The sequence below is a fragment of the Eleutherodactylus coqui genome, chromosome 4 (assembly GCF_035609145.1).
Source record: "Eleutherodactylus coqui strain aEleCoq1 chromosome 4, aEleCoq1.hap1, whole genome shotgun sequence".
Taxonomy (NCBI): domain Eukaryota; kingdom Metazoa; phylum Chordata; class Amphibia; order Anura; family Eleutherodactylidae; genus Eleutherodactylus; species Eleutherodactylus coqui.
In genome coordinates this window covers 226811336-226883424 of record NC_089840.1, presented here as the reverse complement: position 1 = coordinate 226883424, position 72089 = coordinate 226811336, and the positions used below count along the sequence as shown (strand labels likewise).

The window sequence follows — 72089 nt, the reverse complement described above, 5'->3', positions numbered from 1 at the left end:
AAGAGGACGAATCCAAGTATGTGACTCCTCGCTTAGTGCTGAGGCCTCGTCACACATCGTATAGCTGAGAAAGTGTGTACATCTGGGGGTTGGGCCCTTAGGTTGTAAGCTCTTAGGAGCAGAGTTTCTACTGTATAGTATTAGTCTGTAAGCTCTTAGGAGCAGAGTTTCTATTGTACACTAGATTGTAAGCTCTTAGGAGCAGGTTGTATAATATGTCGCTTTCTTTACAGGATCCTGAGCTTATAATAATATACAGATACAGCAATATGCAGCAGGACAGATTAGATCCGGGGTGATATCCGATCGCCACATCTGGCGTCAGGAAGGAATTTTTTTTCCCCCTGATGTAGAACTTTCCGGACAGTTTTCTTCGCCTTCCTCTGGATCTCGGGGTGCAGGGATTCTCATCTCAGAACAATGGTGTGAACGGGTGCAGCAAGTTCTGTGGTCTCCACCGGGCTGACATTAGAGTCTCTGAGAGCCTTCTGTTATTTATTAAAGGGCCAGTAATGTTTTATTACAATGTTGCTTATTGCTATTTCAATAAAGACATTAAAATTATACATATTGTGATGCTTGTTTTTTATCCGCTCGTCTTACGTGCCATAATGAGAGCGATTGCTGCTGATCAGTGTTGCAGAAGTACAAATAGACTTATCCTGCATACATAAAGACGTGTATCATCTCCTAAAGACATGGCGGCAGCTGCTGCGGGACAGAAACTCTGGTGGACTCCATATGCAGAGCAGAGAACATATCAATCCACCCATAATGGCAAATCCTGTCTTAAGTTACATTACAAGTGTTATGGGGTTCAGTCTCTATACTAGGGGGCACTAACATTGTGTGTCCTCAAGTCTACACAACATACTACCTGATAGCTGAAGGTTGGGACAGGAAGAGTAACTGAGTACAGAAGACGAAGAGGTCTTGTATGAAAACAGGAAACAGACTGACGAGGTATAATTCAAATGTGCTTTCTGTGTTTCTGCCATGAGCCGCAGAGCTGCGATCCATTGGGGATGCATCCTGTGGCTATGAGGAAATGTTGTGTGGGGCAGAGTGTTAAGGTAGCAGAATGCAGTCTTAAGCTCTCGCTCACAAACTGAAGGTTGCGGGTTCAATCCCCACATGCTTCTGTTACGTCCGCTGGGTGCACTCAAGCGCTGCTCCACAGGTAGGATGCAAACGTGTCCATTTGAAACTGCAACCACACAGATATAGTACTTGCATGGACCAATTGCATCTCTCCAGGAGGAAGAATGAACAACTCTCCCTAACTGATCAGGGAAAGAGGGGCACCTCTGCCTAAAAGCGGAGCCATAAAGCGGAGCCATAACCCCACTGTCTTTCTCTACTGACTTGGCTATCCCCAATCAGGGAGCTAGAGAGATGCACTAAACACTCAGAACACAACACTGTTCACACACACACTGTACACAGAACAGTACTGCACAGACCTAACATACGGCGCTGTAAACACCAACATATAGTGTAACACATACCACATAGAACAGGACTGTACACATCAAATGTCTGGCCACTTGCACAGACATACAACACAAGTCACTGTTCACACTAACATACAACAGGTAGTGCATACAACACGGACCCCACCCAGAGCTCACATGCATACCAACGGCAAACCAAAGCAGCCAAGTGTCCCCACTCCAGGGGAATAGGGAGAGTCAGCCACCATGCTGACATAGGGAGCAGTGTTAGGCATCACCCATCTGACCCACACATAGGACATCAGACGTCTGTGGGCCGCACCTGCCCAGGGATAGGGAGAAACCTGCAGGTCGCCTGCTTCTATGTGGTCACAGTACCGCACACTACACAATGCACTGACCCCAGAAACTGTAAGAAGGGGAGGGACAGCAGGTGTCCAGACCATCTTCCGAGAAGGAGAGAGACACTTCAAACAAGCATGCAACCACTAGCTCTGTGTGAGATAAACAGTGATACATAAGGCACTAAAATGACCAGCAATCTCTCCCAAGAGTTTGCTGGTATTTATCTGCTGCAAACCAGGGGGATTGGCTGCTGGAGGATACCACATCCAGCTAGCTCAATTAACCCCTACCTGTGAAGGTGTGCACGAGGAAGCCTGTAGAACCACAGGTCCCAGATGCACAACTGTAATAGGTTTGGGTAGCCGGCTGAAGATTAACTCAGCCTTCTATCCTTCTGAAGTTGGTAAAATGAGTACCCAGCTTGCTGGGGGGTAATAAATAAAAATTATTGGAAAGTGCTGCGGAATAAGTTAGCGCTATACAAATAACAAGCCTTCCCATTTCGGTGTTTTAGCTATCTGGCACAAATACACTGACTGACTTGGGTAGGGTGCAGACGGCTTTCCCATTGCAGTGTTTTACCTATCTGGCACAAATACGCTGAATGACTTGGGCAGAAGTGTGGCCTGAGGTCCTGGGTGGGGTGAAACTCTGCCATATTTGGGCACTCTGATTTCTTCATGTGTAATACTGTCTTTGGGTTTCATGGACTCGCCTATGCTGTGGGTGCACAAAGATTTCCCATTGCAGTGTTTTAGCTATTTGGCACAAATACGCTGAATGACTTGGGCAGAAGTGTGGCCCGAGGTCCTGGGCGGGGTGAAACTCTGCCATGTTTGGGCACTCTGATTTCTTTATGTGTAATACTGTCTTTGGGTTTCATGGGCTCGCCTATGCTGTGGGTGCACAAAGGTTTCCCAGCGCAATGTTCAGCTATCTGGCACAAATACACTGAATGACTGGGTAGGGTGGAGACTGCTTTCCCAGTGCAATGTTCTGCTATCTGACACCTACACAGAATGAAGTGTGTGGGGACACACAAATTTGCAATAGCTATGTAACTCATGGCACCTTGGGTCACACAAGGTGGAGGCTGGGACCGAGCCTGACCCTGGGCCCGCTCACATGCTTCCCACACAGAGTATTGCGGGTCCTACCTCGGTCATGGTTTCTCAGGCTTATTTTGCCACCTCCTCTTCCTGCTTGGGGTTTGGGGATCTGCACTGGTCGACATGTATTATCTCTCGTGCTACAAATTAGCACAGTTATCTGAGATACTGGATTGGAGCGTTCACAGGAAGCGTAACAGATTTATTGAGACTTTCACAGGGTCACTGTATAGCAGTGGTGGCTACTTTTGCGACACCTCCTGCTTGAAACCAATCTTTGGTATTAGTATGCACTGCTGTATTGTGGAGATGTGTAGAAGTGCTGGCACCTGAGTCCCCTTTATGCCCACGTTCACACGGGTGACAAAGTCGCACGATTTTGCAGCATTGCTACACTGCTACAAATCACATGTATAAGAAGCCCCTGCTTTCCTATGGGTTACTTCACACATGTGATATTGTGCAGCATGCGACAATCAGACACAAAAACCTCGTGGGTCCCGCTATATGCACGCGACTCGTAAGGTTTCATAGTTCATGTTTCCCTATGAAGCCTTTCTCTCTGTTGCATTGCACGAAAATGTGATTTTTGCACGGTGCGATGCAACTATGACAGTAGGAAATACTGCTTCCAAAGCTAAAATTTAAGCCCTGGCTGCAGAAAAGAAAAAAAAAAACACACATACTTCACCTCTCTTGCGCTGTCAGCCCGGCCGCATCTGCTCCCCAGGTCGTGGCATTGATCTTCTTCTCTTCTCGCCAGGGATTCAAAAATCACAGCCATTCATCGAGTGCTGGCTGTGATATGAATCCCCAGCCAGAAGAGAGGAAGATGATCACTGCCGGGGACCCGAGGAGAAGATACGGCCGGGCTGACTTTGTAGCACCACATGTGACTTTGTAGCGCTACAAAGTTGCAGCATCACCGCGATAAGTAGCAGCGATATCGCATGGACCAGCGAAGCGCTATCACTGCAATTTTCCAGCAGCTATGCCGTGTGAACGAGCCCCTAGCAACACAGATTTCCTGCTGCTGTTGTCAGTCACCAAATAATCTGTCCGTGGAGCGATGAGATTAATAACTGAAGTCCCTAATCTGCATGAAACAGTTCAAGGTTAGGGCTCATACCCACAAGCTTTGCGGTATACGCTCGTGGATTTACGCCATGGAAGTAGCAGGTTTAAAAACACTGGTGCCGGCGAGTGGTCGCGGAATTCCGCCACAGATTTCCGTGGGCTCCATTAATACTATATTTATGGAGACCTTCGGCTGTGGAAATCCACAATAAAATAGAGCATGCAGCGTTTTTTTCCCACAGCAGAAATCCGCGGCAAAGTTCCGCATGTGAGCACTGGCAGGCAGAAAGCTATTAGGTTCAATAGAAGCTAATAGCTGCGGAATTCCATCATCGGAAACGCAGAAGAAATCCGTCCGTGGGCATTAGCCCTAAATCGCAGAATGAGACTGAATTCATTGTCTGGTAAGAGCATTTTCTTATCTAGAATCTTATTTAGAGGTTCAGATCTATAAAAGTTTCTTTTTATTGCAGGTAAACAGAATTTTTAAAAACTTGAGGTAAGAGAATAAATATCAGGGCTTGCAGATAACCCGTTAAAGAACAGAAACCTCTCAAAGTTTTTCAGGAGCTAGAACTGTTTTTAAAATTTTTCTGTCAACATGCTGTATGAGGGTTTGTTTTTTGTGGGACAAGCTGTATTTTTTAAAAGCTTTATTTATTTTGCCATACGATGCATTGAAAAACTTTTAAGCATTTTTAAGTGGAATGAAATAGAAAAAAAATACACATTTAACCCTTTCCAATCCAATGTCGGGCCTGCCCCGACATCATAATTTCCCTCCACAGCTCCGATGTCGGGGCAGGCCCGACACTGCAGTGCAGGAGTGCATCTGCACCCGATCATCAGACACATCGGGTACAGATACACTCCTGCACTGGTCCTCATTGAGGACCCCCGAGGAGAAGGCAGAAAGGGTTTTTAACCCTTTCTGCCTTCTCCTTTACACATTACATAGCGCTCAATTAGTGCTATGTAATGCACGGAGATTCCGGCCGGCGATCATGTGACCGCCGGTGTCATCTGATCCCCAGGGGTCACATGAATGCCGAGCCGGGAGCCTGCACCGTGGGGGGGCCTGCTTACCTGTCCGGCATCTTTCGCATTCTCCCTTCTGTCTCCCGACTCGGCGATCATGTGACCGCTGGGTGCCACCTGACCCCAGCGGTCACATGATCGCCGAGCTCGGAGGCAGAGGGAGAATGCGGAAGATGCCAGACAGGTAAGCTGCCCCCCCCCCCCCCCCCCCCACCACGGTGCAGTGAGCACCTGCACCCTCCTGAACTCTGTCAGTTCAGGAGGGTGCAGGGCAATGTATTTTTTCTCATCTATTCTCACCAGCTCCAATTTATTTGGAGCTGGGGAGAATGAATGAGAAAAAATAATTGGATTGGAAAGGGTTAACGATTACGGTTCAAAAATATTTTATTGTTATTTTTATTAACAAATAGAGATGAGCGAACACCAAAATGCTCGGGTGCTCGTTACTCGGCACGAAATTTTCGTAATGCTCTAGGGTTCGTTTCGAGTAACGAACCCCATTGAAGTCAATGGGCGACCCGAGCATTTTTGTATTTCGCCGATGCTCGCTAAGGTTTTCATGTGTGAAAATCTGGGCAATTCAAGAAAGTGATGGGAACGACACAGCAATGGACAGGGCAGGCGAGGGGCTACATGTTGGGCTGCATCTCAAGTTCACAGGTCCCACTATTAAGCCACAATAGCGGCAAGAGTGCCCCCCCCCCCCCGCACTGTCAGCGTAAAGATCGTTCTCCTCTGGCACAGCTGTAACAGCTGTAGCAGAGAAGAACGATGTTAGCCCATTAAATTCAATGGAACCAGCAATACAGCAGGTTCCACTGAATGCAATGGGCTGCCGGCGATCGCAGGATGAATGGTCGGGAAGGGGTTAAATATATAACCCCTTCCCTGCAATTCATCCAGAAATGTGATACACTAAAAATATATACCGGCGTATAAGGCGACGGGGCGTATAAGACAACCCCCCAACTGTCACCTTATACGCCGGCAATACAGTGGAGCAAAGAATAAAAAGCATTACTTACTTCTTCAGACGATCTGCGCCGCTCCTGCAGACTGTCACTCCTTCCTGGTCCACGGACTAAAGCTTTCTCTATGAAAGGCTTGAAATCCCCGCCTCCAGAAACACAGCCAATCACAGCAATTCAATGACATCACTGTCATTGGCTGTGATTGGCTGAAGGCACGTGTGTTTCTGGAGGCGTGGATTTAAAGCCTTTCGTAGAGAAAGCAATGCTCTGCCGGGAACCAGGAGGGAGCAAGAGCCTGCAGGAGCACCGCAGAACACCAGGAAGGAGTGACAGTCTGCAGGAGCGGCGCAGATCGTCTGAAGAAGTGAGTAATGCTTTTTATTCTTTGCTCCACTGTATTGCCGGCGTATAAGGTGACAGTTGGGGGGTCGTCTTATACGTCCCGTCGCCTTATACGCCGGTATATATTTTTAGTGTATCACATTTCTGGATGAATTGCAGGGAAGGGGTTATATATTTAACCCCTTCCCGACCATTCATCCTGCGATCGCCGGCAGCCCATTGCATTCAGTGGAACCTGCTGTATTGCTGGTTCCATTGAATTCAATGGGCAAACATCGTTCTTCTCTGCTACAGCTGTTACAGCTGTGGCAGAAAAGAAGGATTTGTCTTCTATATGTTCTCAATGGGGTCGGCGCTGCTGCCGCCGGCCCCACTGAGCGCATATAGAGACGATTTATGGCCTTTAGAAGGACCGTTGGGGTTCTTGAAGCCTACAATACACCTAACACTCTCCCTATAGCAGCTCCAACACGATACCACTTTCCCTGAACTAATGTCAAAATACATCCGTAGCGAGCCGCGGGAAGGGCAGATTTCAATACTCGGGTGACACCTTATCTCCCCAGCCACTCACAGCAGGGGGGTGCTATAGGGCTTAAACGTTGCAGGGGGAAGTTGTAATGCCTTCCCTGTCTTTCAATTGGCCAGAAAAGCGCGCTAACGTCTCACAGAGGAAAGTGAAAGTAACCCGAACACCGCGTGGTGCTCGTTAAGAGTAACGAGCATCCCGAACACCCTAATATTCGCACGAATATCAAGCTCGGACGAGTACGTTCGCTCATCTCTATTAACAAACGCCAAAAGTGTTTCCATCATAAACTGTCGCAAACATTTTGTGGAAACATAATGCAATACAAATCCTCATAAAATCAAGTGAGATATAACAATGAAGAAATCCAGTGTTTATCTAGTCAATGGCCGCGGCGGGATTTCCCACAGAATTTCCGCCCTTGCCCGCTGCCATAGGATTGCATTAGATAACGCAATCCTAGGCACATGGCCGTGATATGTCAGCGTGAAAATACACGCAGAAAACAAATCGGGGCATGCTCTCTTTCTGTGCGGGTCTCGCAGAGGCACACAGAAATGTCAGTAGTGACTGCCCGGCTCCTCTCTGCGCATGCGCCGGCTGGCCTGCAGCTGGCACACAGGGCAGAGAAGAGACGCCAGGAGCGGGTAAGCCGCAGGGCTGTGCAGGGGCACGGGTCCGCATCCGGCTGCGAGAATTCTCGCAGTGGGATCCGACCCGGCCGTCTGCAGGCGCCAATAATGTTCCCTATCCCTCCGCATGAAATACAAGGACCAAAGAAAAAAAGGCCCTACGTAAAAACGAGGGAGTATTTCAAAAAGGAAAATAAACACCTAAGGCGAGAACAAAACACAAACAAAAAATAACAGATGAAAGTGACTAAAAAAGGATAATTATATCCTGGGGATGATGGGAATTGCCCAATGTGAACCCATCTCCAAACAACTAAGTTAGAATGAAGCTTAGAAACCCAGACCGCCGATTATGATGTTTAAACACCATTATGAAGCCCGGACTCTAGAAGAAGAACGGAACTGAATCCAAGTCGCCCAGCTACTATTGTGTTTAGTAAGTTTGTTTCGTCTCCCGCACATAAGTCTCCATGTATTTAAGATTATCCACAGCCTCCAGTCACATCAACCTCATGGAGGCGTGGGGGAATCTCCATTTTCTGGGGATAGTTTGTCTCATTGCAATTAGGAAGCAATTTCAGAGTGATCGTTGGGTCTTTGCGACCGAGCCCGCTAACCATTGCACCATTAAAAAATTATTTCTTTGGCAATATACTAAGACCCATAACTTTTTTTAGTTTTCCGTTGGTAATGCTGTGTGGGCGCTTGCTTTTTGCAGGGCGACTTTGTAGTTTTTATTTGTACTATTTGAAGGTACGTATGACTTTTTGATCACTTTCACTGGTCAACACTGAAATTGTTACTGACTTTAAAAGGCCCTAATCTGTAGTATCTTGGTGTGCTGAACACGAATATGACCATGAACATTTTTTATTGGCTCTCGTTTTGACGTTTCAGAAAGGACGGTAATCTGGTGTTCTGTTCCGATATTGAGGGCCTCATGAATGCCTTAGAAATCACTCATGACCCAGAAGAATGGAGACTATTTGTAGACTCTTGGAAACTGAGTCTTAGGGCTGTGCTTTTACACAATGGAAACCATCTTCTATCAATTCCAGCAGCGCATGGTGTCCACATGAAAGAGACGTACAATAACCTAGAGCAGCTACTGAATTCCAAGTACAGCTGACACCTCTGTGGTGATTGGAAGGTAGTTGCCCTTTTAATAGGACTGCAGCAGGGATATACAAGATACATATGCTTCTTATGTGAGTAGGATAGCCGAGCAAGGGCACTGCACTACTTGCGGAAGGAATGGACTCACAGACAAAATATAGCAGTTGGAGAGAAGAATATCCAGCACCCAGCTTTGGTCAAGGCTCACAAAATCCTGCTACCACCCCTTCACATCAAACTAGATTTGATGAAGAATTTCATAAAAGCCATAGACCGGACTTCGCCAGCTTTCCGATACCTTTATGAAGAATTCCCATGCTGGCAGACTCTTGCTGGACACTCCACAGAGATGCTCCCGAACAGCTGGACAAGAGACAAGCAAGGAAATCTAAGACGTAGTCTATGACGTGATGTTCTTACAGGTGTTAACCAGAGGCCTATTACTATTGGCATGCATTTTGTGATGTAAACGACTATTGCAGATTACAAAAAAAATAGAGCCAATTTTGCATTTTGTGTTGAACACATGTGAAGTGATAAGAAATGACTCATTTTATTTCAATAACATGAATTTTGTAAACGTTTGTTAACCAGTGTTTCTATTCCAATTTCTTTAGGAGATGGGATGCACAATAAAAAAGCAATTTTGGCATTGTTTTTTTTCCTAAGACGTTCTCCGTGTAGGACAAATAATTATATATTTTAATAGCTTGGACTTTTACAGACGTGACAATACCAAATAGGTTTATTATATTTAGTTAACTTTTAAGTGAAAAATGGTCTAGGGCTCATTCAGACGAATTTAATGAATGGCTGACTACTGCCTCTGATTGGCTGAGTTCTCCGACCAATCAGAGGCAGCGCTCAGCTGTCATTCAATGAATAGCTGATCGCTCACTCTGATTGGACACAGCGCTCAGCTAATCAGAGGCTGCGCTTTCAGGAGGCAAGGACTTTTCAATCCCCGACCCCCAGATACAGATGCAGACTGACAGGGATGGGGAGAAGAGCCGAATAGCGGTTCAGGAAGGGGGGGAACATTTTTTTTTTCTTTTTTCACAGCTAGGGATGATTTTCAGGGTAGGGCTTATATGTCTAGCACCCCTTCTGAACATCATCACTGCAGGGGTTGCCTTCATCCCATTGCTTTCAACGGGGTGGCAGCAGCGCTGGCCCCATTGAAAGTAATGGGATAGCAGTGACAGGATTCTTTAGTCCCAGCTACAGCCCTCTCATCACTGAACACTGTGACAGTCCTGTCAACAATCTCCTGCTTTGTTTACAGGTTGCCATAGAGACCATCGGCTTGTCAGAAGCAAGCCGATGGTCTCTGTGGCAGGGAGAGCTAGCGCTTGGCTGTGAGAGGATAGCTAGGTACTAGCTCTTACAGCAGAGATCAGAGAAAACCTCCGATCTCTGCTGTGTTAACCCTTTACATGCTGCAGTCTATGTGACTGCAGCATGTAAAGGGCTGTCACCATCGGACCCCCGGAATGTGATCAGGGGTCCTGATGGGTCCCTGTGGAAGTCCCCTAAAGGGACAAAAAAAATTAAAAATTAAAAAAAATAAAAATAAAAAAGGTTAAAAATTATTTAAAAAATTATAAAAACACTTGTCTCCCTTTACTTTGTAAAAAATCAAAAATACAATCACACATGTGGTATCCATGCGTCATAATGACCCAGAGAAGGAAGTTAATACATTATTTAACCCCTAATGACATGGCCCCTTTTTTTCTTTTTTCCCCATTTCTTTTTTTCCTCCCCCCTGTTTAAAAAATCACAACTTGTCCCGCAAAAAACAAGCCCTTATATGGCCATGTCAATGGAAAAATGAAAAAGTTATGGCTCTTGAGACGCAGCTGCAAAATTAGTTGAAATTCAATGATTAGACCATTTTAAAAAACCTGCCCTGGTGGGCACGACAGGGTGGTAGGAAACCCGCCACTCAAGGGGTTAATGCCCTGTAGATTAAATGGATCATACTATGCAGCATTACACATAAAAACGATATTCCGCTAACCTTTTTATTCCTTATCTTCTCCTTGTAAAGCTGACCTAAAGATGGTGCCACCAGGGTACTTCCCATGATGCGCTGCTCTCTCTCCTCTTGAGCGTGCGCGCTCCTGACGACGCCGGTCACATGACTGAAAGACTGGCGTCATTAAGAGAGGCGCGTGCTGTGATGGGAAAAGCAATATCAAGCTGTGAGTGACGGCCTGATATCGCTCTCTCCATCCATGTGAGTCTCCTGGATGCGCAGCGTTTCATGTGAAAACAGCCACGTACCCCTGCGGGGAATCCCTTTACTGCTTTCAACGGGGCCGGCAGCCGCGCGGGACATTGCCTGTCTTTTCAATGCGGCCAGCGGCAGCCCCGGGCATGGCCGGGATGAAGGAATCCTCTGCCACAGCTGTGACAGCTGTGGCAGAAGTGCAGCATGCTATCCCATTGCTTTAAATGGGATCGGCGTTGCTGCCGATCCCATTAAAAGCAGTGGTTTTTGGAAAACCCTGCAGCATGATTTTCGGGGAAGGGCTTGAAATATAAGCACTTCCCTGAAAATCATCAATAAGTGGTAAAAATTTTTTTTTAAAAAGTACTCACCTATCCGCTGCTCACACGCGTCCTCCAGCTGGCTCCCCGACACTGCTATTGGCTGAGCGCTCAGCCAATTACAGATAGTTCTTAGCTATTCATTCATGAATAGCTAAGATAGTGCTATTCATTAATGAATAGCTAAGCACTATTTGTAATTGACTGAGCGCTCAGCCAATAGCTAAGCACTAGCTGCTATTGGCTAATCGCTCAGCCAAGCAGCACAGCCCTTTCAGGAGGCATTTTTAAATCCCCGCCTGCTGAAAGTGCTGGATAGCAGTGTCGGGGAGCCACCCGGAGGACGCGTGTGAGCGGCGGATAGGTGAGTACTTTTTTTTTTTACATGTTTTTACCACTTATTGATGATTTTCAGGGAAGGAAGGGCTTATATTTCAAGCTCTTCCCCGAAAATCATGCTGCAGGGTTTGCCAAAAACCACTGCTTTCAATTGGACCGGCAGCAGCGCCGATCCCCTTGAAAGCAATGGGATAGCATGCTGCACTTCTGCCACAGCTGTGGCAGAAGTCCACGGTATTCTCCTCATCTTTTCAATGGGGCTAGCGTAGCTGCCGCTTGCCCCATTGAAAAGACTGTCGATATCCCAGTTTCATTGCGGCTTCTTTCTTGCGCTGTGAGGCAAGCGTTTTCACTTGCTCTCGCAGCGCAAGATAGAAAATGTCACCAGTGGGTGTCCGCCCTCAATGGGAGAGCATTGCGATCACTTACCACTGCTGGTGATAGCTCTGACAGGAGATTCCTTCAACTCCCCGGCATGTCCCCTCATCACTGAACACTGTGACATCATTGTCACATCATTATCACATCATTGTCACAGTGTCCAGTGATATGGAGACATGCTGGAGAGATGAAGGAATCTCCTGCTACAGTTGTCACCAGCAGGAGCAGGAGATCGCAATGCTCTCCCATTGAAACTATTTAAAAGTGAGAGTATTCCCACAGTGGCCCACACAAACACACAGTGGCCCCCACGATGCACCTACATAGTGCCCCCACAGTGCTCCTACAAGGTGTACCCACAGTGCCACCACATGGTGCACCTAGTTAGTGCCCCCCATGGTGCACTTAGATAGTGGCCCCACAAGTAGCACCTGCACAGTGCCCCCACATGGTGCACACACAGTGCCCCTACATGGTGCACCTTTATAGTGCCCCCACACAGTGCCCCTATATGGTGCCCCCACATGGTGCACATGCATAGTGTTCCCCTCAGTTCTCCTACAAAGTGCCCCTACATGGTGCCCCCATATGGTGCACAACACGGTGCCCCCATGCTGTTCGCACAGTGCGCCCCCACATAACATAGTGCCCCCACAGTGCGCGCCTCCCTGCACAGGCAGGATTACACTGAGAGGAGACACCTATATATAGATAAAACAGGACCCAACATTCACAATAGTCACAATAGTCACTGCTCACCTCCTCCCATCACTGCACAGACAGGATTACACTGAGAGGAGACACCCATATGTAAAAAACACAGGAGGCACCATTCACAATAGTCACAGCTCACCTCCTGCCATCCCTGCACAGACAGGATTACACTGAGAGGTGACATCTATATATAGATAACACAGGAGCCACCATTCACAATAATCACAGCTCACCTCCTCTCCTCCCTGCACAGACAGGATTACACTGAGAGGTGACATCTAGATATAGATAACACAAGACCCACTATTCACAATAAGCACAGCTCCCCTCCCTGCACAGGCAGGATTACACTAAGCGAGAACACCTATATATAGATAACACAGGACCTACCATTTACAATAGTCACAGCTCACCTCCTCCCCTCCCTGCACAGGTAGGATTACACTGAGGTGCTCCCAAATAGTACCCCCATAATGCACCCCCAACATAACATAGTACCCCTATACTGCTCCCGCATAGTGCGCCCCCACATAACATGGAGCCCCATAGCGCTCCCACATAGTGTTCCCACATGGTGCTACCACAGTGCCCCCACATAACATGGTGCTCCCACATAGTGCCCCCACACAGCGTACCCACAGTGCCCCCACATGGTGAACCTACATAGTGCCCCCACAGTGCCTCTAGATGGTGCACCTACATAGTGCCCCCACAGTGCCTCTACATGGTGCACCTATATAGTGCCCGCCCATACAGTGCCGCCACATGGTGCTCCCATAGAGCCTGCCCACATATCATAGTGCTGCCATATTGCTCCCACATAGTGCTCCCACAGTATACCCCCACAGTGCACCCCCACATAACATAGTATCCCCACAGTGCTCGCCTCCCTGCACAGGCAGGATTACACTGAGAGGAGACACCTATATATAGATAACACAGCACCCAACATTCACAATAGTCACTGCTCACCTCCTCCCATCCCTGCACAGGCAGGATTACACTGGATGGGAGGCTGGCTGGGTCAGTCAGTGGCAGCGTCAGTAATACTACCCCTCACAACTCTTATTGTGCCCCCACATGGTGCTACCACAGTGACTTCACCTAGTGCCTCCACATAACATAGAGCCCCCATAGTGCTCCCACATAGTGCCCCCACATGGTGCTACCAGTGCCCCCCCCCCCCACAGTGCCCCAACATGGTGATCGTGCAGTGTGCCCCCAACTAACATAGTGCCCCCACATAGCATAGTGAAACACTCCATAATAGCCACAGCAGCATCAGCGCCCCCTCCATATTAGCCTCAGCAACATCACTGCCCCGACAATAGCAGCCGCAGCAGCATCAGTGCTCCCCCAATAGTTGCTCCAGCAGTAATAGTAACCCTCAATAATTGCCCCAGCGGTAATAGTGACCCCCAATAGTTGCTCCAGCACTAATAGTGACCCCCAGCAATTACCTCAGCACTAATAGTGTCCCCCAATAATTGCCCCAGCGGTAACAGTGCCCCCCAATAATTGCAGAAGTGATAGTGACCCCCAGTAATTAGCACTGCTGGGACAATTATTGAGGGGTCACTCACTGCTGGGGCAATTATTGGGGGTCACTATCACTGCTAGGGGAGTCACTATTTTTGCTGGGGCAACTGCCCTTGCAATAATAGTGACCCCCAATAATTGCCCCAGAAGTGATAGTGACCCCCAATAATTGCCCCAGCAGTAATAATATGGGGCTTCACTATCACTGCTGGGGCAATCATTGGGGATCACTATCACTGCTGGGATAGCTACCCCTTAATAATTGCTCCAGCAGTAATTGTGACACACAGTAATTACCCAGCAGTGATAATGACACCAAGTGATCATCACTGCTGTAGCAATTATTGTGGATTACTATCACTGCTTGGGCAATTACAAACCTGTCCCAGTACCGCACCCGAACCGAACAGTGACAGCCCGACAGCGACCACCCCACCCTCGGCACAACAAGTTACAGCAACAGCCCCCCCTCCGGCCACCAACCCGCCCCTGTGCAACAAGTAATGGTAACAGCCCTCCCTCCCCACACCCCGTGCGACAAGTTAGGGTAACAGGCCCCCCTCCCCCGTACGACAAGTTTATGTGACAGCCCCCCCACCCCCTGTGCGACAAGTAATAGTAACAGCCCTCCCTCCCCACACCCCGTGCGACAAGTTAGGGTAACAGGCACCCTCCCCCGTGTGACAAGTAATAGTGACAGCCCCCCTCCCCACACTCACCCACGCCCCATGCGACAAGAAATGGTGACATCCCCCCCATGCAACAAGTAATGGTGACAGACCCCTTTCCCCCACCCAACCCCCGTGCGACGGGTAATGGTGACACCCCCACCCCCCAAACGACAAGTAATGGTGACAGCCCACCTCCCCCTACACACCCCCTGTGCAACAAGTAATTGTGACAGCCCCCCATCCCACCACCCACTTTCCCCCGTGCGACAAGTTATGGTGACAGCCCACCCCCCTGTGTGACAAGTTATGGTGACAGACCCCACACCGACACAGCCCCCGCCCCTAGTAATAATACTTACCCTCCAGCTGAGACCGGCAGACCCTCACCGCGAACTGCCGCGCGAACCCGAGACAGCAAGCGCTACTGCGCATGCGCGAAGACACAGGCACGCACTCACAGCCCAAGGAGCGCTACTGCGCATGTGCAAACAAACGGAACGCGAGTCCACAGTTCGACTAGAGGAGAAGACAGAAGCAAGAAATTTGTCGGAACCAGGGACAACAGGACCGTCAACACAAGAAGGGGGCACTCCTGTAAGTATATATCTTCTGTATGGCTCATTAACAATGCACAATGTATATTACAAAGTGCTTTGTAATTGCCATACAGAAGTGCATACATACACTTGTCTTGGCCAGACAACCCCTTTAAGGTTTTTTTTTTTTATTTAAATAGATTTTATTTTTGAAATATTAAAAAAAAAAAATTAATAATCCTAATTTTTTTTGGTCCCCATTGGTGATTTGACCTTGCAACAGTTTGGTCACTTCTACAGTAGTATATAGTATTATTAACGATGCTTTATTGAGAGCTGACTGTGACAGAGCTTAATAGACTGCAATACATGGCAGACCCAGGAACCTTCCCTTGATTCTGGGCTGCCATGTGAACCCATCTGCACCTCACAATACCTTCATGTAGAAGCTCCTCTTTTCATTTTACCCATGAACTCATAACCTTTTTACTCATTTAAATAAAGAAAATATCAATCTCGTAATTGTTCTATCTTCCTTCATTAAATAACATGAGGTATTGGTTTATATCTTGGCCAAAATACGCAAACATGTCAAGTTCCACCATTGTGTTAACTTATCCAGGTCTTAGGGCTTCTTCACATGGCCGTGTTTGTGCACGTTTTTTCATCACTGAAACTTATTCTTCATTGTGTGGATGCAAATGAACAATAAATAATATATTGAGGAGATGCCAGTGACTGCTCAGTGTGTTTATATATGCACTGGGTATGGTCTGCCAGTAAAAAAAAGTCATGTACTGACAATGCAGTGGCATGAATAGATGACCTGGCAGATACTCCAACACCCCAAGTGCACCAAACGTACTAACACCACGCTATGCCAATATAAAATCAAAGTGTATGGACAAAGTAGAATGCAATACAGAGGTGTTAGTTTCCACCGCTTTTGGCCAAGATATGTAAGCTCGCAACCCACGTCAAGGGTCCTCATTACCTTGCGAGTTCCCTATCCTAAAAAAAAAACCAACAAAAAAAAAACCAGGCAAACACACGGAAGACAAGTTCCATGCACAGCAGATGTTGCCATAGCCAAATTTCTAGGGGTTGTTTAGTTGTGAACTTTTGGTGGCCTATCATCAGTTTAGGTCATCAATAGTAGAGTGATGTGGATCCATAACACAATACCCTCACCAATTAGCTGTTTACCAGGCCAGGGTGATTGTACACTGAGCTGATTTCTGTAGGAAGCATATAGCTCCTTTCACATTGTAGCGGCCTTGCTTTGTGGTGCAGTCCAAATTCCCTTTGAAAACTGCCCTGGGAATAGAGCTGTCTTCTTTCTGCAGAAATCAGCTGAGTGCTTGACTACATTAACCTATGTCTGTGAATACACCCTGGCGGATATGCTAGCGATGGCCTATTCTAAAGATAGGCTATCAATCATTTGCAAATGGACAACCCCTTTTAATTATGGCCCTACAAGGCAGCTGTGATAATCTCTAAGACACCATGCTGCCCACAAATACATAATAACACAGGCTGAAGAGAGACAATGTCCATCTAGTTCAGCCTGTCCCCCCCCCCCCCCCCCACCTGTTGATCCAGAGGAAGGCAAAAAACCCCCAATGAAGCAGAAGCCAATTTAGCCCATTGGAGGAAAAAATTCCTTCCCGACTCCATAATGACAGTCAGAATAATCCCTGGATCAACATTTTGAAAGTTGGTACAGCAGATTGATGTTATCTATGCAGCAGGACAAGATGGCCAATATTTCTAGCAGTAGAGGAAGAGTTGAAGCATGGAGAATGTCAGCTGAACTGATAAGCCAATGGTGAATGTGGAATGAGTGGTTGTTGAGAAAAGGTAGTAAATTAGATTGATGTTTTCTCAACTTCTACACATTCTCCATCGACTTATCAATTAAGCCCACATTCTCCACGGTCAATATCTTTCCCTTCTGCTCCCAACATGGGGCATCTTCTCCTGCTGTATAGAAAACATCAATGTGCTGAACCACCTTTTGTCACTTTCCACACATTCTACATTCTCCCTCGGCTTGTCATTTAAGTCCATGTTCTATATGCTCAAAATCATTCTCTACTGCTCTAAATGTGGCACATGTTGTCCTGATGCATAAATACCATCATTCTGCTGTACCACCTTATCATGTTAATCCAGAGGAAGGCAAAAAAACCCCAATGAGGCAGAAGCCAATTTAGCCCATTGGGGGAAAAAATTCCTTCCCGACTCCATAATGGCAGTCAGAATAATCCCTGGATCAACATTTTGAAAGTTGGTATAGCAGATCGATGTTATCTATGCAGGAGGACAAGATGCCCAATATTTCTAGCAGTAGAGTAAGATGTGGAGCATGGAGAATGTCAGCTGAACTGATAAGCCGATGTAGAATGTGGAATTAGTGGAAGTGGAGAAAAGGTAGTAAAATAGATTGATGTTTTCCCAACTTCTACACATTCTCCCTTGGCTTATCATTTAAGTCCACAGTCTCCATGATTAAAATCTTTCTCTACTGCTCTAAATGAGGCACATGTTGTCCTGATGCATAAATACCATCATTCTGCTGTACCACCTTATCTTGTTGATCCAGAGGAAGGCAAAAAAAAACCAATGAGGCAGAAGCCAAATTAGCCCATTGGGGGAAAAAATTCCTTCCCGACTCCATAATGGCAGTCAGAATAATCCCTGGATCAACATTTTGAAAGTTGGTACGGCAGATCGATGTTATCTATGCAGCAAGACAAGATGCCCAATATTTCTAGCAGTAGAGTAAGATGTGGAGCATGGAGAATGTCGGCTGAACTGATAAGCCAATGGGGAATGTGGAATGAGTGGTTGTTGAGAAAAGGGAGTAAATTAGATTGATGTTTTCCCAACTTCTACACATTCTCCCTCGGCTTGTCATTTAAGTCCATGTTCTCCATGCTTAAAATCTTTCCCTACTGCTCTAAATGTGGCACATGTTGTCCTGATGCATGAACATCATCATTCTGCTGTACCACCTTATCTTGTTGATCCAGAGGAAGGCAAAAAACCCCCAATGAGGCATTGGGGGAAAAAAATCCTTCCTGACTCCATAATGGCAGTCAGAATAATCCCTGGATCAACATTTTGAAAGTTGGTACAGCAGATCGATGTTATCTATGCAGCAGGACAAGATGCCCAATATTTCTAGCAGTAGAGTAAGATGTGGAGCATGGAGAATGGCGGCTGATCCAGAATAATCCCTGGATCAACATAAAATAGATTGATGTTTTATCATTGCCCATTTCCCCTCCCTTCCAATCGCAGGCTTACCTCTTGTTCCTCCCTGCTGGTTCTGTGCAATGGAAGGGGCGGAGCTAAGCATAGGAGCCCATGCAGCAGCCGATGTTCCTGGACTATCTTTTGGGCCCAATGTAAAAACGCCCGGAGCTATATTGGCTTGGAAATACGCCCGTGTGATCTGATGCATTGGAACACAGGTTGTGTTAAATTGCTGTCTGTCAAGGCTCTGGACGATATTATGGTCATTTCCATATGCGGGGAGCAGCCCATGAATACATTGCGGCAGAAGGAAAGGCTTCTTCACCTCCGTCCAGAAGGGATTCCCAATTCTGAGATCACGTGGGAAACGGCACATTCATCTCTAATATTGTCTTTAACCCAAAGTCTGCCGGCCAATCCAAGGAGCAGACTTGTTGTTCCAGGTACTGAGCCAAAAACTGAAGAGGAAGATACATGGGAGTGCTGGCATAGATCTTGCCCAGTGAGACCAACTTCAGGTTCAGCAGTTGCATCCTGTCGGCAGCATCCATCTCTACGCTGTCCTTCAACTCTGTTTGTATGATTTCCTTCCATATCTGCTGCACCAGGAAAGCATTAGAAAAAGAAGCACATCTAAGGATTGCAAGCTTGCACTCTGAAAGCTGGAATGGGTCTGCAAATTTCTCATACAGAGCTGTAAGGTCCATTACCTGTGAATCAAGCTGCGCCGCAGCAGTCTGTGCTGGAGGATGTTGGGAGTATTTCCTGAGTAGCACTTTCTGGATTTCAAGCTGTACTTTAGCGACATCCATTAAGTCTTCCAGCTCATGTATGAGTTCTGAATCTTCAGCACGTCCATACTGGCCATTGGTGGTTCTGGCACACAAGATGGCTCTAGATAAGTATTCAATCCTTCCTTTCAGAGAGATGTTGGGGCTCTCGTAGTCCGCTAGTTTGGCCATCACCCTGGCAGCTTTGATGGGACTTCCCTTCTTCTGGTAGTAACAGAACAATAAATTCATGTAGCGCACTTCGTTGTCCTCATGGTTGGACATGCGCACCAAATGAGACTCCAGAAAAGGTGACTTCAGCTCCAGCAGGACGTCTGTGAGATCAACCTTGATGAGCCAGTTGAATAACACAATATGGAAGAATTCATCTGCAGAGCGCGGAAGCAATTCCAGTATCTGGTGAAAAAGAAGTCCAGAGGGGCCGTGCTTTGTGGTTACTCTTCGGGGAGCAGATTTCCTTTGGTTGACCAGCTCTTGCAGTAAATCAATGATGATTTTGTAGCTGTGCATCTTGGTTTCAAATGCTTGTAAGCCCAACTCATCGCCTTCGGGCTCACCGTTCTTCAGATAGCGCAAACCAAGGCCTTGCGGATCCTTGTTTCCAGCATATGTAAGGCACAGCTGTACTACACCCTCATAAAAACACTGCTGTCTGTACTTGCCACAAACACTAGCCAAGTCAAGAAGGTGACATACTTTCTGGTACTCCTGCAGTGACGCGCGCAGCAATTGTTCTTTATCATACTTGTTGTTGACTTGAAGGGATCGTTGTATAAGTACATAAGCCTTGGACAATATGGCATCTTCACTGCTGTAAAATATCGGGCACATGTGCTGCAGGTAAGAGATCACCTCATCCGTATTTACATTGTGACGGATATGGCAGTCGATCAATGATGCGATGAGAGTCTTGGTCAGCTTCTTCCCCCGGATGACTAGATCTTTAAAGGTCATGTTTTTCAGCTGCTTCTGCAACTCCTTGCGAAGCCCAGACACTACCTGGTGAAAGTGGGGCTCACAGAACTGGTTCCACACCGCTAAGGTTTGGCAGGTCTTCTTCACCAACTGGTGAATTCCTTGAAGGGAGGTCTTCTCCGTTAGCGGGGCCTCAGTGTGACACTCGTCATGTACCTCTTGGTGATGGCAGGTGTTGGTATCACGCTTTAGGAAACTGAAGGCTTTTCCAGAACTGTTCTTCAGCTTCTGCCTTGTGCCGGTGGTCGCCCTGTTGCCACGAGGGATCGTGCTCTCATATTTAGACTTTAGATCTCTGAGGGTGCCCGTTCCAAAATTAAAATTTCTCTCCAGAAATTCTTGTAAGTCTCTGAGGTCTCGTAGAGCTGATTGCAGAAGTTCTCCGGAGATGCCACTATCCATTTTTATGAAGTCACCGTTGTCATTCTTGCATGTTCTTTCGACTATGAGGTCTTTATCCCAGATGAGGTGAATAATGCTGGTAAAATAGATGTAAATCCCATTGTGTCCTCCAGAAAAATGTTGTTGAGTTGAACCCTGGAAGCGTTTATTTGGTATCTGGCTACGTGTGGGTAAGGGTGACCCAACAGATATGGTGTTATTTGCCCTGGTGTTATTGGGTGCGGGAAGTGAAGAGTAATTCTTCACCTGCGCTATTCCTCCATATCGGAAAAATACCTCAGTAGCCCAGGTAGACAGCTTCTGATCGGAGGCAGCAGTAGAACACGCAAGGTGTAAACTAGCTGCACAGGCCTGGTCCGGGTGATACACCTTAAAAAGTTGTTCAGTCTTCTGCTCATCTTCATCTTCATAAGCGTCGATGAGAGGATCCTGAAGCTGCTCCACCGGTCTGACCAGAGAGAAGATATGGCTTCCATGTGCGGAGAGCACAACAAACATCTTGGCTGGAACCATATGTTGTTGGACGGAAGAGTCCTTGACAGACGCAATTACACAGGAATGACCCCGCAGATGTTTTACGGCATGTGTTTCCATTAATTGGTTCTGAAATGGGACGCAGTTATGGTTGATGCACCATAGTTGGTCATAGACGGCGTTTTCAGCAGCTGCCATAAGGAAAACGCCATCGCTATAAAGCACTTGATGGACGTTTGATGGCTTGTCCACGGTGGCAGAGTCTATAAATCCGGGCGGTAGGCGAATATGGACTAAATCCAATCGCCAGGGCTGAGCTGCGGGCCGCTTTGACGGGGCGGATGTAAAGTAAAGGCGGACGCCGGCGCCAGTAATAGCCACCAAGTCACAATTCACAGATTCTGAATCTTCAATGACAGCAATCTGAATGATGGGCCTGAAGAGTGACGGGTCGGCTGTCTTGGCGATCCCTACAGCAGCGGATACAATGGCGTCCTGGAATACTGACGCCTTTTTGGTTATTCCGCTGCCATCTGGACCCAAGTCATAGACCTGTAGTACGCCGCTCTCAGAGCGGGTATACAAGATGTTCCGGCTGTCATCCACAGCGATCTGAACGACGGGGTCATGTCTGCTTAGAAGCCAGGAGGCGAGCAGCACGCCGGCCGCGCTCCGCGTACAGTTAATAATCTGCCACTTGGGGCTAAGCCAGCCGGCTTCAGCCCGGTAGACCACTTCATACAAGCAGCCGGATGTACCAGACAGAAAGATGCGCCCATTGTGTGTGCCGGCGACAGATACGTAGGTATCTTCTGCAGCGGCAGAATACAAGGGCTCTTCTAGCAGCTGGATCTGCCCAGAAGGGTTGTCATGGGGATCTTCAGGCTGCAGACAGCTCACTCCTAATACAACAAGTGTGACCGGAGTGGCAATGATCAGCAGATGAGACGTCTGTGGCTGGACGACACCTTCTTGAGGTCTGACCAGTCCAGCACACACGATTGTGTCCCTGAGGCCACCAAAGCGAGTGACATTCCGGCCGGTGCGGAAGTCCCACAGGAAGAGGTCACTGCTAATGGCCAGCCAAGCCTGGCTGATCTCAGGGAACACTCCCATCATGCAATGCGTGTTCTTCATGGGGTTAAAATAATCTAACATCTCCGAGGGAAGCGGCACTGTGTGCACAGCGCTGACCACCGGGAGTGTGGGGGCGACACCGAGCAGATGAGGGGCCTGCAGAGGGTAATCAGCAGGGGAGTTACCTGACAGAGCAGGGCTGTCCCGAAGGTCCAGGGCGGATGACAAGTCCCTGTAGGCTGAGGCCTCGTGCAGCAGGCGCTGGATCCTCTTCTTGGCTGCGTCCATCGCGTCGTCCATACGGGTTGAGCGCGACTCTCAACTGTCAGTTGAGTCGTGTGCAGTCTGTTGTGACATCAGGTGCGCGCGGGAGGACACGTGACCCGCGGAGCTCGAGCGGGGTTTGACAGCTCACGTGACTCCTGTCTCTTCTTCCTGCAGAACTGCAACACAGAGTAGCCGGGAGGCATATTTGGGATTTCAGCCGCAGTTCAGTAGCAGTGAGCGATTCCAGCGACCTGATTGGTTGTTGGGGACACACCCCCTTTGGAGATGTGCACGTGTGGCCGGGTAGTTAAACAAGCAGCAGCACTGCCGTAGGAGGGTCGGCAACTAAGCCCAAGCCTAAACCCTAACCCTAAGGTTGCTTGAATTGCTGAGTTTAGGCAGAACTGGGGAAGAAAAAGTTAATATGCCCTCCGCAGGATTACATCATGGTGAGCGGCTCTGCGGAGCCTCGGAGCTCCTACTGCGCCCACGGAGAGAAGCTTCACTCTGCTGCACGTCTGGAGTATGTAGTCTGCTCATATGTGTGTATATTTGCTGTATACTATGTATGTGTTAATATGCTGTATACTATGTATAGTATGTATAGTGTGTGTATATATGCTCTATACTATGTTTGTGTGTGTATATGGCTGTATACTACTGGTATGTATAGTGTGTATATATGCTGTATACTATGTATAGTATGTATAGTGTGTGTATATATGCTCTATACTATGTTTGTGTGTGTATATATGCTGTATACTATGTATGTGTGTGTATATGGCTGTATACTATGTATGTGTGTCCATATGGCTGTATACTACCGGTATGTATAGTTTGTATATATGGCTGTATACTGCAGTGTGTGTATATGGTAGTATAATACACTGTGGGCATAGTGTGTATATTCTATATGTAGTACACTGTATATAGATATGCCTGTATACTATGTATAGTGTGTGTATATATGCTGTATACTATGTATAGTGTGTATATATGGCTGTATACTATGTATAGTGTGTATATATGGCTGTATACTATGTATGTGTGTATATATGGCTGTATACTATGTATAGTGTGTGTATATATATGCTGTATACTATGTATGTGTGTGTGTATGGCTGTATGCTATGTATAGTGTGTCTGTATGGCTGTATACTACCGGTATGTATAGTGTGTATATATGGCTGTATACTACAGTGTGCAGTGTGTGTATATGGTAGTATAATACACTGTGGGCATAGTGTGTATATTCTATATGTAGTACACTGTATATAGATATGCCTGTATACTACACTGTATAGTTGGTATACATTGTATATGACTATGGTCCCCTGCACACGGGCGGAAATTCCACGGCGGGATTTCTCGCAGAATTTCCGCCCGTGCCCGCCTGCATAGGATTGCATTGCAAAACGCAATCCTATGCAGACGGCCGTGATTTGTCCGTGTGAAATCACACGCGGTAAACAAATCATGACATGTTCTATTTCTGTGCGGGTCTCACAGACGCCCACACAGAGATGTCACCCCTGGCACGCCGCCTCCGCTCTGCGCATGTGCCCGCTGGGTGGCAGCCTGCACATCACAGAGTGGAGAAGACGCGGAAGAAGGTGAGCCGCACTGCTCACTGCCGGGGCGCGGGTCGGATCCTGCTGCGAGAATTCTCCGACCCAGCCGTCTGCAGGCGGCCTAAATAATACACCGTGTGCATGCTGTGAATGCACATTATACCTTGTGTGCATACTGTCTGTATATGATGCTCTGGATGTAGTATAACGTTTGTATATGTGTGTTCTATATAAATATTCCCAGCGCTGCAGTGAACGGACTCCAACAGACATATAAATGTGCCGGACCTACTTCACAGGGTGCCTCACACCGAGTGCACCCCTCATCTAAAGAAGCGTTGTATAATCCCCTGGGCCCGCCCCTTCCGCATGGTCCGGACCGCTCGCTGGGGATTTTTATTTAGTTTCTGCTATTGTCTATCTCTCTCCGGTTTATACTTATATATTCGTATTTCCCTCCGATGCTCTCCATGATGTGATGTCGTAAGGACTGGCGACCAGCATATCTATCACCTCAACCACCCGATTATCTGGTTCTTCCTGCCGGCCTGGATCTTTGACCCACCGGCGCTCCCCAGGGAAACCCGGTTACCTCAGGGTGAGATAAAAATATTATATTTATTAAATTGGTAAATATAAATCCCCCCCCCACTCTGGGGCGCTGCCTTCTGATCTCTGTTCTGTATGTATATATATATATATATATATATATATATATATATATATATATATATATATGATAGAGTATATGTATCCGACCCCATATTCCTGTGTAGAAGGCGTGTATGGCCGGTGGATGATGGTGCTGTATGTATGGTGTGAGCGCTATGCGCATACGGGTGTTGTGTGTGTGTGTATATATATATATATATATATATATATATATATATATATACTGGCTGATATACTCGGCTTCGCCCCAGTTAGTTTGGTACAGAGAACAGGAACCGAGGATTATAGTATGTTCCCCATTTTGCCTGGTTCTTCACGTTACCCAGGAAACACCGCGTGGAGGTGACCACGTGCTTCCTTGGCTAGAATTGTATAATCCAGTTGTGACCCCGTTACTTTTCCTACTTAGGATCTAAGGAACAGTTGCGCCAAATGTCATGTTTGTCCGCCATGGGGAGTAAGGCCGCTCTCACACAGCCCGCTTTTTACTGCGATGCTTAATCGCGGCACAACGCCTCCATTGATTTCAGTGGTGTTCTGCCGACTAGCGCTCGGACGCAGCATGTCTAACGCTGTGATTTTCAAGCGCTGTCTGCTCTATTTTCGTGCATTTTAGCACTTTTTAACGCACCTCATCACCCATAGTGGGGCGCTTCAAAAAACGCTGACAAATAGTGGAATGCCTTAGAAAAGGCCGCGCGAAATTGCAGTAAAACGCCATGATGTGCTAATGCGTGCGTGAGAGCGGCCTTAGGGAATTAGTGATCAGTCAGGCCGGCTTCACACGGGCAAGATTCTCCCACGAGTCTTGTGCCTTGCGGGATGTGAATATGATCCCCATTCTTTTGAACGGGGTCATACGCATGAGCGATTGTTTACCCACATTGCACCACAAAGCGATACAGGAAAAGAATCGCGACACGTACCGTCTTTGGGCGCGCCTTCACATCGCAGCGGCCATTGTTGTCAGTGGGGCCGGCGGCAGCATCGCTCCATGTGCTAGATGCACGCGATGCAATGAGGCGTCTCACCAATGAGAACGATAGGAGAAACTCCGTGATCAGCCGCGGCGGAGGATCGCTACTTCTCCGAAGTGATGCCAGATGTTTTTAATACAAAAGACGCCTGGCATCCGCGGTGAAATCGCACGTTGACGAGCGCAGTGTGAAGTCAGCCTCAGAGTCGGTCAGTGAGGGCTCACATTATATATAAAATGTGTGATAACTGTCGTTATCTGTATATACAGGGGGCATATGGGATGTACAGAAGTGTATATATGATGCAAGTGATGGTTCTATATTTTTTGCTCTGTATATATGTGTTTTAACCCCTTAATGACACGGCCCTTGTTTTTCCATTTTCGCTTTTTCCTCTCCCCTTTTAAAAAATCATAACTCCTTCATTTATTCATCGACGTCGCTCTATGAGGGCTTGTATTTTGCGGGCCGAGTTGTGTTTTTCAGTGGTACTATATAATGTACTATATAATGTACAGAAAAACTTCTCAGTGGAGTGAAATGGGAAAAAAACTAAATTCCGCCATCTTGGGTGTGTCTTGTTTTTACGGCGTACAGACTGCAACAAGAATGACCTGATAACTTTATTCTATGGGTCAGTACGAATACTTATAATACCAAAGTTATATAGGTTTTTTTTGGGCTGTACTCCTTTTTTTTGTTTTTCGAAGATATGTAATTTTTAAAAATTATTTCCTGCTGCCATCATCTGACAACTATAACTTTTTCATTTTTTCGACATAGTTGTGTGACATCTCATTTTGTGCGGGACGCCCCGTTGTTTCCATTGCTACCATTCTGGCGTACATACGGCTTTTTGATCATTTTTTATTAAATTTTTTCTTGGATATAGGGGTGACCAAAAAAGCACAATTCTGGTGTTCTTTATTTTTATGTTCTGAGGTGAGCGAACCTACTCGTTTCGAGTAATTACTCAATCGAGCACCGCGATTTTCGAGTACTTCTGTACTCGGGTGAAAAGATTCAGGGGGCGGCGTGGCGGAGCGGGGGGTAGCAGCGGGGAACAGGGGGGATCCCTCTCTCTCTCCCTCTCCCCCCCCCACTCCCCGCTGCAACCCCCCACTCACCCACGGCGCCCTCCGAATCTTTTCGCCCGAGTACGGAAGTACTCGAAAATCGCGGTACTCAGGCAAAAAAGGGGCTTGGCCGAGTAGGCTCGCTCATCTCTAGTTCTGATGATGTTCACCATGCAGGGTAAATAATGCATTACTTTGATAGATCAGACTTTTACGGACGCTGCGATACTAAATATGTATTTTTGTATTACTATTTAGATCCCTTTATTTTAAATATGGCAAAAGGTTTTTTTTTTTTACTTTTATTAGCTTTTTTAATTTAATAATCAGTAAAAATGTAATTTTACCTTTTTTGTTACTCCCCAGAGGGGACAACAACTTGTGATGCGTTGATCGCTCCTACAGTATGATCTAATGTATAGCATTACATCATACCGCGATCTGTGGTCCTGTGATGTTAAGCGGTTAACCCCTTATGGACATGGCCTATTTTGGGCTTAAGAACGCAACGATTTCTGAGGGATTTTCATTTACAGTTTTCAAGAGCCACAACTTTTAATTTTCCAGTCGACACAGTCGTATAAGGTCTTATGTTTTGCGTGGTCAACTATAGTTTTTATTAATTAATTCTGCTATTGTTTTTAATTTTTTTTTTTTTACAGCGACAATCTAAGGCCTCATGTCCACGGGGAAAATCAGGCCCGCCGCGGATTCTTCATGTAGAATCTTGCAGCGGGTCCCTCCTGCTCCGCGGACATGATGCCTAAAAATCAGAATAAACTCACCTGCTCCGGAGGATGCGGATCTTCCTTCCTTCACGGCCGGATCTTCATTCTCCGACCCGGCGGATGTGCTCGACACGCCAGCGGCGTGCCGCGCACATGCGCCGGGCACATCTGCCGGGCCAAAGAAAGAAGATCCGGCCGCGAAGAAGGGAAGAACCGCATCGTCCGGAGCAGGTGAGTTTAATTCTGGTACGGGTCTCCCGCGGATCCGGACGGCTTCGATAGGCCTCAATAGAAGCCTGCGGGAGCCGTCCCCGCGGGAGACCTGCACGAAAATGGAGCATGTCCATTTTTTTTCCCGCACACGGATCCGCGCCTGACGCGGGAAATGACATCCAAAGGTATTTAACTACCTGCGGGTGTGCAATGCATCCCTATGAGGCGCGGATCCGCGTGCAGGAGAAACGCTGCGGATTCTAAGCGCGTGGACATGAGGCCTAACAGTATAAATGACGCAATACATTTTTTCTGCGGTTCGATACGTTTACAACAATGCCAAAAACATAATTTTTTTTAGGTTTTTCCACTTCACATTCAAAGTCACATAACGTTTTTGATTTTTTCATGGACAGAGCTTTGTCAGGGCTTGTTTTTTGCGTCACGAACTGTAGTTTTTATTTGTACCATTTCGGGGTACATATGGCTCTTTGGATTGCCTTTATTGCTCTTTTTTGGAGGTATTTGCTGCGCAGGATAATTTGTGTGCTCATTACGGACACAATGATACCACATATGTGAGGTTTTTCTGAAATTAGTAATTTTTTTTCTTGCAAATAGCGGTAAACAAGTAAAAAACCAAGGTATTTTATTTTATTTCTTTACATTATTTCTTTAGTTTATTTACACTGTTTATTTCCCTGAGGGCTTATTCAGACGTCCGTATATTGTCCTGGTTTTACACCCGCCCAATATACGGTGTCCCTTTCTGCAGGGGGAGAAGGCGGGCCGGGAGCAGTGCACTGAGCTCCTGCCCCCTCTACGCCCCTCGCCACTGTTTACAATGGGAGGGGCAGGAGGGTGGGGATGGCAGAGATAAGTTCCACCTCATCCTGCCCCCTCCGATTGCATATAGTGGCGAGGGGCAGAGATGGGGCGGGAGCTCAGTGCACTGCTCCTGGACCAGCCCACCTCCTCCACCTGCAGAAAGGGACACCGTATATCGGACAGGCGTGAATAAGCCCTGAAGCGGACCTGCTCCATAGCAGCAGTGATTGCTATGGTAAGGCATTCCATGACTTCTGTACAGCAATACCTTATCGCTGGTTATAGCGCTCATAATCAATGGGTGAAGCACAACAGCGCCGCTAGACTTAACATAGGAGCTTTGACCCGGCCTGAGAGTCACTCAATGCATCAAACTCTAATTTCATGATTTTACGGCGGTGGTGAGGATGTCACAAATCTAATGACACCAAAATCATCCACCAAAGGTCACACAAAGGGGTCAAAGTGCGGTGCAAGAAAAGCCTGCAGGCGGTTTTATATAAGATTCGTTTCTCTTCCCCACATTCAGAAAATCCTAACCGTTTTATTTTTCCGATAACGCAGCTGTCTGAGGGCTTGTTGCTTCTTGTGGGGCGAATTGTAGTTTTTTATGGTTCTCTTTAATGCACCATATAATGTATTGTGAAGCTAAATAAATCCGCTGTGGGATGTCACTATGAACACTGAGGTCGCTGTGCGCAGTCACTATTACCGCTGGGGCGATAAATAAGTTGGTTTTGGGTTTCAGTTTGGGCACTCGGTCTCTAAAAGGTTCGTCATCACTGCTGTATGGTGTCTGGGGGACGCCAGGTCTGATTCTGCTGCGATATTTCACAGGTGGAAATGGACCCGGCCATGGGCATGAGGCCATACTGTGTAATGCAGTACCGTAGTATTGCATTATGCTGTATGCTGACAGTCAGTCTCTTCATGGTAGCCTTGGGAATCTTCAGGAGGCCCAGGGTGTCATGACAACCAAACCGCACCTTGCAATCTCATCGCGAGGGGGCTGTTTTGGACCACTAAATGCCGATTGGGGCATTTAAATGCCGCTGTCAGATCGATTTAAAGGATTAACAGCTGCGATCAATGTGAACGCTGATGGCGGCTGTTACAGGCGGGTGTCAGCTGTCAGAGACAGCCGCCCTGCCATGGATGGAGCGGATGAGGGGTAAAGTGGTTAGTCTTCTCCACTGCTCCAGGCTTCTTCGCTGGCTTTTGTTGACATGCTGCTGGGGTGACATGTTCATATACACACATGACTGCCGTGGCCAACCCCTGACCCCAGCCGTGTGCGGCGGCAGCGCTATCCCAGCACATGAGCCAAGGGGGGGCTATAGCATATTTCCATCTGTGTGGAATTTGTATTTTTTATGAAATAGTGAAAGGAATGTAGCCGCGATCTGCTGTCAGCGCAGTTCTGTACGTTTCTCGTCTTGTCATCTTTTGCTAGGATATAAAGGTTTTGTGGCCTGTATACATGTGAGCGCGGCGCATAGGTGCCCATGAGAAAATGTACACCACCTACCATAAGGCCTCATGTCCACGGGCGGGTCGGATTCCGTGGCAGTAGCCCGCAGTGGATTCCCACTCTGTCCGTGGCCGAGGACACTGCTTACCCGTCCGGGTCTTCTATTTTCTTCACTACGTATGTGTGCGGCAGTGCCGGCTGGCGTGCCGCCGTACATGCGCAGTGGAGGATTTTTTTCAAGTCTCCTGCTTTCCCGCGGGATCCGCTGCCCGGCGGCACAGTTAGATACGCGTGGGCCGCGGGTCAGACTGCTTCCATTGACTGCAATGGAAGTCGTCCATGAGGGATCCGCACTGAAATGGAGCATGCTGCAACTTGTTTCTGGACCGAAAGGTCCGCAAATCAAATCCACATGCTTTATTTCATTGCGGACGGCCATGTTTCCCTTTGTGTATCTTTCGGTTGGGGACATTGGGCCTCAGTGTTTGCCCTTGAGCCTTATTGATGGTCATTACAAATGCTCTGGTCATCAGATGCGCTAGAGCTGACTTGTCTATATGCACTCCTCACTCAGTAACGGCCATGTTCTGTGATTGACTTGTCCTTGTGAGGCGAATTACAGGAAGAGCAAAAAATGGATGGGAAATACAATTGTCAAAATCATTTCTTACACAGCTAGGGTAAAATAAAAGCTGTGCTGTGATTGGTTGGTATGTATTATACTACTGACGTAAAGTAAAAGCTGTGCTGTGATTGGTTGGTATGTATTATACTACTGACATAAAGTAAAAGCTGTGCTGTGATTGGTTGGTATGTATTATACTACTGACGTAAAGTAAAAGCTGTGCTGTGATTGGTTGGTATGTATTATATTACTGACGTAAAGTAAAAGCTGTGCTGTGATTGGTTGGTATGTATTATACAACTGACGTAAAGTAAAAGCTGTGCTGTGATTGGTTGGTATGTATTATACTACTGACGTAAAGTAAAAGCTGTGCTGTGATTGGTTGGTATATATTATACTACTGAGGTAAAATAAAAGCTGCGCTGTGATTGGTTGGTATTTCTTATACTACTGAGGTAAAATAAAAGCTGCGCTGTGATTGGTTGCTATGGGAAACCCAGATTTTCTTTAAAATCTCAATCCATGTTAATGTGGCATTCATTCAAGTTTTAGGCTGGGTTCACACAGGGCGGATTTGCCGCAGCAGATCCGCCCGCGGCCGCTAATCTCGGGATTAGCCAGCCATGTGGATGAGATTTCTCAGAAACCTGGTCCACACGGGACGGCTAATCCGCTGCAGTAAATCCGGTTGAAACCGCGGCCGCGCTCTCCTCTATGGGAGCGCCGGCCGCAACGGAAAAGCATGCGGCCGAGCTGCTTCAAAGCCGCCGCAGCTTAAACCGCGCCGGTTCTCCCGGCGGAAATCTTGCGGTTTTTGCTGCGGCCAAACCGCGAGATTTCCGACGGGAATCCGCCCTGTGTGAACCCACCCTTAATCCGGGGCAACGCTGGTACCCCTGCTAGCCTAATATTCACATACGTGCGGCAACGACGTCTGCCCTCAGGTGTCTGCCCGTTTGTGGAGGCCTAGCTTATGATGTGCACTCCGCTCCACCGCACTTTATGGCGTTGTCTGGCCCTGACAAATGTATGTATGCACTTCTGTATGGCCATTACAAAGCACTTTGTAATATACTTTGTGCTTTGTAAATCAGCCATACAGAAGATATATACTTACCTACAGGAGTGCTCCCTATCTTCAGTCTTCTCCTCTTGTCGGGCCGTAAACGCACTTCTCTTTTTTTCGGGCATACGTAGTAGCACTCCTCGAGCCAGGGGTGCGCGCCTGTTTTTTTGCGCATGCGCAGCAGCGCCTGCCGGCTCAGGAACACGCGTCAGATTATTCGCGCATGCGCAGTCCGTACTAGAGACGATCCGGACAGGAGTGTCCACCAGTCATCAGCTGGAGGGTAAGTATTACTACTGGGAGCGGGGGCTGTCATAACTTCTCTCATGGGAGTGGGGGAGGGGGCTGCCATAACTTATTGCAGGGGGGGGAGGGGAGTGGGTTGTATAACTGCCCCTGCCACCGACCTGCCCAGCGAGCCACCAACCCACCCACTATAATCCTGCCTGTGCAGGGAGGAGAGGAGGTGAGCTGTGACTATTGTGAATGGTGGTCCTGTGTTATCTATATATAGGTGCCACCTCTCAGTGTAATCCTGTCTGTGCAGGGAGAGGAGAGGTGAGCTGTGACTATTGTGAATGGTGGTCCTGTGTTCTCTACAAATAGGTGTCACCTCTCAGTATAATCCTGTCTGTGCAGGGAGGGGAGGAGGTGAGCTGTGAGTATTGTGAATAGTGGTCCTGTGTTATCTATACAGACGTGTCTCATCTCAGTGTAATCCTGTTTGTGCAGGGAGGAGAGCCATGATTATTTTGAATGGTTGAGGTGCGGACAACTAGTCGCTGTGTGGGTTAGGGTGCTGACAACTTGTCGACGCGGGGGTTGGGGTGCTGACAACTAGTTGCCGCAGGAGTTGGGGTGCTGACAACTTGTCGCCGCGTGGGTTCAGGTGTTGACAACTTTTCTACACAGGAGTTGGGGTGGTGACAAATAGTGGACGCAGGAGTTGGGGGGTGACAACTAGTCCCCGCGCGGGTTAAAAGCTGACAACTAGTCGCCGCGGGAGTTAGGGTGCTGACAACTAGTCGCCGCGGGGGTTGGGGTGCTGACAACTAGTTGCCTCGGGGGTTGGGGTGCTGACAACTAGTCGCCGCGGGGGTTTGGGTGCTGACATCTTGTTGCCGCGGGGGTTGGGGTGCTGACAACTAGTCGCCTCGGGAGTTGGGGGGCTGACAACTTGTCGACGCGGGGGTTGGGGTGCTGACAACTAGTTGCCGCGGGGGTTGGGATGCCGACAACTAGTCGCTGTGGGGTTTGGGGTGCTGACAACTTATCGCCATGGGGGTTTAGGTGCTAACATCTTGTTGCCGCGGGGGTTGGGGTGCTGACAACTAGTCGCCGCGGGAGTTGGGGGGCTGACAACTTGTTGCCGCGGGGGTTGGGGTGCTGACAACTAGTTGCCGCGGGTGTTGGAATGCTGACAACTAGTCACTGTGGGGTTTGGGGTGCTGACAACTTATCGCCATGGGGGTTGGGGTGCTGACAACTAGTTGCCTCGAGGGTTGGCGTGCTGACAACTAGTCGCCGCGGGAGTTGGGGTGCTGACAACCAGTCGCCGCAGGGGTTGGGGTGCTGAAGACTTGTTGCCGCGGGGGTTGGGATGCTGACAACTAGTTGCCTCGAGGGTTGGGGTGCTGACAACTAGTCACCGCAGGGGTTGGGGTGCTGACAACTTGTCGCCATGGGGTTTGGGTGCTGACATCTTGTCGCCGCGGGGGTCCTGGTGCTGACAACAAGTCGCCATGGGAGTTGGGGTGCTGACAACTTGTCGCCGCGGGGAAGAGGGGGGGGCTGTCAGTATTACTTGTCATGTGGGGGGAAAGGGGGCTGTCAGTGTACTTGTCGCGCAGGAGGACTGTCTCCGTAACTTGTCGCACGGGAGGGGGGCTGTCACCATAACTTGTCGGGAGGAGGGGAGCTGTCGCTATAACTTGTCGCACTGGGAGAGGCGGAGGGGTGTTCTCACCATAACTTGTCGCAGGGGGGAAGGGGCTATTGCTATAACTTGTTGCACGGTGGGAGGGGGCTGTCACCATAACTTGTCACGGTCGGGGGGGAGGTGCCTGTCAAGCGGGTATCCTTGTTTCACAGTGGGCTGGCTGCAGGAGATTTCTCTCCCCGCTCTCCCCCGCCCCTCTCCATTCACTTTGCACAGCGGACGTTCAGTACTGAACGGCTGCTGTTTACACTGAACTCTCGTCGTTCAGGATTTTATCCTGTGAGTATAGACAGTCTCTCCTGACCCCGCCCCCTCTAAGTACACTGTACAGCAGGAGAACATCCTGTCCTGTGGAGGGACTTAGAGGGGGCGGGGCCTGGGTGGGAAGAGACTTAGATTAGTTCACTAGAGGTGGGCGTGGCCAGGACGGGAGCTGAGCGAGGCCAGTCATTGGGAGCTCGCACACAGAGGGGGGAGAGCGCAGGGCATTGTGGGAAGTCAGCACAACGGCGCCATCTTTGAAAGCTGCTTTGAACATCAGATATCAAAGTAAGAAACTGACCTTCCAGCTGATCTGCCTGCCTGAGCCCTGTATGCGGTGTGTGGGAAAAATCACATCTGCATGCTTGTCATTGCTTTGCGGACATCCCTGCATCCCTATGGACGGCTTGATTTGCGGTTCTCCAGCGCTGGTTCCACAAATCGAATCCGCCTGTGGACATTGGGTCTTACTTTAGCATGTATACTATTAGTATGGATATCCGGCAGCGGACGTGGTACTTGTGTGACAGAATATATGATGTGCTGCAGGGATATGGTGTATTATTGGGAAGCCCGTCCCGACGGCGACTGCAATCTATATACATATCTCCATGCTCAGGAGAATTACTCAGCGGCCTTAGGGCTCATGTCCACAGGTGCCCTCGCAGCGTTTTACCAGTGTTTGTGATACCGCGTACGGGCAGCTAGTGTACTGCGCATATCTGCGTATCTCACGGCCGCGGTCATGCGCAGTGTGGCTGTCTTTTTTTTAATCCCCCGCTGTGTCATATCTGCGTTGCGTATGAATCGCCGCCCGTACATAATGTATTGTGTATGGACAGGTTTGCATACGCTGCTTATACAAACGTATACGGCTCACTCTGCGTGGTACGCTGGATAATAGAGCATGCTGCGATCTAGTTCTCGCTGGTATCTACATGCAGTGTCTATACGCTCATGTGCAAGGACTAATGAAGGTCCATTTACTCTCATTAGCTCCATTCAGCACGCATTACGTGGCCGTGCAACGCATGTGTAATAGGCGGTGAAAGACCACCCGAGGACACGAGCCCTTAGGAATAATAGTTATAATGTAAAGGCGTCCTCTGTTCCTAATCCACAAAGTACTCGGGGTGAACCAACATGGAGGTCCCTCTGCATGCCCCCTCCGCCATATTTCTGTAGCCACGGGGGGACTGTTCAGCAGCTTCCAGACTTTTGTTATATTCTTGGCGCATCTAATTACAATATTTCCCAGTAAGCAATATTCTAATGAAGCTTCTTGTACAGGATGGGCCACAGAATATTAGCCCGTCACCACACTCTCATCAAAGCTGTCTAAAAGAAAATCTTTGTTGCCATAGCAACCAATCACAGCGCAGCTTTCATCTTACCTCAGCAGTATAAGAAATGAAAGCTGCGCTGTGATTGGTTGCTATGGACAACATTGATAGACTTTCTTATAGACAGTGTGGGCTGCCGTCCTTTTCCGTGGACCACCCTGTAGATGCTATGGTGATGATGAGTGAGTGTGAGGCATAGCGTGTAGTTACATCATACGTACACAGGGGGCACACCGCTTCAGCCTAAGATTGAGCCAGAATTTTGCCTTATTCAGTTTAGTAAATCTCGCACTTATATTCGGAGAGATCGCTCAGCTGTTTGAGAACAACGGTCATATTGCTTTATTGTTACTGCATTGTAGATAGTAAATATAAGGTATATGTCTATGTTTAAGGACTCTCCGGTTACCGGACAACCCCTTTTCAGTAGGACGCCCTGTGTGAAAATAATATACCGAGATACACGCGTACGCCAGGACTCAGCACTGCAGCCTGCTGCAGACTCAGGGGGAGGGGCATAGGAAGTCACGTGACCTCTGTAGCCAATGATAAATGCAGCATCATGTTCTTGAACTCCTGGCATCGCGGCTATCAGGGTCTGAGCGCTGATGCCAGGAGAATGGATGGTGACACTGCAGCTTCTCATTGGCTGCAGCGGTCACCTGATTTCCTGTGACATCATCTGTCAGTGGGATTATGGGCATCTGTAACAATTTACACTTTCAACTTTAACCTCTTAGTGACGGCCCCATTGCCTTTTTACGTCCTAGCTAAGTGGGCTTTAATCCTGGAGGACATAAAAACATGCATCCTCTTAGAATTAAAGCCCTATTGCCCCCCCCTCCCCGGCAATGTGATCCGGTGTATAGCGCCGATCGCAATTAAATGAATAAATAGTTAAAAAAAGATTAAGATTCAGCTGCCCTGATGGATCCGATCCATCAGGGCAGCTGAGATTACTCACCCGCCTTGTCCGTGGTGTCCCACGGGGAATTGGTTCTCTGGGACCCGTCACCGCTCTTCTGCATATGTGTGCCAGATGTATGACGTCACGCGCATGCGCAGAAGGCCAGGAGCCCCGGCAAATTTAAAGTCTCCTGGATGCCGACTCCTGAAGGTAGCCGGGAACCAGGAGATGTCACTGGAGACCGAGGTGACCGGTCCCCTGTGCACGTGATTGCCACTATCCAATGGAAAGCGGCGATTACGAAAAAGTTTTAAAAGGTTGGAAAGAAGTTTGTTCCATCTCCTCTCATGGATCGGATCCATAAGGAGAGGTGAAAATACTCACTCCGGGTCCTCCGCGATGTCCCAATCTTCTGGGACCTGAAGTATCCTTCTGCGCAGAGGGGCTCGTGCCCCGGGAAATTTTAAATCCCTCTGCTCCTGGGTACCATGTGCAGAGAGATGTCACCGGGGACGTGATCACTGTTATCCAATAGATAACAGTGATGATTTAGAGTAAAAAAAAATGGCACCGATAAAAACTATAGTTCGCCATGCAAAAAACAAGCCCTTATATGGCCGCGGCGACAAAAAGTGGCTTTTGAAAAATGGATATAAAAATCTGCCAAAAATAGCTGCATCCTTAAGCCCAAAATAGGCCGTGTCCTTAAGGGGTTAATATAAGACAGGGTCTTCTTTTTAAGGAAGCACGGTATCTTAGTGTCTATTACGCACTGTAGAAGCCTATTGAAATCAATGTGCATGCGCAAATGCACACAAAATACACAGGAAACCTGCGTAAGCGCTACGTATTTACCCACAAAATCAAGAAGATTTCGCACGTTTCTATTACATGCGGAAATACGCTGCATATTTATGTGAAAGAATACCAATACGCCGCAAAGCACAAGGCAACAGCGTATTTACAGACCGAAATACGCAAGCGCCCATGTGAATGCGGAGAAATGGTTACTTGTGCTGGTCTTCATTTTCTTGTTGCCTCTATAGCTCCAACATATTCTGCAGCAATGTACAGAGATTGTCGTCCCTAATATCTGTCATGGTCGCCGGTAACGCTCACAATGTAATGTTTCTATCGCAAACACACACTACACGCGCCTGCAGATGCGGGACAGTTTCATCAACGGCCATTTAACCTAGACATGTGTTTGGCGCTAGTAGTCCATAAGCGTGCACGGGGGGCCATAATATGCACATGTCAGTAAAAGTAGGTGGAAATGATTGGAATCCTGGCCAGTGTCAGTAGATGTTCTACAACTTGTAGGCAGGACATACAATAGTGCAGTCTGGTCAAGAATGTTGCTTATGCGTTTTTCTATCCTTCTGTTTGCAGATGGCTCAGAGGGATTCCTTTGTGAATCCGTGTTCAGTTATCAAGTCGCATCAGCGCTGAAGCAGGTGAAACATGGTAAGTAACGAGTGCAAATCATGACCATAATCCAGTCTACACCAGCAAACAGAAACTCATCCTACAGATTTCTCTTCTATCAAACTGTATTAAGTAATGCATGCCTGTTTTATGGCTGAGGGAAGTGAATTAAAGAGTTTGTAAACTATTGGTGACCTATCCTGAAGATAGATCATCAATAGTAGCTTGGTGGAAGTCCGTTACCAGGAACCCCACCGATCAGCTGTTTGTAGGGCCAATGCACTAAGTTTAAATCTGCAGGAAGCAGACAGCTTCCTTCTCAGTGCGGTGGCCAGCCCTGGCATTGCAGTCATTGAAATGAATGGAAAATTTGATGCAATACCGAGCCCTGCCACTGCAGTGATTATGGAGCTGTCTGCTTCCTGCAGAAATCAGCTCAGTGCACCAGCCCAGAAACAGGTGAGATGGGACGGGGAGCTGGTGAACTGAGATCCCGTCCCCTCTCTGACCCTCGCCATTGCTTGCAATGGAGGGGGCAGAACAGGATGGAACATAGCTCCGCCCCTGACCCAACCCTCCATTGCAAACAGTAGCAAGAGGCAGAGAGGGGGCGGGAGTTCAATGCACTAGCTCCTCCCCTTGCAGAAAGGGGCAGTGTATATCAGCTGGGCGTGAAAACCTGACCGATATATGCCCGTCTAAATAAGCCCTAAAGGGAGAATGGTGGGGTTTTGGCATTTTTATTGTTGTTTTTTTTATAATTTTTTAACTTTTTCATTTTTTTTACATTTTTGTCTTTTTTAGGGAACTTGCATAATCCTTTTTTTTATTCTTCTAATACTCTGGAATGCTGAGGCATAGTAGGGTATTAGACAGGCTATGAAGCTCAGAAAGAGTCTTAGCGCCATAGCCTAATTTAGCTGGCAGACCCGGAGGCTATATTCAAGCCTCCGGATGCAACTGAGACCCTTCAGAACCGCCTGATCACATTGCGAGGGTTCTGATGGTGACACGGCTTTCATTTGTCAGCCGATCACCAGCTCTCCCTGCCATGGAGACCATCGGCCAGCTTCTGACGAGCCGATGGTCCACGTGGCAGGGAGAGCTGTCCAATGGTGACAGAGGGAGCCCTCTGCTTCTGTCAGCCCTTTACATGCTGCAGTCGCACAGACCACAACATGTTAAAGGGTTAAACAGCGGCGATCAGAGGTTTTCTCCGTTCTCAGCTGTCAGCACTTTACATGCTGCGGTCACAGAGATTGCGCTATGTAAAGGGTTAAACAGCGGAGATTGGAGGTTTTCTTTGTTCTCTGCTGTAAGAGCTGGTGCCCGGCTATCATCTGACAGTTGGTCACCAGCTCTCCCTGCACGCGGACCATCAGCCGGCGTCTGAAAAGCCGATGGTTTCCGTGGCCAGATGTAAACAGTGCAGGGAAGAATCGGGAAGTTGCCGGTAGATCGGTTATATCTTGCCGCTTCTTTTTTTAAAGTCCTGCACTGCTTCTTTGTGGGACTGTGCAGGCAGAGCACAATGCCACAGCTTATGGCATTGTGTTCTGCATGGTCCTATAGTGAAACATAGCCAGGAAATCTTCTGGGCTATGTCACTATGGGCAGCGCAGCTTGTCCTGGAAAATTTCCGGGCGTGCCACTGAAGAGGTTAATGCTATAACTTACAGATCTTGAGATACACAACTATAACAAGAGGTATGAGTTACTACAAATGACTGGTTACTTTTGTACTCCTATGACTTATGATTTAAGAAAACTATAAGACTAGACTGTGCTAATGTCATGAGGGGGTAAGGACTTCTGCAAAGGCTGGGCTACATTTGGAGCCTTCATCACTAATTCTGACTGGAAAAACAGCGTTGTATGCAGAGCTATTTTTCCAATCAAAACGAGAGACACTTCAGAAGGCACAAAATTTGGCAACAGAAATATCAACTTAGCTTTTTAAAGGCTTACATTAGCAGAACATTTGCAGTATGATATTTCCTTCCCCTTCCCCCTCCACCCCATGCCATGTTCATTTTCTGCACCAACATTTTGAAATATGCACCATATCTTGGGATATGCATCAGTCAGAGACGGTCCTCCAATCAGCATTGCCAAGACAGCTGGCGCAGCCCATCAAGGCGTTGACTGGTCTAGAACAGTGTTTCTCAACTGTAGTCCTCAGGGACCCCCCTATATGACCTGTCAGGGGTCTCTGAGGACTGGAGTTGAGAAAAGCTGTGTCAGAACCGGCAACTCTCGGGGCCGCCGTGCCCGCACCACCGGTCCGGCCACCCGGGGTACAGGAGCGCGGCGCAGAGGTACCCCGGTTCTTGTGATCTCCCCGGGCCGCTGTAAGACTGGTCGCCGCCGGGTTGCTAGGGAGGCAGCTGGTGCTTCTAGTCACTTGACTACCAGGCTGGCTTCCCTAGTAACTGTCTGTGCAGCTAGACTGGGGGCGTGCCCCCAGCACCGCCCTGATTAGCCCTGCTGCTGTCAGGCTCCCCGCCCCAATCAGCTTCTGGGGCGGGAGCGCTGACAGCATTTAAATAGGTGTGTTTTCCTCTCAGGCCTTGCCAGTGTTAGTTTGGTCTTCCAGCTGCACCCGCGTATTCTTTGACTCCTGTTTGTGACCCCGGCTTTCCTGACCTCTGCTTTTGGACCTTGACTACGTTTTTGCCTGACCCCCCTGTACTGCGCACCCTCCTGTTGCCGACCCGGATTGTCTGACCATTCTACCGTTGTTTGTCTTCAGTGTCTGTTTGTCTTCCCGTGTCCCGCTTCCCTAGTGAGGGTAGGGACCGCCGCCCAGTTGTCGCCCTGGGGGTTAGCCCAGGGGGGCAAGTAGGCAGGGACAGGGGTTGCGGGATATCTCAGGGACCCCCATATCCCGGACACTGTCCTGACAGTAACACTGGCCGAACGAAGGTCAGACCCTTGCATCCGCCCGGCAACTCTGAACCCCTCGATGGAGGCCATGGCAGCTGTAGCGAACCAGGTCCAGTTCCTTACGAACCTTGCCCAGGACCTAACAGCCCGCTTGCAGCGACAGGAACAAGCGGCAGCTGCAGGTCCCATGCAACCCGCTTCCGCTCCAGGAACAATGACAGAACCTCGAGCCACGCTTCCGGATTGTTTCTCCGGAGAGAGAGGTCAGTTTTTCGCATTTAGAGAGAGCTGCAAGCTCTACTTTGATCTCCGCCCCCACTCCTCTGGTACTGAATACCAGAAAGTGGGAATTGTAATTACCCGCCTGAGGGGAGAGCCCCAAAATTGGGCTTTCTCATTACCTGCTGGCTCTCCCGCCCGACTATCCCCTGACGCCTTTTTTTCCGCCTTGGGTCAAATTTATGACGAACCCGACCGTGCCGGCTACGCAGTCTCCAAGCTTCTGGCCCTGCGCCAGGGTTGCAAGATGGCGGAGGACTACTGTTCCCAATTCCGCCAGCACTGTACAGAATCCGGGTGGAATGATGCCGCCCTAAAAGACCTATTTTTGACCGGTCTGTCTGAGGGTCTGAAGGACCTACTCGTGGCCCACCCGGAGCCAAGAACCCTGGAGCAAGCCATGTCGCTGGCTATTCGGGCTGACCGACGTTTGAGGGCCAGACACGCCGCTCGGACCACTCCACTCCCCACGCCCACTTCTTCTACTGACCCGACTTTTCCACCTCCCACCACCGAGGCCATGGAGCTGGGAGCCCTGAACCCTAAGCAACGACGGGAAAATCGCCTGAAGAAGAACCTCTGCTTCTACTGTGGGGAGCCGGGTCACCGCATTGCAACCTGCGCCAAGAAGCCATGGCAGGGAAAACGTCCGCTCCTAGGCAGTTGTCCGGAGGACTGTCTAGGAGCCAAGGTACTCCCTGTGTTATCCAAAATGTTATTGCCTTGCACCCTAGAATTTCATGCTTTCCACCGTACTGGGCAAGCCTTTGTTGATTCTGGGGCTGCGGCGAATTTCGTTAACTTTAATTTCGTTGCTCAACTGTCCGGGGTTTTTTTACGTTTAGAGACCCCGATTCTGGTTTCAGGAGTGGACTCCACCCCATTGCAAGCAGGGGTGGTTAATCTGGTTACCCCTGAAGTAAGGTTTACTATAGGAGCCTTACACGTGGAAACCTGCACCTTTCTAGTGATGAGAGATTTGTCTGTGGACGTCGTCCTAGGCCTCCCCTGGCTCCGGGAGCACAACCCGGTAGTAAATTGGGACACGTTGGAACTGGTAAAGTGGGGTCCCCGCTGTGCCAACCACCTTTGTGCGGTGAAGATGGGAATCTCCACCTGCGAGGGGACCCCCCTACCAGAATACCTCTCCGAGTTTTCTGACGTGTTCTCCAAACAATTATCTGAAGCTCTGCCCCCTCATAGGGAATGGGACTGTAAAATAGACTTGATTCCTGGGGCCAAACTTCCTAAAGGCCGCATTTATAACGTTACGGTTCCTGAGAGAGAATCCATGAGGGACTATATCCAGGACAGCCTGGCCAAGGGGCACATCCGGCCCTCAGAATCCCCGGTGGGTGCCGGGTTTTTCTTCGTTGAGAAGAAGGATGGGGGTCTCCGGCCCTGTATTGACTATAGAGAGCTAAACAAAATCACAGTCCGAAACCAGTATGCTCTTCCACTCATTCCTGACCTCCTCAACCAGGTCGCTGGTGCCCGATGGTTTTCCAAACTTGATCTCAGGGGAGCATACAACCTCATCCGCATTCGGGAGGGGGATGAGTGGAAAACCGCCTTCAATACGCCCCTCGGGCATTTTGAATACCTAGTTATGCCTTTTGGATTGTGTAACGCCCCCGCCATTTTTCAGGGGTACATGAACTCAGTGTTTCAGGATATCATGGGGGTGTTCGTGGTTGTATATCTAGACGACATTTTGATTTTTTCCTCCGACTTGCCGAGTCACCATACTCACGTTCAGACTGTACTAGCTCGACTCAGACATAACAAGCTGTTTGCTAAACTCGAGAAATGTGTCTTCGGGGTACAAAAGATATCATTTTTGGGGTATATCATCACGCCATGCGACTTCCAGATGGATCCTGAAAAGGTGAAAGCCATCACGGAGTGGGCCCAGCCAGGGTCGTTGAAAGCCCTTCAACGCTTCCTCGGCTTCGCCAACTACTATCGCAAATTCATCAAAGACTTCTCCGTGGTGGCCAAACCTCTAACGGACCTCACCAGAAAGGGGGCAGATGTGAGGACCTGGTCTTCTGAGGCTCTGAGGGCCTTCGATACCCTAAAGGCGGCGTTCTCTTCTGCACCTGTCCTAGTACAACCGGATCTGTCCAGCCCTTTTTTGGTGGAGGTAGATGCCTCTGAGTTTGGTGTGGGAGCGGTACTGTCCCAAGGTCCCTCCACTCTCACCAACCTTAGACCGTGTGCCTATTTTTCTAGGAAGTTTTCTTCCACCGAACGGAACTATGATATAGGCAACCGGGAATTGCTGGCGATTAAGTGGGCTTTCGAAGAGTGGAGGCATTTTTTGGAAGGAGCCCATCACCAGATCACGGTACTCACAGACCATAAAAACCTCACCTATCTAGATTCCGCTAAGAGGTTAAATGCTCGGCAAGCCCGCTGGGCCTTGTTCTTCTCTCGGTTCAATTTTGTTGTTACCTATAGACCCGGTTCTAAGAATGTCAAGGCTGATGCCCTGTCTAGGAGCTTTGGTTCTCCGGAACCTGCCGAGCCGGAGCCTGAGAGCATTCTCTCCCCTGGGGTGGTCCTCGCTGCTGTCTCCTCCGACCTTTCACCTCTCATTCACGCCACTCAACAATCTGCTCCTGAAGCCCTTCCGGAAGGCAAATTATTTGTCCCGTTGTCACTGAGATTGAAAGTGTTAGAGGAGACACATGCTTCAGTCCTAGCTGGACACCCCGGCATCAGGGGTACGCTGGAGTTAGTGTCCAGATTCTATTGGTGGCCGCACATGGCCAAGGAGGTACGGGGATTTGTGTCTGCGTGCCCGGTTTGCGCAAGGGGGAAGAATCTCAGGAGACGTCCTGAGGGTCCTCTTCTTCCCTTGCCCATTCCGTCCAGGCCATGGTCCCATTTGTCCATGGATTTTATTACTGATCTGCCATCCTCGCTGGGGAATACGGTCATCTGGGTAATAGTAGACCGTTTCTCTAAAATGTCACATTTTGTTCCGCTTTGCAAGTTGCCCAACGCCAAACTTCTGTCGGAAATGTTCATCAAGGAGATTGTTCGGTTACATGGGATCCCCGAGGACATTGTGTCAGATAGAGGGGTTCAGTTCGTCGCTCGCTTCTGGCGAGCCTTCTGTAAAAATCTAAACGTAAATTTGTCCTTCTCCTCCGCTTTCCATCCCGAGAGTAACGGACAAACGGAACGAATGAACCAAGAACTTATCCAGTATCTGCGACTGTTTGTCTCTGATAACCAGTATCAGTGGGTCAACTACTTACCTCTCGCCGAATTTGCTATCAACAACCATGTTAACTCGTCGACCCAATTGTCACCTTTTTTTTGTAACTATGGGTTTCATCCCCGGTTCTCGCTTTCCACTCCTGTGGTCTCGAACAATCCGGCCGCCGACATATCCTCTGAGGAACTGTGCACAGTTTGGGCCCAGGTTCGTAAGAACCTTCAGGGTTCCCAAGAGAAACTGCGTAAATACGCAAATAAAAGATGTACCATCTCTGCACCTTTTGTAGTCGGGGAGCAAGTTTTGTTGTCATCCAAGAATCTGAGACTCAAGGTTCCCTCCCTGAAACTTGCTCCTCGGTTCATTGGCCCATTTACTGTTTCTCAGGTTATCAACCCGGTGTCATATAAGTTGGCACTTCCTGACCCCTGGAAGGTCCACAAGGTTTTTCACAAAAGCTTACTTAAGAAGTATGTGACTCCAGTTCTACCCACCCAGAACCCGCCTCCTCCTTCTCTGGTACAGGGGGAACTGGAGTATGAAGTAGAAAGGCTGGTGGATGCCCGACGGGTTAGAGGTGTGCTGCAGTACCTGGTCCACTGGAGAGGATTTGGCCCTGAGGATAGGACGTGGGTCCCTGCCAGGGACGTTCATGCGCCACGCCTAGTCCAGGCATTCCACAGGGCTTTCCCGCTTAAGCCCGCACCTGGCCATGGGGGTCCGGTGTCCCCCCGTAGAAGGGGGGGTACTGTCAGAACCGGCAACTCTCGGGGCCGCCGTGCCCGCACCACCGGTCCGGCCACCCGGGGTACAGGAGCGCGGCGCAGAGGTACCCCGGTTCTTGTGATCTCCCCGGGCCGCTGTAAGACTGGTCGCCGCCGGGTTGCTAGGGAGGCAGCTGGTGCTTCTAGTCACTTGACTACCAGGCTGGCTTCCCTAGTAACTGTCTGTGCAGCTAGACTGGGGGCGTGCCCCCAGCACCGCCCTGATTAGCCCTGCTGCTGTCAGGCTCCCCGCCCCAATCAGCTTCTGGGGCGGGAGCGCTGACAGCATTTAAATAGGTGTGTTTTCCTCTCAGGCCTTGCCAGTGTTAGTTTGGTCTTCCAGCTGCACCCGCGTATTCTTTGACTCCTGTTTGTGACCCCGGCTTTCCTGACCTCTGCTTTTGGACCTTGACTACGTTTTTGCCTGACCCCCCTGTACTGCGCACCCTCCTGTTGCCGACCCGGATTGTCTGACCATTCTACCGTTGTTTGTCTTCAGTGTCTGTTTGTCTTCCCGTGTCCCGCTTCCCTAGTGAGGGTAGGGACCGCCGCCCAGTTGTCGCCCTGGGGGTTAGCCCAGGGGGGCAAGTAGGCAGGGACAGGGGTTGCGGGATATCTCAGGGACCCCCATATCCCGGACACTGTCCTGACAGTCTGGTCTAGAAGTCTTGATTTTCACAGCCAATTACACTGTAGAAAATCTCCAAGATTTTGTTGGCTTTCAAGGAAATGCACCATTTGAGTTGTACTTTGCTATCGTTGACTGCCTCTGCTTATGCTACACCATAATTTACTGACCATAAGTCAAGTAAGGCACCCACTATTTGTATTTTTGATAAAGGCATTTTATGCAAAATTAAAAATGGGGTATTTTACACTTGGATGGACCTCTTTTCTCAATCAAACTATCCACTTCCTCTGAATATCCAGCCATATTTGATCCTGATAGTATAATAAACCCTCCATCCACAGCTAAAAAACTAGGCTGGATTCACATTTGCACTATTATTTCCATTGTTTGGCTCCATCATAGGAGCTAAACATTGGAAGTGCTGGACCCCATGCTTAACTGACATGAATGATGTCCATAGGACCCAGTTGACTAGCATGGTGTCCTCCGGGCTTCCGCCAGGCTGCTCGGGAATCTATGTCAGCTGTGTGCCGAAGACGCTTGCACAGATATGAACAGTCTAACCTGTGCCTACACTAATTGGGTAAAGAAGCATCCCTAAAGAACCTTCTAAGTCTTCTAACTGCTCAGACAGTCTGTCACCAGCTTGAGAGCACCTTGTAAGTGTCAATGTACACTGTTATAAGACTATGTTCCTGTCAAAAGCAGTGATTTCTTATGATCCTTCTCAGTGATTACCCGACATCATGGAGCAACCTGGAGAGACTGGAGAGAATCCTGTTCTAATTGCAGTAACATTTGTTTAGGTCTAATCTTTTCAGATCAACAAGTATCCCGGATGGAGAAGTTGGCCGGATTAGTGGAAGAGTTGGAAGCAGATGACCCCTAGCCCACTTCCACCCCTGAGCCGGACCATACTAAACGATTAAACTGTTGTGTGCAAGCATGAGAAGGTACTACCAGGGCTCAACATCCTCCACCATGTCTTCAGTTGTTCTTCTAAAACCAGCATCTTATACTGCAGTCGTTGCCGCTCCATAGAATGAGTCTACAAATCGCTGCACGTTGAAGTCTTCTACCATTTGTGACTATCCCGACCCATAAAGCCGTTTACCATTGTACCTTCGCTGGGAATGAACAGGGACGATTGTTTTCAGATTTGTATACAGTGAAAACTTGTGTATAATGTTACATTTTTGCTAAATGTTTTTATTTTCTAAAATAAAGATGAGTATTGTAGTTACATTTTTATTAGTGTTTTAATTGTGAGGAAAGATGTAATGTTGTGCCAGCAAGAAAAAACTAAAGTGTAATTTAGAAATCCACTGTCCAGGGTGTAGAGGTATCTAATGGCCTCTTACAGTGCGATGATCCCTATACTTCTTTAATTTGCTCATTTACATTTAACAAAAGTCTCTCTCAACATGCATACATGAGCCTATGGTGCCCATGACCCTGTCACCAGTTGTCCTTCTTCGAACCGCTTTTGGTAGGTACTAACCATTGCATCTTGGGAACCGTCCTCCCTGGTATTCTGGAGGGCTCTGTTCCAGTCGTCTAGTCATTACTATTTCGCCAAAGTTACTCAGTTTCCTACACTTGCCCATTTTACCTGCTTCCAACACATCAAGAGCTGACTCTTCACTTGATGCTTAAAGGGTTGTACCAAGATATAAAGTTATTCCCCTGCCTACAGGATAGGGGATAACATTATGATCCGACCACCGATTACAATAATGGGTGTTCCGATGAACCCCTCATGGCTGGATGTGAGGATGAGTGTGATGCGTGCTGCAGCTCCATTAACTTCAGTGACAGCGCTCAGCAATCTCTGGCGCTCATACTCGACAATTTCAGGCACTGTCATTGAAATAAACGTAGCTGTGGCATGCTCGTGTGTCCTTTGCTCCATTCACATGGAGACCATTGGGACCCCCATTTTTGCGATTGGTCAGGGTCCAACCACTAGGACCCTAACCAATCATATATTGTGGATAGGGGAATAACTTTATATCCTGGTACAACACCTTTAACCCCTTCCCGCCATAGGACATAGGGTTATGTCATGGCAGGTTGGTACTTAAGGCAACATTACATAACCTTACGTCATGTGGATCTCGCGGGATCTAAAACAATCCTGCGCCATCTGGCAGCAGGAGCTGGCTTATACCGATAGCCTGCAACAGCGGGGGTGCATTGGGACAGTGATCCCCGCTGTTAACCCTTTACATGCTGCAATCTATGTAGATTGCTGCGTTTAAAGGGTTCACAGAGGGAGTGCGCTGCCTCTGGACATTACTGGACCCACGCAATGTAATTGCGAGGACCGTCGGGTTGTCGTGGCAACAGGACGCCAGATACAGGCATCCTGCTTTGCCATTGCCTATGTTCGCTAAAACCAGCGAAAAGCCATAGCAGTCCTGCAATGCCCTATCATAGCTGTTATGAATGAGGTCCCCTTCAGGGACATAAACAGTGTAAAAAACAAAAGACATGGTGTAAAAAAATACCGAAATACAGAATGAAAGAAAACCCTTTCTTGCTCATTTTCCCCTATTTCTATAGAAAAAAAAAACGCAAATGTGGTATCCTCGTGTCTTTAATGACCTGTTTGAGCACCAATTTGAGCACACTAATTATCCTGCACAGCAAAAAATGGTTAAAAAAAATGGAGGCAAAATGCATTTTTTTATTTATTTTGGTCGCCTGCAGACGGCCGGATCAGATCCGGCAGCGAGAATTCTCGCCGCGGGACCCGACCCGAGCGCCTGCAGAGAGCAGCGCATACTCACCCATGCCCCGCAGCTCCGGATCTTTCATGTACCGGCAGCTGGCGCATGCGCAGACCGGAGCCAGCAGCGGGTGAGTGACGTTTCTGTGTGCGGGGCTCGCAGAAATAGAACATGCCGCGGTTTGTTTGCCACGCGAGATTTCACAAAGCCTAACTGCGGCCGTCTGCATAGGATTGCGTTTGTTAACGCAATCCTATGCAGGCTTCCAGCGGCAGAAATCCCGCCGCAGAATTTCCGCCTGTCTGCAGGCGGCCTTTACCTCCAAAAAAGCAAAATAAAAGCAATCAAAAAAGCCATATGTACCCCAAAATGGTATATAAAGCACTACAGCTTGTGACGCAAAAAACAAGCCCTCACAGAGCTCCGTCCTTGGAAAAATAAAAAAGTTATGCGACTTTGAATGCAGTTATGCAAAAATAATCATCAATTCCAAAAAAGGGTTTTATTATGCAAAGTGGAAAACATAAAAAAATTATGTTTTCGGTATTGTTGTAATCGTACTGTTTCGCAAAAAATATATATTGTGTCATTTATGCTGTTTGATGAGAATTAAAAAAGAATGGCAGAATTGATGTTTTCTCTCCCTGCTCTCAAAAAACATTATAAAAGTTTTACAATATATTATATGCACCCAAAAAAGATACCAATAAAAACTACAGTTCGCCATGCAAAAAACAAGCCCTTATTTGGCCGTGTCAATGGAAAAATAAAAAAAAGTTATGTCTCTTGAAAAGCGGAAACGAAAATCCCCAGAAAATCGTTGCGTCTCTAAACCCCAAATAGGTCATGTCCTTAAGGGGTTAATATATCCCACCCCTTGACAGGTGAGATTATAACAAGAAAATGTTTTTCACTTCACACTTCACGTGTGACAGGTTTTAATTTTAACCCCTTAACGACCAGCCCATAGTGTTTTTACGTCCTGCCTAAGTGGGCTTTATTCTCTGAGGACATAAAAACATGTGTCCTGCAGAGAATAAAGCCCCTCGGGCTCTGGACGTGACAGCTCCATGCTGTCGGTGTCCGCAGGTAGCCGACAGCATGGAGCTGTCATCCCAGGCTGCAGGGACCCCCCTCCCCCCCGGCAATGCGATCGGCATTAAAGTTAAAAAAAAGTTTTTAAAAAGTTAAAGATTCAGCTGCCCTGATGGATCGGATCTATCAGGGCAGCTGAAATTACTCACCCGAGTCCGCCGCACTGCTCCCCGCTCTCCTGGTCCTCCGGGCCCTGAAGCCGGCCTTCTGCGCATGCGCGCCAGGCGGCATTACGTCAGCCGCATGCCCCGGCGGCCCGGGAAATTTAAAATCTCCTAGCTCCCGACTCCTGTAGGTCGCCGGGAGGCAGGAAATGTCAGCGGGGACCGCGGTGAGCGGTCCCCGGTACCGCTATCGCCGTTATCCAATGGATAACAGCGAAAGCGGAAAAGTGAAGTAAGATGTAAAAAAAAGAAAAGCTTCACCTCCCCTCATGGATCGGATCCATGAGGGAAGGTGAAAATACTCACCCTGCTTTCTCCATATCCTCCGGTCAGTCTCGGGACCCTCCGCTGGCTTCTGCGCATGCGCCGATGTGGCGCGCATGCGCAGAAGGCCGGTGAGCCCGTCCGTCAAATTCAAAATCTCCCTGCACCCGGCTGTCACAGATAGCCGAGTGCAGGGAGATATGACTGGGGACCGCTGTATGCGGTTTCTAGTCATATGATCACCGTTATCAATCGTATAACGGTGATCATATAACGTTAAAAAGTTTTTTTCAAAAAAGTTAAAAGTTTATAAAGTTAAAGTTTCATCTCCGCTTACGGATCGTATCTGTAAGGGGGGATGAAATTACGTACCCAAGATCCCCGGATTTGCTCCCTGGCGGGATGTTGATCCGCGGACCTTACCACAGCTTCGGCGCATGCGCCCGTCAGCATGATGGCGGATGCATGCGCAAAAGTGAAAGATTGCCCAAGAAATTTAAAATCTCCCTGCTCCTGGCTACCAAACGTAGCCAAGAGCCTGGAGATGTCACGGGGAGCTGCGGTATGCAGTTACTGATCACGTGATCGCCGTTATCCAATGCATAATGGCGATCACGTAAAAGTTCTTAAAAAAGTGGAAGTTTCATCTTCCCTCACCAATGCGATCGGTGAGAGGAGATGAAACATCTTCTCAGAGGCTTCCGCATTTGAATCCAGATGCGATTATCCTCCATGGATCCTGCCGGCTACTGGGTATGCACCCGCCGGCAAAATGCCGGACACATTCACAGGAGCCGGGGAGCCCAGGAAATTTTAAATCTCCTTGCGTTGGTCGCTGAGTGCTTGCAGCAGTGATCGGAGGCCTCGTTGAGCGGTCCCCGGTCACGTGATAAATTAGCGATATAACATTAGGCCGGTCACGCATGACTGGAGAGGAATTCTGGGTTCTGCATGCGCTTGATCAGCGGTAATCCACGGATCAATCACATGCATTGGATTACACAATTCCCCCCAATTAGCGGGTTGGAATTACGTAATCCACTCGCAGAAACAGAACACTGCATGCTATATTTTACCGCGGATATCCGTGACCTAGAGCCCATTGTGCTCTATGACCGCGGATATACTCGCAACCCATGTGCAAATACATTGTGTACGGGCTGCGGGTACCCGGGTCATCTCTAAGCAACAGCACGGGAAATATAAACAAAAAACGGTGTACTGCGCATGACCGCCTGTGTGAGTAGGCAGTTATGCGCAGTACATTACGCAGCCATATGCAGGCTCACGTCCGGGCTCACAGCTGGGATCCGCTGCGGGCCTCCGCAAGCGGATTCTGCATACGGCCGTGAGAGCCCGGCGTTATTCAGATCGCTACCTGTAATCCGTAATTTACAAGAAGCCCCGGGAACGCTCGACTACCTGCAGTTCCAGGAGCAGCTTGTTGAGCGCCTTCTGTGTGAGACCGCCGCACCGCAGCAAGCTTACGAAGCTTCACAGAGCGCCACTTTTTACACCCCCATCCCTGCCGCTGAGGTCACGAAATACCCCCAAGCGAGAGAGAAGGGGGGATACCCGGTTTTCTTGCCACATGTGCCCATCCCAACCAGCCACTGTAATTACCCCTGTCTTCGGACATAAAACGCAGTTTATATTATTACTTTTATCTAATATTTAGGGAATGCCAAAAAAATGGGGATGGCGGGGGGGGATTATTTTTAGGAAGTCAATTTTTTTTCCGTATAAGTGGGCAATGGAGCCTTGAATTTATTCAGTTGTACCCTGAAATCCAGCGGGCATTCCCTCCATTATGGGCCTAGCCATGTGTCCTGTAAGTAGATTAGGGCCACAATGGGTATGTTTCTGAACACGGGACAAATGGGGGTATCCATTTTGGGGTGACCGTCTTCATTCCTATGTATACTGTACAAAAAAAAAACAATTTTTAAATTGACAAAATTGCCAAAAAAATGAAAATCGTAATTTTTTCCTTCTGCTTTGCTTAAATTCATTCAAATACCGTGGGGTCAAAATACGCAGTACACCCCTAGATAAATTCGTTAAGGGGTCTAGTTTTCAAAATGGGGTCATTTGTGGGGGTTCTCTAATGTTTTGGCCGCTCAATGTCTCTACAAGTGGGCAATGGGGCCTGGAATTTATTCAGTTGTACCCTGAAATCCAACAGGTGCTCCTTCCATTATAGGCCTAGCTATGTTTCCTTTAAGTAGATTAGGGCCACAATGGGTATGTTTCTGAACACGGGACAAACAGGGGTATCCATTTTTGGGGTGAATGTCTTCATTCCTATGTAGACTGTACAAAAAAAACCTGTTTTTAAATTGACACAATTGCCAAAAAAATGAAAATCATAATTTTTTCCTTCTGCTTGGCTTAGATTCATTCAAAAATTGTGAAGTCAAAAAAATCATCGTACCCCTAGATAAATTCGTTAAGGGGTCTACTTTTCAAAATGGGGTCACTTGTGGGGGTTCTCCATCGTTTTGGTCACTCAAGGGCTCTACAAGTGTGCAATGGGGACTAAATCTCCTTCAAGCAAAATTTCTGTTCCGAAAGCCACCGGTTGCTCCTTTCATTTTGGGCCCCATTGTGCATACAGACGTAATACTAGGGCCACAATGGGTATGTTTCTGAGCACAGGACAAACAGGGGTACCCATTTTGGGGTGAACATCTTCATTCATATATGTGCTGTACAAAAAAAACTGCTTTTAAAATGACAGAATTATCAAAAAAATGAAAATCGTAATTTTTTTCCTTCTGCTTCGCTTAGATTTATTCAAAAACTGTGAAGTCAAAAAAGTCATCGTACCCCTAGATAAATTTGTTAAGGGGTCTACTTTTCAAAATGGGGTCACTTGTGGGGGTTCTCCATTGTTTTGGTCACTCAATGGCTCTACAAGTGTGCAATAGGGCCTAAATCTCCTTCAAGCAAAATTTCTGTTCCGAAAGCCACCGGTTGCTCCTTTCATTTTGGGCCCCATTGTGCATACAAACTTAATACTAGGGCCACAATGGGTATGTTTCTGAGCACGGGACAAACAGGGGTATCCATTCTGGGGTGCAAATCCTCATTTTCATGTGTACTATGGAAAAACGTCCTGTCTAAGGATGAGCGAGTATACTCGCTAAGGCACTACTCGTCCGAGTAATGTGCCTTAGACGAGTATCTCCGTGCTCGTCCTTAAAGATTCAGGGGCCGCCGCGGAGCGGGGAGCTGCGGGGGAGAGCGGGGAGGAACGAAGGGGAGATCTCTCTCTCCCGCCCGCTCTCCCCTGCTCCCTGCCGCGACTCACCTGTCAGCCGCAGCGGTCCCCGAATCTTTATGGACGAGCAGGGAGATACTCGTCTTACGCACATTACTCGGACGAGTAGTGCCTTAGCGAGTATACTCGCTCATCCTTAGTCCTGTCTTTAAAATAACATATTTGCAAAAATATGAAATTTTTGTTTTTCCCTTCTAAATTGCATTGACTCGTGAGAAGAAACTGTGGGGTTCAGATACTCATGACACCCCTCAGTGAATATGTTAAGGGGTGTAGTTTTTAAAATGGGGTCACTTGTGGGGGTATCTATCATTTTGACTCCTATGAGCCTTTCCAATCTTGGCTTTGTGTAGGAAAACAAAGTGTTCCTCAAAATGCTGAAAAGTAATGTTAAATTTATACGTCTCCTAAATGGTTAAAAAAACAAAAGTTTTTCCAATGTGCGCTCAAAATAAAGTAAACGGGTGGAAATATATATCTCAGCAAAAATTTCTGGATAATGTTTGCAGATTACTTGAGATATTGCAGTTGGAAAAGTGAAAAAATGATGATTTTTTCAAAATTTTCCCAATTTTGGCGCTATTAATAAATAAACACAAATTCTATCGGTCTTTTTTTTCCGCCTAAATGAAGTACAACATGTGGCGAAAAAACAATGTCAGAATCGCTTGGATATGCAAAACCTTTCTGGTGTTTTTCCATGTTAAAGTGACACATGTCAGATTTGCAAAATTTGGCCTGGTCATTAAGACGCAAACAGGCTTGGTCACTAAGGGGTTAAGTAAAGAGAAAAAGAGGATGACTCCTGCGCTCAGGGTGACCCGTATAGTGCCAAATGTGAGTGCCTAGGGATGGACATGTGTAGGTGTGTGGACTGGTGAGGTCCGTAGGATGTACTAGGAAGTAACAGAGCCCTCTGTGGTGAACTAGATAGATTTATGAAACAGAGCTCCAGTGGACTTTTCATTTTAATTAATTTTATAGCTAATCAGTGAGGCTACCTATACACTGGGGCGAACGCGATATCCACGGCAAAAATGCCTCAAATCACTTCAGTAAAGTAGCGATCCTCCGGCGCAGCTTTCAGCCGTGTTGGAGGATCGACAAGTGCACTGTGGTTTACTGTCCAACTGGAAACAATGGCAATGCGTTCCAAGGAACGTGAAAAGATAGAGCATGCAGCGCGTTTTACATTGCTTATGCGTATGACTCCAAAGTATAGGGATCATATTCATGCGGGATTTGTGTGCAACGCACAAATCTCATGTGAGTTTCTTGGTCGCGTGAAACTGACCTAAATGTATTGGGGTTTCTTTCTTTAATTTTTTTCTAGGTGTTTTATAACTATACAAAAGAGTAATAAAATCTATTAACAAGGAATATGAGCAGTTTTGTTTCATAAGGGAGGAAATGTTAGAATATGCATTGCACACCGCTCTCCTTGTACGCTTAAAGGTGCGTTAAGACGCAACAATTATCGTTCAAACAATTGTTAAGCCTAAGGCCTCCTTCACACGGGCGACACCGCATCGCTGCGAGAAAATCTCAGCGATATCGCATCGCTGCACTGTATGATATGGCTGCGATTTTCTCGCAGCAATACCGCGATTTTGTAGCGCTACAAAGTCGCAAGTGACGCTACAAAATCACGCGACTTTGTAGCATCTGCTACTGTCAAAGTCGCACCGCATCGCATGCAAACCGCGTTTTCGTGCGATGCAATGCAACAGAGAGGAAGGCTCCATAGAGAAATATGGGCTACAAAACCTAGCGTGTCGCGGGCATATCGCCGGACCTGTGAGGTTTGTGTGTCGTTTTGTAGCATGCTACAAAACATCTCATGTGTGAAGGAACCCATAGGAAAGCAAAATCTCTACAAAATCGCGCGACTTTGTCGCCCATGTGAAGGAGGCCTAATGAAAGTGAACAAATCGCTCAGTTTAAATGCGAGCCAACGACTAACCTATCGTTCATTTTCAGTTTCAGCCAGCACAATAATCATCTTTGGCTCGCTCACTTCTCGGTGGATTTAAACACTCCCCAGTCAGTGTTTTATATAGGAATGGCGGTCAGGGTGCCATCACACTTGCGATTGCGATATCGCTGCGCTTTCTTAACGTGCATGTCAACGGGACTTTCTAATGTTAAGGCATTGCACAAAAATCACAAAGCATAAACTTGCGATTTTTGTGCGATGCATTTTTAACATTACAAAGTCCCATTGACATTCGCGTTAAAAAAATGCAGCAATATCGCGTTTGCAAGTGGGAAGGCACCCTCAGAAAGTGTATCGTTTCTCCTTAAGGTTATAAGTTATAACCTAGAAGGTCAGTGAGGAGACCAGCATTCCTGCAAGGCATTGTCTGACTCTTTATGTAAGTCTTTATAACAATGACTTGCATGAATGTTGTCTTCCAATAGGTGGTGCTGCAGAGGTATTGTTCCATGTTCCCTTTTTGCATATTTCCAAAAGAGTATCGATCGTCTTATAAGTCTTCACACACACCTAGGTCAGTGGGTAGGTCACGCGTACTAGAGGTGGCATGCAGAGCCCTTCATAGTTGTGCCGCTGGCAGCGCTGATCACGGCGCATGTTCTGATGTAAACGTGTGCATCCGGGATCCTCCTCCCCTAAGTCCTGTCCTTCATTCCGCAGGAGAGGACAAGGGAAAAAATGTTCCGGGCACTTGCACTGCTGTCAGTGTGTACCCGGGATCAGCGCCAAGAAGAGGAGGATCTGCGCTGACTGCAAGGAGGAGGTAAGTATATGCGTTGGGGGGACTATAACTACTGGGACCGATATAGGGGTTCGCTATTACTACTGAGGCTACTGTAGAGGTAACTATTACTACTTAGGCCTCATGTCCACGGGGAAAATCAGATCCGCTGCAGATTCTACATGTAGAATCTGCAGCGGGTCCCTCCTGCCCCGCGGACATGAGCGCTGAAAATAGAAATTTAAAAGCATTTACCTATCCGTAGCGTGCGGGGAAGGTCAGCTGTTCCTCACGGCCGGATCTTCATTTTCGGCCGGCGGATGAATTCCTGACGCCGGCGGCACGTCGCCGGCACGTCGTCGACGTGCCGCGCGCATGCGCCGGGCACATCCGCCGAGCCGAAGCAAGGGAGATGCGGCCGTGAGGAAGAGCAGAGCTTCGCGGCCCGCTGCGGGTGAGTAAATGCTTTTAATTCCTATTTTAGGTCTCCCGCGGATCCGGACGGCTTCCATAGGCTTCAATAGAAGCCCGCGGGAGCCGTCCCCGCGGGAGACCCGCATGAAAATGGAGCATGGTCCAGATTTTTTCATGCTCCATTTTTTTTTAAATGCCTTTTATTGACGATCCGCGGGTATTTATCTACCCGCGGGTGGTCAATGCATCCCTATGGGGTGCGGATCCGCGCGCGGGAAATCCGCTGCGGATTTTAAATCACATTTTGCCCGTGGACATGAGCCCTTAGGCAACTGTGCGCGATACTATTACTACTGGGGCCACTGTGGGGGTTAATATTGCTTCTGAGGCCACTGTGGTGGACTCTATTACACATGGGTCTACTGTGGGAATCACTATTGCTACTCAGGTCACTGTGGGGGTCACTATTACTAGTGGGGCCACTGTGGGAGTCACTATTGCTTTTGAGGCCACTGTGGGGGGGTCATTATTACTACTGGGTATACTGTGGGGATCACTATTGCTATTAGGGCCACTGTGGGAGACATTATTACTATTAGGGCCAATATCAGAGACATTACTACCGGGGGCCGATATAGGGGACACTATTACTACTGATGACACTAAGGTGGACACTATTTCTACTAAGGCCACCGTAAGACTCACTATTTTTACTAAGGCCACTGCGGAGGTCACTATTACTACTATGGTCAATATAGGGGGCACTATTACTACTATGGTCAATATAGGGGGTCACTATTACTACTGAGGCTACTGTGGGTGTCACTATTTCTACTGAGGCAACTGTGGGGGACACTATTACCACTGGGGCCACTGTGGTGGTCCTTAATACTACTGGGGCCACCGTGGGAGCCACTATTGCTACTGAGGCCACTGTGGGGGTCATTATTACTACTGGGATCGGTATAGGGGGTCATTATTACTACTGAGGCTACTGTGGAGGTAACTATTACTACTGAGGCAAGTGTGGGGGATGCTATTACCACTGGGGCCATTCAGGGGTCCCTAATACTACTGGGGCCACCGTGGGAGCCACTATTGCTACTGAGGCCACTGTGAGGCTCACTATTACTACTGGGATCGGTATAGGGGGTCACTATAACTACTGAGGCAAGTGTGGGGGTCACTATTACCACTGGTTCTACTGTGGGGGTCACTATTACTACTTGGGCCACTGTGGGGGTCACTTGCTACTAGGGCCACTGTGGGGGACACTACTACTACTATGGCCACTGTGGGAGTCACTACTGCTTTTGAGGCCACTGTGGGGCACATTATTACTACTTAGGCAACTGTGGGGGTACTATTACTATTGGCACCACTATGGGTGTCACTGTTACTACTGAGGCTACTGTGGGGACAGTATTGCATTTGAGGCCACTGTTGGGGATACTATTACTATTGGGGCCACTATGGGTGTCACTATTGCTACTGAGGATACTGTGGGGGTCACGATTACTACTGTGACAACTGTGGGGATAATAGTACTACTGGGGCAACTGTGGGGGTCACTATTACTACTGAGGCCACTGTGGGGGGACACTATTACTGCTACGGCTACTGTGTTGGTCGCTATTTCTACTGGGGCCGATATAGGGGACACCATTACTACTGGGGCCATTGTGGGAGTCGCTATTACTACTGGGTCTACTGTGGGGTCACTATTATTACTGGGGCCAGTGGGGGACACTTTATCCACTGGGGCCACTGTGGGAGTTACTATTGATTTTGGCGTCACTATTACTACTGAGTCTGCTGTGGGGGTCACTATTACTACTGGGGCCAGTGGGGCACACTTTATCTACTGGGGCCACTTTGGGAGTCACTATTGATTTTGAGGCCACTGTGGGGGTCGCTATTACTACTGGGGCTACTGTGGGGGCCCTGTACGTTTTGTAACACTTGCGATGAGAATCATACATCGGATAAGCCCCACCCCCTGACCACACCCCTTTGTCCTGGTTTGACCCTTGGAAAAATCTGATCAACTTACACTAGCTCACTTTTATATACTGGAGGGACAGCTATATAATGAATGGGGGAAAAAATCACTGGAATGGCCCTTTAACCTCTTAACTCTAGAGTACGTAAGTTTATGTCCTAGCTGTCATATACTTAACGGAACAGGACATAAATTAAGTCCTGTGCATGGCGGTGGTTCAGAAGCTGAGCCAACGCTATCCCACAGTGGGAGCCGGCTGTTACTTCTCGAAGAGACTGTAAGGAGGAGGTAAGTATATGGGTTGGGTGAGTACTATTAATACTGGGGCTACAGTGGTAAATAATATTACTACTGAGGGAGTTAATTACTGGGGTTACTGGAAGGGGTAATATTATTACTTGTGTTGCTGAGGGGGTTACTATTACTCAATGTATGTTACGGTACTAGTGGGGTGCTTAGGTACGCAAGGCGCGGGGCTCCCTGATCTACACCCACGCCACTGTCCCTTCCTGGAGATATCCCTGATGGTGAACTCGTCCAGGCCACCAACTCTAACCCTACGCTTACTAGGGGGGACAGACAGGGACCGCAGTACCTATGCAAGAGACTACTACCCACTAGCACTGACAGGAAAGGCAGATGGTAAGGTGTGGCTGATAACAGCGAGGCCTAGCAGACAAACTGACAGAAGCAAGATACAAACAGAGGTGGACTGGAAAACAGTGGCTGATAACAGTGAGGTCTAGCGGACAAGGTGACGGAAGCAGGATACCAAAACGAGGCAGACTAGCAAGCAGACTGAGGGAAGGACACAAAGTACCAGGGCCAGATTACCAGCAGATCAGAGTAGCTGAACTACACAGCAGACACTGAAAACTGAAAATAAAAGCAAGGTCTAGCAGACAGGCCTGGCAGATAACAGAAAGTAAAGCAGACAATAGCAAGGTCCAACAGACAAGAAAATTAGAACAACAGAACAATAATTGGCAGTATTTTGTAAAATATTATAAAAATGAAATCCAAAAAACTAAATGACAGAATTCTCTGTTTTACCCCCAATCCCCCTAAATAATTAATAAAGGTTCTACAGTACATTATACATATGTAAAAATGATGTCATTAAAAATGAAACTTGTCCTGCAAAAAACAAGTCCTCATACTGCGGTGTCGACTGAAAAATTAAAAAGTTATGGCTCTTGGAATGCGATGATGAAAAAAATAGAAAAACTAGTTGGCCATTAAGGCACAAACAGTCTGGGTCACTAAGGGTTAATGTTTCAAACTTTATACACAACAGCAGCGACATGACAAGCAGATGACATCATAGACATCATGTGATGTCACAATTGGTGCAGCTGGTTAAAGTTCTAATGCTGAACCACCTTGTGTCATTTCAGCCTGACATCCTGAAGAGGACGAATCCAAGTATGCGACTCCTTGCTTAGTGCTGAGGCCTCGTACACACTTTCTCAGCTATACGATGTGTGACATCTGGGCGCGCCCTTAGATTGTAAACTTTTAGGACTAGAGTTTCTACTGCATATTAGTCTGTAAGCTCTTAAGAGCAGAGTTTCTATTGTACACTAGATTGTAAGCTCTTAGGAGCAGGTTGTATAACATGTCGCTTTCTTTACAGGATCCTGAGCTTATAATAATATACAGATACAGCAATAGGCAGCAGGACAGATTAGATCCGGGGTGATATCCGATCGCCACATCTGGGGTCAGGAAGGAATTTTTTTTCCCCTGATGACTTTCCAGGGGTTTTCTTCGCCTTTCTCTGGATCTCGGGGACCAGGGATTCTCATCTCAGAACAATGGTGTGAACGGGCGCAGCAAGTTCTGTGGTCTCCACCGGGCTGACATTAGAGTCTCTGAGAGCCTTCTATTATTTATTAAAGGGCCGGTAATGTTTTATTACAATGTTGCTTATTGCTATTTCAATAAAGACATTAAAAATATAGATATTGTGATGTTTGTTTTTTATCGTCTTACGTGCTGGCCATAATGAGAGCGATTGCTGCTGATCAGTGTTCCAGAAGTACAAATAGACTTATCCTGCATACATAAAGATGTGTATCATCTCCTAAAGACATGGCGGCAGCTGCTGCGGGACAGAAACTCTGGTGGATTCCACATACAGAGAACAGAGAACATATGACTCCACCCATAATGCCAAATCCTGTCTCACATTACATGACAAGTGTTATGGGGGTTCAGTCTCTATTCTAGGGTCACTAACATTGTGTGTCCTCCAGTCTACACAACATACTACCTGAAAGCTGAAGGTTGGGACAGGAAGAGTAACCAAGTACAGAAGACGAAGAGGTTTTGTTTAAAAACAGGAAACAGACTGACGAGTAGAGATGAGCGAGCACACTCGTCTGAGTATTAGGGTGCTCGAGATGCTCGTTACTCGAGACGAACACCACGCGGTACTCGAGTCAATTCCATTTCCCTTTCCTGCATGTTTAGCGCCATTTTCTAGCCAATAAACATGCGGGGAAGGCATTACCACTTCCTGCTGTGACGTGCCAGCCCTCTGCCCGCCAACAGCAGTGAGTGGCTGGGCCGATCAGGTGACCGCCGAGTACTTAAAATGGTCCCGCCCACGGCTCGTCTCAGACGCATGCTGGCAGTGGTTAGGGAAAGTACTGCAGCTGATATGGGGAAAGTGTAAGGCCTCATGTCCACGGGGAAAATCAGGCCCGCTACGGATTCTCCATGGAGAATCTGCAGCGGGTCCCTCCTGCCCCGCGGACATGAGCGCTGAAAATAGGAATTTAAAAGAATTAACTCACCCGCAGCGGGCCGGGAAGGTCTTCTCTTCCTCACGGCCGGAGCTTCTTTTTCGGCCGGCGGATGAACTCGTCACGCCGGCGGCACGTCGGCGGCGTGCCGCGCGCATGCGCCAGGCACATCCGCCGAGCCGAAGCAAGAAAGAGCCGGCCGTAAGGAAGAGAAGAAATTCCCGGTCCACTGCGGGTGAGTTAATTCTTTTAAATTCCTATTTTAGGTCTCCCGCGGATCCACCCAGCTTCCATAGGCTTCAATAGAAGCCCGCGGGAGACCCGCACGAAAATGGAGCATGGTCCAGATTTTTTCATGCTCCATTTTTTTTAAAATCACTTTTATTGACCATCCGCGGGTATTTATCTACCCGCTGGTGGTCAATGCATCCCTATGGGGTGCAGATCCGCGTGCGGGAGAAGAGTTAAAATCCGCTGCGGATTTTAATTCTTCTTTTGCCCGTAGACATGAGGCCTTAGAGTAGGATCCTGTCGTCAAGAACCCCAAGGGTCCTTCTTAGGGCTACTTCTTATTGTGTGCATTATAGTTGTGGCTGGCTGGGAGCAGTAGTGCACCAATTTTCTTTTTAAATATATATCTCTCTGCAGGGCATTACAGCTCTCCTTCTGCAGTGCATTAGGCAGAGTTGAGGGAAAGAGCTGCTTATATAGGGAACGTGTTTGAGTAGGATCCTGTCTTCAAGAACCCCAACGGTCCTTCTTAGGGCTACTCCCCATCGTGTGCATTACAGTTGTGGCTGGCTGGGAGCAGTAGTGCACCTTTTTTAATATATATATATATATATCTGCAGAGCATTACAGCTCTCAGTCTGCAGTGCATTAGGCAGAGGTCACACCGCGAAACAGTACTCTAATATTTCCTGGGACACTGCAGATCATTGCAGCTATACCGCCCTATGTGTGCAGTGCCTTAGGCAGGGGGCTCACTCTCATCGCTAAACAGAACTTTAATATTTCCTGGCCCACTGCAGATCATTGCAGCTATACCATTCTATGTGTGCAGTGCCTTAGGCAGAGGGCTCACTCTCATCGCTAAATGGTACGCAAATATTTCCTGGCCCACTCCAGATCATTGCAGCTATACCGTCCTATGTGTGCAGTGCCTTAGGCAGAGGGCACACTCTCATCGCTAAATAGTACTCTAATATTTCCCGGGACACTGCAGATCATTGCAGCTATACCGTTATATGTGTGCAATGACTTAGGCAGAGGGCTCACTCTCATCGCTAAATAGTACGCAAATATTTCCTGGCCCACTGCAGATCATTGCAGCTATACCGTCCTATGTGTGCAGCAAAGAATCCCCCAACTGTTTCCCACAGCACCCCCTCGCGGCAAGCCTCTGTGCAGGGGGCTAGATGTTCAAAGGTGTGGAGGTTTTTCAGTGAGAGCACGGACGACCGACAAACAGTGGTGTGCAACGTGTGCCGCACCAAGATCAGCCGGGGAGCCACCACTACCAGCCTCACCACCACCAGCATGTGCAGGCATGTGATGGCCAAGCACCCCACAAGGTGGGACGAAGGCCATTCACCGCCTCCGGGTAACACCACAATCTGCCATAAAGATCCAATCCCCTTCACAGGACGCTGTCTTTGCTTTCAATTCCTGGTTATTGTTACAAGGCTTGTATAAAGAGTCTAACGTTAATTTGAAGAAATGCTGTCTTCCAATAGGTGGTACTGTGGAGGGTTTGAGTTAGCTCCCTTATCTGTATATTACTCTAAAGTGCATGAATGGCTTTTTAAGCTTTCTCACTCAACGTCTAGGTGCTCTCCCTAAGGAGAAAAGATAGCGTTTCTGACCCTCATCACAGGCCTCTCTCCAGCAAAGCCAGAATCCTGCTGGCCAGGATTGAACAAACATCTTTTAATACTTTTTTACTGACCGATACTGGAAGTGTCATATACTCTTTTAGTAAAACGTTTAATGTCAGCTTAGGATAAATCCAAAACTTTTTTAAAACAATAAAAAAAACCTCTTTGACAGTAAAGATATAATATATACAGGCCATACATATTCTTCTTAGACTTCTGGCCCATTTAGATGAAGCAGTTTTCATAGACCGTTGGTTACTAGAGTGGGTACAGCAGAATCTCTGGGGTCCCATAAACTAGATTTCATTGGGGATAATTGCAGCCTCACATAGCCTTCAGTTTATTAAATGGATTGTACCTAGAGATGAGCGAGCACCGAAATGCTTGGGTGCTCGTTGCTCAAGTCGAACTTTTCGCGATGCTCGAGAGCTCGTTTCGAGAAACGAACCCCACAGAAAGGGATAGGGCAGGGCAGGGGCAGCATACAGGGCTGCATCTCAGGCTCCCCGGTCCCACTATTAAGCCACAACAGGGGCAATAGTCTGCCCCCCCCCCCCCCAACAATTGTTAATTTGGACAAACCCTCATTAGCAAGGCACACCTTAGCTAAGCACCACACTATCTGCAACCAAGGGCAATCACTGCCTGCGGGTGACACTGCTGCCTCTTCTCCTGGGTTACATGCTGCCCAACCCCCCGCACGACCCTACGTCCACAGCACACACAAAAGTTTCCCTGCGCAGCCTTCAGCTGCCCTCATGCCACACGCTCGCTTCATAGCTACACCACCCTCATGTCTATTAATAAGTGCGTACTGGATGAGCAGTAACCGGATGCACACACTGCAGAGGGTTGGCAGGGCCAGGCAGCGACCCTCTTTGAAACGGCGCGGTCTGCATTCCAATCCTGTGCCACCTCCGACAGGAGCTGCAAACGTGGCCATAAAGGGGACTCAGGTGCCAGCACTTTTACACATCTCCACAATGCAGCAATACTCAGTGTGGGAAGCACATAAGTGGGCCCAAGGTCAAGCTCGTTCCCAGCCTCCATCTTGTGTGACCCAAGGTGCCACGAGTTACATAGCAATGGGGAATCTATGTGCCCACACACTATTCATTTTGTGTTGGTGTCGGATAGCTCAATCGACACCGCAAGGGGAAAGCCATCTGCACAATGCCCCCTACCCAACTCAGTCAGTGTCTTTGTGTCAGACAGGTCAAACACCGCTATGGGAAGTCTGTGTGCACCCACAGCATAGGTGGGTCCTAGGCAACCCAAGACATGAACCATGAAGAAATCAGAGTGCCCAAACATGGCAGACTTTCACTGTGCCGAGGACATAGGCTTCAGCCCACACCCTCAGCAATCGCAGGCATGAAGCGGACTTTGATGCTAGTACACCTGTGAAGGTCTCAATAAATCAGTTACGTTTTCTTTCACCGCTCCAAAGACTGGATTAGCCAGGAAAAAGTTCCACAGGCCCATCATCATTCCAATCTTGTGCCACCTCCATCACAAAAATTGTCAGGAGCCGCAAACGTAGGCATAAAGGGGACTCAGGTGCGAGCACTTCTACACATCTCCACAATGCAGCAATACTCTGTGTGAGAAGCACATGAGTGGACCCAGGGTCAGGCTCAATCCCAGGCTCTCCTTGTGTGACCTAAGGTGCTGTGAGTTACCGTTTGGTGTTCATCTCAAGCACCCTAATACTCGAGCGAGCATCAAGCTCGGACGAGTGTGCTCACTTATCTCTACTGACGATTAATAATGTAAGGCGTCTTAGGCCTAGTGCCCACGGCCGTGCCGTGCTCCGCAAGTGGAATACCGCAGCGGAGCCTGTCACGGCATCCTCCCCAGAGACCCCATACTTACCTCCGGATCCGCCGCACGACGTCCTGCATAACGCTCCGGAGCGCATGCACAGTAGAGCGCATGACGTGCCGGCAGTGTCATGTGACGCGGCTGGCGGTAGGCGGGGATGCGGTTTCGCTCTATCTTCCGCTGTGCTTACAGCGGATAGATAGCGTGACAGACGGCTTCCATTGACTGCAATGGAAGCCATCCGCGCGCGACACCCGCGGCAAAATAGAAAATGCCACGGGTAAGTATGTATGATTTCACGATGCAGAATTCCACGGTGGAATTCCGCACTATGAGCATTGTGCTATTAGGTTCAATAGAACCTAATAGCTGCTGGGCAATGTGACGGATTTCCGCTGCGTGATACGCGGCGGAAATCTGCTCGTGGGAATTAGCCCTTAACAATAAAGTGGAGACTTGGATCATTTTCATTCATATCGAAACAATGGAAATCCATTAAAGTGGATGTTTTGGGCAAAATGATAAGTTGTTAAAGTCTTTCTCATTTAAATACAAGCAGTATATGTACTGAAGTTTCACCTCTGCACGGGAGTCAGGAAGGATAGCTGGTGGTCTCACAAGTGTTGCGTTGACCGCTATCTAAATGCCTGAGGGCGGCTTCAGACGACTGTATTTGCTTGTGTTTTTGCATGTGTGAAATATTTTTCTGCAATATGCGGAGAATAGAACCCATTGATATCAGTAGGTTCATTCTCATGAGTGTGTCTTGGACCTGCTCTATTTTTGTGTGTATCTGTGCACCAAGGGCCTCATAGAAGTCTATGGGAGGTGTGCAAATGTGCACTTAATATATATGCGCAAATTTGCAATACACCATGCAATACGGGCAGTATGAACTCTAGATATGGCGCTGGCTAAGCTGCCAGATGAACTAGTAGAAGTATGCCTGTGAGTATCTATATGTGCTTATATGTGTGCATACACATGTATATTTAGGTGTGTACGTACTTGGATGTGTCAAGAGAATAAGGGTTGGGTGAGTATCATTACGGTAATACGGGCAGAGCATATAAATATATTTTATGTTGTGATAAAACCTTCATGAAACTCCTTAAAGGGCATCAATAGGGGTAAAAAGTAATAAAAATATTATAGGTAGTAACAATGAGGGAAATAATCAGAGACCCCAATAACACCGTTGTAGGGAGATACTGCTGAAGAGCCTCAGCTTTAGGCCTCTTTAACACAGGCAACAGCGATCTCACATCTGTGTTCTGTGCGATATTGCTGCGATTTTGTATTGCTACAAAGTCACGCATGGCACTACAAAGTCATGATGGCTGTGATTGGTTCATTGATTGCTGCCATGATTGCCTGAGCTGTGGTGCTGAAGAACTAATCAGAGCCAGTGCTTCCTGGATGCGGGGTTTTTGAACCCCTGACAAGGAAACGCTGGGGAACAACTACAAGCAAGTGTGCCAGGGGCCTGCAAGGAGACGTGCAGTGGAGCAGACAGCGCCTCTTAGGTAATGTATTGTGGGACATGGGGCGGAGGGTGGGGTGCTCAGTAGACGGGCACTTGCTCTACTCGCAGGGACCGAAGAGACATCTAATTCCCGCTATTTAACTCTTTACACGCCGCGGTCATGGCAAAATTAGCTAAACAGAAAGTAAATTTCTTTAAAAAGTGTAAAATAAGTTGCCAAAACCCCCCCAAAACTATATAAATTTGGTATTGGTGTAATCGTACTGGCCTGCAGAATTATATTAACATGTTATATATACTGCATGGTGAACACTGTTAAAAATAACATTAAAAACATATCAAAATTGCAGATTTTTTTTGTATAAATTCTTTATTTATAAATTTTGGGGTGGATACTGAAAGAAAAAAAGGAAATCCGCTTATCGGGATCAAAAACCGGGAAGCATGTGGGAAAGAAAAACAAGAAACAGTTTCTCTGCGAACATGCAGAGCATTATTAGAATACCAAATTAAAAGCTGACTATTCTGTTTAAGTAAGAGGGAATTTTTTGCTCCCTGACTACATTCAGCAGATATACTGTCTAATATAGTCTGAAATGAAAAGCAATCAAAACCTTATATGTTCCCAAAAATTGGATAAATGAAGACTAGAGTTCATCTCACAAAAAAACTAAGCCTTTATAGAGCTCCGTCTAAACTTCGTGTCTCCGGATCGTGCTGACCCTGAGAATAATGTTATCATGGTATGTATTTTGTAAAATATTATAAAAATGAAATCCAAAAAACTAAATGACAGAATTCTCTGTTTTACCCCCAATCCCACTCTATATAATTAATAAAAGTTCTACAGTACATTATACATATGTAAAAATGATGTCATTAAAAATGAAACTTGTCCTGCAAAAAACAAGACCTCATACTGCGATGTCGACTGAAAAATTAAAAAGTTATGGCTCTTGGAATGCGATGATGAAAAAAATAGAAAAACTAGTTGGCCATTAAGGCACAAACAGTCTGGGTCACTAAGGGTTAATGTTTCAAACTTTATACACACAACAGCAGCGACATGACAAGCAGATGACATCATAGACATCATGTGATGTCACAATTGGTGCAGCTGGTTAAAGTTCTAATGCTGAACCACCTTGTGTCATTTCAGCCTGACATCCTGAAGAGGACGAATCCAAGTATGCGACTCCTTGCTTAGTGCTGAGGCCTCGTACACACTTTCTCAGCTATACGATGTGTGACATCTGGGCGCGCCCTTAGATTGTAAACTTTTAGGACTAGAGTTTCTACTGCATATTAGTCTGTAAGCTCTTAAGAGCAGAGTTTCTATTGTACACTAGATTGTAAGCTCTTAGGAGCAGGTTGTATAACATGTCGCTTTCTTTACAGGATCCTGAGCTTATAATAATATACAGATACAGCAATATGCAGCAGGACAGATTAGATCCGGGGTGATATCCGATCGCCACATCTGGGGTCAGGAAGGAATTTTTTTTCCCCTGATGACTTTCCGGGGGTTTTCTTCGCCTTCCTCTGGATCTCGGGGTCCAGGGATTCTCATCTCAGAACAATTGTGTGAACGGGCGCAGCAAGTTCTGTGGTCTCCACCGGGCTGACATTAGAGTCTCTGAGAGCCTTCTATTATTTATTAAAGGGCCGGTAATGTTTTATTACAATGTTGCTTATTGCTATTTCAATAAAGACATTAAAAATATAGATATTGTGATGTTTGTTTTTTATCGTCTTATGTGCTGGCCATAATGAGAGCGATTGCTGCTGATTAGTGTTCCAGAAGTACAAATAGACTTATCCTGCATACATAAAGATGTGTATCATCTCCTAAAGACATGGCGGCAGCTGCTGCGGGACAGAAACTCTGGTGGACTCCACATACAGAGAACAGAGAACATATGACTCCACCCATAATGCCAAATCCTGTCTCACATTACATGACAAGTGTTATGGGGGTTCAGTCTCTATTCTAGGGTCACTAACATTGTGTGTCCTCCAGTCTACACAACATACTACCTGAAAGCTGAAGGTTGGGACAGGAAGAGTAACCAAGTACAGAAGACGAAGAGGTTTTGTATAAAAACAGGAAACAGACTGACGAGTAGAGATGAGCGAGCACACTCGTCTGAGTATTAGGGTGCTCGAGATGCTCGTTACTCGAGACGAACACCACGCGGTACTCGAGTCAATTCCATTTCCCTTTCCTGCATGTTTAGCGCCATTTTCTAGCCAATAAACATGCGGGGAAGGCATTACCACTTCCTGCTGTGACGTGCCAGCCCTCTGCCCGCCAACAGCAGTGAGTGGCTGGGCCGATCAGGTGACCGCCGAGTACTTAAAATGGTCCCGCCCACGGCTCGTCTCAGACGCATGCTGGCAGTGGTTAGGGAAAGTACTGCAGCTGATATGGGGAAAGTGTAAGGCCTCATGTCCACGGGGAAAATCAGGCCCGCTACGGATTCTCCATGGAGAATCTGCAGCGGGTCCCTCCTGCCCCGCGGACATGAGCGCTGAAAATAGGAATTTAAAAGAATTAACTCACCCGCAGCGGGCCGGGAAGGTCTTCTCTTCCTCACGGCCGGATCTTCTTTTTCGGCCGGCGGATGAACGCGTCACGCCGGCGGCACGTCGCCGGCGTGCCGCGCGCATGCGTCGGGCACATCCGCCGAGCCGAAGCAAGAAAGAGCCGGCCGTGAGGGAGAGAAGACATTCCCGGTCCGCTGCGGGTGAGTTAATTCTTTTAAATTCCTATTTTAGGTCTCCCGCGGATCCACCCAGCTTCCATAGGCTTCAATAGAAGCCCATGCTGCTTGCCTGTCATCCTTTCAGCGTGTATGGCCTGAGGAGGAGGAGGAGGAGGATCCTGAAAGTGATCTTCCTAGTGAAGACAGCCATGTGTTGCGTACAGGTACCCTGGCACACATGGCTGACTTCATGTTAGGATGCCTTTCTCGTGACCCTCGCGTTACACGCATTCTGGCCACTATGGATTACTGGGTGTACACACTGCTCGACCCATGGTATAAGGAGAACCTTTCCACTCTCATTCCCAAAGAGGAAAGGGGTTCGAGAGTGTTGCTATACCACAGGACCCTGGCGGACAAGCTGATGGTAAAATTCCCATCCGACAGCGCTAGTGGCAGAAGGCGCAGTTCCGAGGGCCAGGTAGCAGGGGAGGTGCGGAGATCGAGCAGCATGTACAGCACAGGCAGTACAACAGTCTTTAAGGCCCTGGACAGCTTTATGGCTCCCCAGCAAGACTGTCGGCGGGAGCACTGTAAAAGGATGGTGAGGGAGTACGTAGCCGATCGCACGACCGTCCTCCCTGACGCCTCTGCCACCTACAACTACTGGGTGTCGAAGCTGGACACGTGGCCTGAACTCGCGCTGTATGCCCTGGAGGTGCTTGCTTGTCCTGCGGCTAGCGTCCTGTCAGAGAGGGTGTTTAGTGCGGCTGGGGGAATCATCACAGATAAGCGTACCCGCCTGTCAACCGACAATGCCGACAGGCTTACACTCATCAAGATGAGCAAAGCCTGGATTTCCCCAGACTTCTCTTCTCCACCAGCGGACAGCAGCGATACGTAAGCATTACGTAGGCTGCACCCGCGGATGGAAGCATCGTTCTCTCTCACCATCCAAAACGGGGACATTTCTGCTTCATCAATCTGTGTATAATATTCCTCCTCCTCCTCCTGCTCCTCCTCCTGAAACCTCACGTAATCACGCCGAACGGGCAATTTTTCTTAGGGCCACAAGGCTCGCTCATATAATTTTTCTAAACAATTTTTATACGTTTCAATGCTCTTAAAAGCGTTGAAACTTTAACTTGAACCAATTTTTTGTTAAACTGGGCTGCCTCCAGGCCTAGTTACCACTTAAGCCACATTAACCAAAGCGATTAATGGGTTTCACCTGCCATCTTGGTTGGGCATGGCCAATTTTTTCTGAGGTACATTAGTACTGTTGGTACACCAATTTTTTGGGCCCTCACCTACAGTGTAATCATAGTAATTTCTATGTTCTTCGCCTGCACTCATGGTACAGAAAGGTGTGTGTGGTTGGCCTACACTTTAGCTACATAAATGTAACTGGGGCCTTGTCTATACTGCAGCTACTGAAATGTGAAAGAGACTGTTATCTCCCTAAACTGCTGCAATGGGAATGTTACTGGGGCCTGTCTTGAGTGCTACTATTACTGAAATGGAACTTTGACTGCGCTCCCCCTATACTGCTGCTAGTGATATGTTAGTGGGGCCTGTCCCTAATGCTACCGCTGAAATGTTAATAATTGTGGGCTCTGCCTATACCGCTGCTAATGGTATGTCACTGGGGTGTGGAAACAGAGGCTTCACAAAGACATGATGGCGGCGAGGCCATTTCCCACCACTGCTGTTACTGGTAAGGTGCATATAACAACGGACACGTGTAGAGGACACATAGTGCCTCCAAAACATCCCCCTCCTCCAACAATGAAAACATTCTTGGCAAATACCTTTGCATTGGTCTGTCTGGTGGCAGTCCAAGAATTTCACCTTTAATGACACAACAAGAGAGCACCACCACCATCCCCCCGCCACGGCCCACTTAATCCTGGCCACATTCCCAAAACCAACTACATAAAACCGCGCTACCAGGTCCGCAGTCACCAACACATTACCACCAACGCGGTTACTGTTAAGGTACATATTACCAGTCAGACTGGGGCATGCAGTGTGGGCCGAAGCCCACCTGCATTAAGCACGACATTACTACTTCAGCTGTGTTGGGCAATGCAATGGGATATTTTTATGTACCGCCGGTGGGTTCCAGGGAGCCACCCATGCTGTGGGTCCACAGGGAATTATAAATGCATCTGTTTCCACTTCTAAAGAACCCCAGTCAGACTGGGGCATGCAGTGTGGGCCGAAGCCCACCTGCATTAAGCACAACATTACTACCTCAGCTGTGTTGGGCAATGCAATGGGATATTTTTATGGACCGCCGGTGGCTTCCTGGCACCCACCCATGCTGTGGGTCCACAGAAAATTATAAATACATCTGTTTCCACTTCTAAAGAACCCCAGTCTGACTGGGGCATGCAGTGTGGGCCGAAGCCCACCTGCATTAAGCACGACATTACTACCTCAGCTGTGTTGGGCAATGCAATTGGGATATATTTATGGACCGCCGGTGGCTTCCTGGCACCCACCCATGCTGTGGGTCCACAGAGAATTATAAATGCATCTGTTTCCACTTCTAAAGAACCCCAGTCTGACTGGGGCATGCAGTGTGGGCCGAAGCCCACCTGCATTAAGCACGACATTACTACCTCAGCTGTGTTGGGCAATGCAATGGGATATTTTTATGTACCGCCGGTGGGTTCCAGGGAGCCACCCATGCTGTGGGTCCACAGGGAATTATAAATGCATCTGTTTCCACTTCTAAAGAACCCCAGTCAGACTGGGGCATGCAGTGTGGGCCGAAGCCCACCTGCATTACGCACGACATTACTACCTCAGCTGTGTTGGGCAATGCAATGGGATATATTTATGGACCGCCGGTGGCTTCCTGGCACCCACCCATGCTGTGGGTCCACAGAGAATTATAAATGCATCTGTTTCCACTTCTAAAGAACCCCAGTCTGACTGGGGCATGCAGTGTGGGCCGAAGCCCACCTGCATTAAGCACGACATTACTACCTCAGCTGTGTTGGGCAATGCAATGGGATATTTTTATGTACCGCCGGTGGGTTCCAGGGAGCCACCCATGCTGTCGGTCCACAGGGACTTCACAATAGGGAGTTGTACCTGCCTGTGTCTATGAATTAAAAAGCCCGGTCTGACTGGGGCATGCAGACACCTTGACAGAATGAATAGTGTGTGGCACATAAGTTCCCCATTGCTATGCCCACGTGTGCAGCTCCTGATGGCGGTGGCACAGGATTGGATTTCTCATTGCTTCTGTACAGCATTGTGGGCTATG

General features: G+C 48.0%; 1 protein-coding gene and 1 pseudogene across 2 annotated transcripts; one reads left to right on the top strand and one right to left on the bottom strand.

Moving 5' to 3' along the window:
* Window positions 1-18541: 18541 nt before the first annotated feature.
* Window positions 18542-22652, bottom strand: LOC136626625 (nuclear pore complex protein Nup155 pseudogene; annotated as a pseudogene).
* A 280-nt stretch (window positions 22653-22932) lies between these two features.
* On the top strand, window positions 22933-46741 carry LOC136624878 (anaphase-promoting complex subunit 16-like). 2 transcript variants are annotated; one of them, XM_066598807.1, is made up of 4 exons: window positions 22933-23144; window positions 24662-24771; window positions 37672-37746; window positions 46318-46741. In XM_066598807.1, coding segments are annotated over exons 1-4 (255 nt in total). In that variant the 5' UTR covers window positions 22933-23142; the 3' UTR covers window positions 46386-46741. The 2 variants fall into 2 exon arrangements, with proteins under 2 accessions (XP_066454904.1, XP_066454903.1); XM_066598806.1 differs by having other exon boundaries at window positions 46303-46741.
* Window positions 46742-72089: the final 25348 nt, after the last annotated feature.

What these genes read in the sequence shown, in the direction of transcription:
- LOC136624878 (XM_066598806.1), top strand. An exon ending in GGAAACCCGGTTACCTCAGG is followed by an intron (nt 24,772 to 37,671) that starts GTGAGATAAAAA and finishes TTCTGTTTGCAG; the next exon opens with ATGGCTCAGAGGGATTCCTT. An exon ending in GCTGAAGCAGGTGAAACATG is followed by an intron (nt 37,747 to 46,302) that starts GTAAGTAACGAG and finishes ACATTTGTTTAG; the next exon opens with GTCTAATCTTTTCAGATCAA.